This window comes from Fukomys damarensis, unplaced genomic scaffold (assembly GCF_012274545.1).
Source record: "Fukomys damarensis isolate Sample0158 unplaced genomic scaffold, DMR_v1.0_HiC HiC_scaffold_24, whole genome shotgun sequence".
Lineage (NCBI taxonomy): Eukaryota > Metazoa > Chordata > Mammalia > Rodentia > Bathyergidae > Fukomys > Fukomys damarensis.
Window position 1 is genome coordinate 8,782,457 of NW_022900936.1, and position 65,332 is coordinate 8,847,788.

General features: G+C 42.1%; 2 protein-coding genes across 6 annotated transcripts in view; both read left to right on the forward strand.

Moving 5' to 3' along the window:
• Window positions 1-7,286: 7,286 nt before the first annotated feature.
• Rcan1 (regulator of calcineurin 1) lies at window positions 7,287-16,615 on the forward strand. Its single transcript, XM_010611303.3, has 4 exons — window positions 7,287-7,498; window positions 10,185-10,358; window positions 12,080-12,239; window positions 15,061-16,615. Exons 1-4 carry the CDS (start codon window positions 7,412-7,414, stop codon window positions 15,231-15,233), a joined length of 594 nt encoding a protein of 197 aa, XP_010609605.1. The 5' UTR covers window positions 7,287-7,411; the 3' UTR covers window positions 15,234-16,615.
• A 43,405-nt stretch (window positions 16,616-60,020) lies between these two features.
• Kcne1 (potassium voltage-gated channel subfamily E regulatory subunit 1) overlaps window positions 60,021-65,332 on the forward strand; it is a 13,343-nt gene continuing 8,031 nt past the window's right edge. Inside the window, exons 1-2 of one of the 5 annotated variants that reach the window (XM_010611307.3) lie at window positions 60,021-60,086; window positions 60,716-61,002. The gene's annotated coding sequence lies outside the window, so the exon portion shown is untranslated. Of the gene's footprint in view, window positions 60,087-60,715; window positions 61,003-64,187; window positions 64,633-65,128; window positions 65,172-65,332 lie in introns of those variants that run through there. The other 4 variants (XM_010611305.1, XM_010611306.1, XM_019205595.2 and 1 more) reach the window with 4 other exon arrangements.

Below are 65,332 nucleotides of genomic sequence, written 5' to 3' on the forward strand. Positions count from 1 at the left end.
GTTTTTTTTTTTTTTTTTTTTTTTTTTTTGGTACCAGGGATTGAACTCGGGTCCTTGTGCTTGCAAGGCAGGTCACCAAACCGCTGAGCTAAATCCCCCAGCCCATGTCCTAGATTTTTATAACGCTTCAATTGCTGTGTTCTAAACCTAGCCTTTTAAAAAATGATTTTGATACCCTACTCTTGCACATACATCCAGAACATCTTCCTGAATCTTCTAATGCTTGTTGTGACAAAACTTTTCTGCCTCCATTCATTGCACTAATCCTGTAGAGATTTGTAAGTATATGAGAGGCCAAATTCTCAGCCGTACAGACTGCCTCTCTGGAAGGGCCTAGTCATTGCTCATAACAGTTGCTGAAGAAACCCTCTGTGGTATCCGTACATATGAGCAAAGTCAAAGTCATCCCTATAACCGTGTTTCACCATTCTCTGGCATTTACAGTATAATTTCAGGAGTGAGAGAGCATTCCATAGATGCCCAGGGGGATATGTATTGCCTATAAATAAATTTTAAAATACACATTTATATGTGTTTGTAAATATACACACACACACAAATATACATGTATGTGCAAAGAATTGCTGTGTGGGAGAGAGGTTGCACTTCTGAATGGATAATTTGGTGTGGATTATTTGAGGTAGAACTGTGTGCTAGCTGCCTTAGTACCCTTAGTGCCTCAGATAGTGCCTGGCTGTAGCAGGTTAACTGATCTGTTTTGGTGAATTGCTCATCTAAACCAGATGCTGAAAATTCAAGTGCCTTTGCAGTCAATCGCAATAGAGGAGCGGGTGTGAAACCCCAAGAAGCCACAAGGGAACTGTCCTTGTAGAGCACTGGTTTCCCCCCAGGGAGCCTGCTTAGCTAAAGGCACACAGGGCTTGGGGCAGGTCCCCAAAAAATAAAAATAAAATCAGAAATTCAATTCCTGTATGGAAGCTCGCACTTTTTAAATACTGGAAACTGTTTTCTATGAGTTCTCAAGGAGTAGACTCCCCAACTATCTTGAGCCTGGTAGGAAGAGGTCAGCTCCTCTGTCTCAGCAGTCTGGCAAAGATGAGAACCACCTTGGGCCCTTAGCATGAACACCCAGATTTTCCTGGTGAGCAGCTTGGCCACGTCACACTCTTGTGATGGGAAGCGTGAATGTCCAGGTGTTGGCGTGGTCTGTATTGTCTCCTAAGGATGTTTTGAGTCATTGTGTTACCTGCACGGAGACCCTCACACAACTGTCCCACCGCTGAAGAGCCAGCAAAGGCAGTGCAAGTATAGAAGGAAGGCCCTGCCAGGCTCTCTCGGTGCCTCTCACCCGCCAGATGTGGAAACCGTAGGTAAAAGCACGTAACACATTTCTCTCAGCCCTTGAGGGAAAAATTTTTTTAAAAATCTATTTCTAAGCTGACTCCTGAGTTTTAAAACAGGGTGTGGATATGAACTCTGCTTTAAAAAGCTGTTGAGACCTGTGTTTTATATCTGCTGTTGAAGATTTACAGCTTTCGATCCTTCCTGCCTGTTCCTTTTCCTTTCTTCCATGGACCTCTCACCTTTCGATCGTCTGAAGTTTAGCCAGTTGCCTGCCAGCTGGTATTGGTGCAGTGCTGGCGCGTCCCCAGCCCTGTGCCAGGCAGCCTGAGAGAAGCTACCAGAATGAGCCCCGGCCTCCTGGCCCGTGGGTAGTTGCCTCCGTCCTTCTGAACTGCAGGTGAAACACTGCTGGGAAGGAGCAGGGGTTTTCACTGCACATCAGCACCAGAAAGTAGGACTCAGACTTGGGATGAAAAGGGACTTGTGAAAGCCACTTGGAACTGGCCGCAGCTCTTGCCCAGGACTCTTTCACTGCAGTATTGTGCCCCTGGTTGAGAACAGCAACAGTCAGAGTCAGTAATCAAAACAAGCTGGGTCCAGAAAGAAACAGCCAGAGAGAAGTAAGAAGAAATGATTAATGAGGGTGGTTTGGGCCCCGGTAATCTCTAAATAAATGTTACCTCCCTTAATCCTCATCTGCTGGTCTCCAAGTGATTAAGTGTAGTTTTGATTTGCCTGTGGCTATTTCTTCATCTGAAACATTGCAACCAGGGCCTTTCCAAGAAGTTCCAGAGGGTGGTTAATCTTTATATACCAAGGAAAGATTGAGGTAATGAGGAAACAAGAGCTAATAAGATTCCCAACACACAGGGAATTTAGCAATCCAGATGAGATCTGCTGTGACTTCTGTCTGTGGGGGTATGTTTTTATGCACATTCTTGTACCCTCCTTGAGACTGGTGATTTTCTTGTCTTTGAGACAAGGTCTCATCCTGTATTGCAGGTTGGCCTTGAGCTCAGTATAAAGCTCAGGCTGGCCTCAAACTCAAAATCCTCCTGCCTCAGCCTCCCAAGTGCTGGGATTATACAGGAATGTACCACCACACCTGGCAGGGATTTTTTGTTTTTTGGGGTTTTTTCTTTTTTTTTTTTGGATGATTACAGTTTTTCGTTATGTCCATTATAAACTTTGGCTTTGATTGCCATTCTGCTAAACAGAGTGTTTAATGTTTTAGCCTTTTCACCTTCAATTGTCATTTTTGGCACTGGCATAAGTAATCCATTCATATGAATTCTGGGTTATCCTCAAAATGCAAATTCCACGGCTTCTTATACTAATTCATGAAAAGAATCAAATGATATTTTAGGCTTCTGAATGATTTTCAGAGTATCAGAAACGTGCCAGCCTGAAGGTTATCATTAACGTCACTGCTTCTGTTTCCCTACAGAAGATTTTGCTTATTACATTTAAAAGTGGTCTTTTCAATTTCAGATTTAGAATTTTTAGTTGTCACCCTCCATGGTTGGAGAACCAGCATCTCCCCCTTTTTTTTTTTATTTCTGGGGCATTCCCATTAGAACCCCCAAAGCCCATCAGAAAGGAGAGTTTATCTTTTTTGCTTTACATTTCCTTTGAAACCCTGGCCATTCCCTATGGCCTAGCAAGTCTGATCAATAATAAAGCAACACTAAGGGTGATAAATTCCTGAGCCCATTCCCTGGATTACCCCTGAAGTGGCCAAAACTAGAGATCCCTTTAAAGAACCAAGAAGAAAACTGTTTCTCCTGCTTCTTAACTTGTATCATGAAGAAGCCCACAAAAACTGGGGAATTAAATTACTACCACTTAGACAAATGGCCTCCAAATGTTTCTGAGCATGAAAAACATTTTTGAGTACTTCTGCCAACCGTGCATTTTATCTGTAAATGCCAGTGCACGTTCTACTTTACCCTGGGCATCTGTGCCATAAAAATAGGCACTTAGGGGAAGACACGGGAGCCTCCATCAAGATGAGTATGTTCTTCCCTCATCAGAAGGCCTGGAAGAAGAGGAGCAGTGCCTCAGAGGCGTTCCCACGGAGAACACTGGAGTCTGCAGTGGGTGGGCACCATCCAGGGCACGGGCGTCCTGCAGACCCCTACACCTCTGCGACTGTGCCTCGCACGTGGGTGCCACACTTATCGCAAGGCAAGTGCCTTCACCAGCACTGTGCCACCACCTGTGTAGGACGGATGGCCTCATAGCCCTTTAATGTCCTGGTGAATCCTGTGCCCCGTGGCCCTCCCTGAGCCCTTCTCTGAATGTCAGTGTCATTGACTTCCCCAAGCATTTGTCTGCATCTCCAAGGAGCTGCAGGATGAGCAGAGTTGTCCTCACAAAGCATTCGCTGTGGTTGTGAGATTGCCAGGTAGAATACATTGATGATGACAAGACTGTGGCGTGAGCCGGTCATCAGAGTTAGAGAGAGAGTGACCTTTGTGGTGGGCTTTGAAGGATGAATAGGAGTTTTACAAGTTGAAGACATGAGTTCTTACTTCAGTTCACTAACAATGAATTCCTCAGACTAGGAAATGTTAAGGATGAATAATAGGACCCCTTGTAGTTTCCATTAGAGGAAGGAGACCATGCATTGTGAAGAAGAAAGCTGCAAATATTAAATAACAACAGTTCAAAAAAAAAGATTCCCTTATCTAAGAAGCTAAGAGCTTGAATAAAATGTTAAGTTTCATTAGCCTTCAAGAGAAATATGCTGAAATATGCTGACACCTCTTTAGTGGGTGGCCATTTTCCTTCATGACAGAGCTTTTGCTGATTGCTTCATTCTTTGTTCCACAGTGCGTCCAAGTCCGAACTCACTTTCTCTGGTCAGTTGGTTTGGTCACAAGTTTCACGGCACATTCCTGGCGCAGTCGTCAGCTGCTTGGGGTTTCTAATGGACATGCTGAGGTCATCCCAACTATGCTTTGGGAATGCTATAATGGGAATGATGGAATTCATCAGAAACCTCAATTTTTTCTCACCAAAAATAGCAACTTCTTAATGCAAATACACCCTTAACTGCTTGGAGTCAGAGGAGAAAAGGCAGGTTAAAGAGATCCATTTGCGATTTTTATGGTACAGATGGAAGAAATGTAGAACACCTTGAGTTTGGAGTTGACAGCGTTTCACTTTTTTTTTCCTTTTTAGCTTCTGGTTTCAGTTTTACAGTTTTGAGTACAATTTAAGTTTGTCTTCAAGAGCTCTAATGAGACTTTGCTATGGGCGCTTCTTTCTCCAAATCACTCCCATTCAACTAGAAACAGAATCAAGAATGTACTCCTCTCCCAAACCACAAGGAATATACAAGTAGGAAAGTTCACTTCTTTAATACTGGTCTTGGATCCATTTTTGTTCTCAGTGGGGAGAAAAACCACTGTTTACCAAGTAAATTCTTTTGCATGGGACCTTTGGAAACCCAAGCACATGTATAATAGACATGGACAGGCAACACGCTTCTTAACAAGGACCAAAAGATGAAGAAATGAGATCAGTGCCAAACCATGTCCCCTCCAGGTACAAGGACGGTGCCTCGGGAAACCCAGTGCTCTCCCTGTTGCCCAGCCAGGGGTGTTCAAGCACCACCAAGGAGCCAGCCTGCTCAGTGCGGCACACAGAACTGGAACCTGCCCCTCACCCTTCCTGTCACAGCCAAGGAAACCCTCTCAGGACAGATCCTAGAGCTCCTCCCTCCTAGTCTTGAGCTCCAGTGCATTTTGTGACCCAGTGATGTTTTTTGCCACCGAGCATCTGTTGCAGCCTCCCTAGAAAATGACAGCCATTGTTCTGTTCCTGGTCTGAACATGGAAGTCCCCCCCACCCCATTGGCTAAATCGGATTCACAGGGTGCTGATCCGTTCCAGGCAGGTACAGAATAATTTTTGCATGGGGCCTTTGGAATTACATACTTTTTAGGCTTTGGGAGTAACCTAATGGAAAATCTGCCTTTCTATGAGTGAAGACAGTTCAACAGTCTTCAACAACCTTGCCACTTTCTTTGGCATGATAAAATTGTAAATTCCACTGAGTACTGTTGTCTCAGATGGACAGAATTGTCCCAGGTTTTGCCTATGAAACTACAGAACTGAACCCGAGCTTTGTGTAACGATGTTTAAGTGGAGAAGGGAAAGAAGAATATGACGTTAGCCTCTCTTGCTCTGGTGATCACTCTTGAATGCTCTCTGCCAAGGTGGACTCCAGGGAAAGAAGTAACTGACCAAGAGGGGTGCAGGAGGGACTTCCCTGGGGCTTCCCGCCGAATAAAGTGCAGCACCATGTCTTCTGCCCCCCTCCTTTCCCTGTAGCCCCCCTGCCATCACCCCCTACACCCACACTGCAGCCCCACCACCACCACCTTCGGGCACTGGAAGGACCTGCTGCAGGCTCTGCCCGACCCGCGCACACCGTCCACCCTCCATCGTTCCCGGGTATTTGATGTGTACCTGCTGCTCACAGCATCCACACTCTTTTCGGCTTGGGAGTTCTGGTAATTTGGCAAAGCAAACACCATAACTGGTTTCTTACACAACCCTGCAGTTGGCAGTGAGGCACAGTGCATTGAAATTAAGCAACACTCATCCAAGAAGACTTTGCTCGCTCTCGCTCTCTCTCTCTCTCTCTCTCTCTCTCTCTCTCTCTCTCTCAGGGATAAATACACTCTTTTGTTTTTTTCTCTTGCATATATTTTTAATTATTCGCTGACTTTAATGATGCTTTGAAGTTTGTTTTTTTTTTTCGATGTGGACAAGAGGGTTCTGTTTGGTTTTGCTAGCTTAAGAGCTGCCCCTGTGTGACCCAGGGAAGCATTCCCTAGAAATGCCTGAATAACCTCAGTGCTTCCAAACTGAGGGGAGCGGGAGGACCTAGGACCAAGCTGCGTGGGATGGAAGTCCGGTAAAGCGCTGAAACGCTACGGTCTGGTCCTTTCGGAAGAACCAGAGTCGGTCCTGCATCCCTGTGTGAACCAGCTTGCTGAACTAGCTTTTCGATGATAGCGTACATTCTTTCTATTCTTCCCTTCCTATTAAAAGTAATAACCAGTCTGTGTGTATCTCTAAGCAAGATATCTTAATGTTTCTTTTCCCGATTTCTGAGGCTAGATTCTCTAGAATGTTTTTGTGGGGGGGTTCTGGGGATGGAACCTAGGATTTACTGCATGCCAGGCAAACACCACCACGGAGCTTCATTCCCAGCTTTCTAAAATGTTTCTGTGACTTTGCCATTCGTTAGCCATCAGAAAATGACCCTAGTGTTGCATATCCCTAATTCTCAAATTGCAGTAACGGAGTTTTCAAATGAAAATCCTACCTTGCCCTCTGACCATCCCACAGTGGAATCCAGTAAGAATTGGGACATTTGGCCAGTAGTTCAAATTGAGGGGAAAAAAATATATTTCAAAATGAAGCCCACTTTTTTCTTTAAAAACAGTTCATTGACCAAGACAGATTTCAAAATGCTTTTCTTAATGCCCCCAAATGAAACTTTGATTGAGGCTTCAGGAAATTACAGGGGTCGAGAGCCACTCACCAAGACTTTGGTTTCCAAGGTCTCCCAAAGCCTTAAAACTTCCCCGGAGGCTAATTGCTGTTTACTGCCGCCTGAGACCTTCCTCCCTTTTCTTCTGTAACATTTTCCATCTTAAGGAGGGTCGTCCCATTCAGCCTGGGAGTATGTTGTCTGAGTGGCTGAATGGAATTACTACCAGTGGAAACTATGCTGCAAGAGGGGTGGATAAAGCAGCTGCGAAGCAAACCTCAGCTGTTTTTTCCATCCTCCCCAAGCAGAGTTAATTAGCATAGGGAAAATGACTAAGGTGTTGACGTCACCTCTTTCCAGTAGAAACTTACTCTTTGTCCCAGTCTGCCTGTGAACATGCAGGATTTGACTCAGGAATTTGCTGTCCAAACAGGATGCTCTGGTAGCTGTGCATTTTTTTTCCCAGGGGGCCGGCCCATGGTGCTTTATAAGGGCAGACTCCAGAAGGGACCCACAGTCTGTTGGAAAGAAAGAGACCTCACTTGGGGCTTGAAGGCGGCGTGGGTCCCTAGAGCTTTCCCTGTAAGAAAGCAGGATGCATTTTAGAAACTTTAACTACAGCTTTAGCTCCCTGATTGCCTGTGTGGCAAACAGTGACATCTTCAGCGAAAGTGAAACCAGGGTAAGGCTTCTATAACGTGGTTTTCAAAGCATTATGTGGAGTGGGGACTGTTGAGTGAAATACATGTGGGTGTGTGACTCTTGTGGAATTAGAGGTTTTGAAATAAAGCGAAAGTATTTGGAGCTTTGAAAATCAAAAGCTGTTGCCTGAGGAATTAACTGTGGAGGGATTTTTAAAGATCTCAATATTTGAAAACATTCATGTTCTGGGGCCAGCTGACCAGGAAGACAGATCGGGGGTTTTGTGTCTCTCGTTCTGTGTGTGTTATAAGCAGCCGTCTTGGAGGGAAGGTGTCTTCTACAGTGGATGGAGCCTTTTACAGCTACAGCTGAAAATAACTTCATCTTAGAAAAGAAATGCTGTAAAATTATTGTGTTTGTAGTAATTATGGATCCACCTCCAGCTTGGAGATTTCTCTGGCTGGAGGAAATGCCGCCATTGCAAATAATAAAACTAGATAAACAGTTCCGTTCAAGTGTAAAGTAGATGCAGCTTCTGGGCAGAAGCTGTCAGTGAAGTAATCGACACGATTACTCACTTTTTTCACTATGCTTTTCTTCCTCACTTGTTTAAAATGTAAGATATTTTTCCACTACCCAGCTGATCTTTAATAATGTTGTGTGTGAATGAGTATTATGTATGTTCTGTTTGGGGGATTGAATTGATGTTCTAAACTTTGTCTCCAAAACCATTTGAATGAGGGTTTCTTTCTCTTTTTGACCAAATGTAACTCCATAATTGTGCATGAAGCTTGTGAGACGGGACCGTGATTTCTGAACTAGACTTGAGATCGTATTCTGTGCACCAATATACTACAAAATCAGTGTACCTCCATGAGCCTTATGTAACTTAAATCATAATTTACTTTTAAGTGAGTAGAGTTGCTGTGAAAGAGCTATAATGACTACATTCCATTACTAGAACAAGGAAGGGTGTTTTAGAAGAGGATGATACAGTAGTAATCCAGACTTAGCAGATACTGAGTTCTCTGTTGTTATGTAGCCTGACTTGGATTCTAAAAATATTCATCAAAGTCATCTCTCCCAAATTCTGAATCATAACTTCAGAACTACACAGTTGGTCACAATGCCTTTTGACGAGGTCATCCAAAATTCCAAATTTACCGAGACTCCTTATGCCAGAGCCTCACGGGTGCCCGGAGAGGTGGGAGGACCGAATGTAGTAGGCAGCTGGGTAGCATCTGCTGTCAGGCACCTGCTCCAGGCCCTTCCACGCGTGCCTCTGCAGAGCCCTCCTGGGAAAGTCACAGAAACACTACTAAACTGAGGAAAGGCCAAGGGACTTTCGGAGAACAGGCCATGAGTAGCTGCCTCTCCCCCAACCACTGCCCAGTATAGTAGCAAGCCGTGATGGCGAACCTTTTAGAGATTTCAGTGATACATACAGCCCGCTCTGGCACACATGCCTTATGTTCCCCACCACTGAGCTAGAGGATTCTGCTTTCCTACCTGCAGCTCAGCGGGGAAGGGCACAGAGCCACCAGGCCCTGCACTTCTGCTCTTCCAGCAGGGAGCAATTCCTCAGGTTTTCCACAGGTTTCCAAGGGAATCCAGGAGCTCCCCTGCCTGCCTGCTGGAAGGCGCTGCTGCTTGGCATCCAAGCTTTCTGCTGCCACCCCACCCCCCTTATGCCTCTCACAGGGGTTCCCACAACCAGCCCTATGAAGTTAGCCAGGAGAAACCCTAGAAAAATGCAGCATCTAAAAGCCCATGGTGTCTGCCAGCCTTGCCTATTAGCACCCACTATTCACTACCACCTCCTCCCCTGGTTGGTGCCCTGAGGCATTTCAGGGCTCTCCTGTGCCCCCGCATTGCACCCTCAGGCTGGGAAGTTGGGGGACCCTCCCCAGAGTACTTCCCTGTATCTAAGTATAAAGTCCCAGAATTTGAACTTTTTGTTAAGAGCTGAGGATGTTCCCTAATTCTCAGTTATGTAACACTGCAGCAAGGCAGTACCTGTATGAAAGCCAGAAGGCAGAAATGATTCATTTACAGTACATTAATTTTTAAACCAGTATTATTTTAGAGAGTTAAAGAGTAACCGACTAAGATAAAAAACAATCGTGGGAATTTTCTTAAACGACTTCCTTTTAAGAACTACAAGATTCTTAAGTTCATTGTTCTTCAATTTAAAAAGAAAGCATTTCTTTTTCCAAATGAGCTACAGTGCTTTTAAGCCCTAAGGAAATATTTAACATAGACAATGTGGCCCTGAGCCAAGGGACAGGATTAGAGCTGGCCAGAGTCGAAAGATCTTACAGGTCAGGGATGATGAATTACCAAACTGTACCTCCTTGGAAAATGCACATTCATTCCACTTTAGAAGGAACTTTATCATAAAAAGGTTTAAGTAGTGTTCATTGTTCTGCTGATTGAATGAATTTAGTAAATCTTATCTTCTTACCTCCTTTTAAAATCATTGGTATGGGGCCTAAAAGGGGCAGTGTGTTGGGCTCAGTGGTAGAGAACAAGCTTAGCATAGATTTGATCCCTGGCACAGCCGTCAGGCCAAGGATGGTAGCGTCTTTTCAGAACGGACAGGCTTTTCCTTTCTAAGAAGGAAATTATAAGTTCTTGAAATGATCAGTAAGAATGTAACCAAGTCCTATAGTCAAGGGTCACATGCAGGTAAAATTTAAGTTTTTACTTTCATTATTGTTTTTCAGGCCAAATTTGAATCCCTCTTTAGGACATACGACAAGGATATCACCTTCCAGTATTTTAAGAGCTTCAAGCGTGTCCGAATAAACTTCAGCAACCCTCTATCTGCAGCAGATGCCAGACTGCAGCTGCATAAGACTGAGTTTCTAGGGAAGGAAATGAAGTTGTATTTTGCTCAGGTGAGTTAGGATCTTTGCTACTCATTCTCCTCCCTGTTCTCTCCCATCCTCCTTTAAGCAGCTTATCCACTGATTACGCTGTGCTGATGACCCCAAAGAATTCATCTGGAGAAAGGCAAATTTCCTACTCTGAATACGCAAGGTCTCCCCTATGTTTAGAAGACATCAAAGTGAATTTGAGAACCACAGAAACAGCCCCTGAGCTTCTGGAGTTGAGTAGTGCTGGAGAAAGCAGCCCTCCCTGTAAACCCAGGGAGCTTGCAGGCTATGCACTCTGGACACAGAGGCTCAGGAACTCAGGGTTTGTGCAGCAGCTTTCTGTGAAATTGCTCACACATTCAGCCAAGCAGACCAGGATCCTTCCCAGCTTGCGTAAGTTCTTGGGCTCTCAACAGCGCCCTGACTCGGTGGAGAACTAGGAGTCTGCAAAGTGCTGCAGATCCACCCAAGGCTGCCAGGCCTGGCTTGATAGAGAAAACACAGGTTAACCATACAGGTGGCTTATGGTAAAAAAGTCTTCTGTAGTGGGGGTCCAGAGACAGAGCATCCATGATGCAGAGGGAAGAGGCTGTGAGTTCTGCCCTCCACCCTCCCACTTTCCTCCCTCCCGGGGACTTCAGGTGATTGATTCCTGGGAGCCAAGGCAGCTCCCAGGCATTGCGGTCTCCCATTGCCAGGGCAGATTAGCAGGGAATGAGAGATGTCACTTTCTGGGTGATGCCAGTCCCTGGTAGGCTCTGGGCCTCCCTACCAGCCAGGATGGGAGAGACCCTGTCTAGGAGCTTCCCGACAGTCAGAGGAAGTTCTTCTGACTTAATACAGGAGCCCTGCCTTCTCCCTCTATGCCACTTGGGGAGGTCCTGGACAGGGCTTTGACCTTGGGCACCTAGGCTTCCTCTAGGAGTGCACTCCTTTCTGCATCGAGTGAGGTCTCATACAAGTAATGACTTAGCAACCCCATGACTTTCTGGTTATAAAACCGGGTTCTCCGGTCTTCACGTCCACTGGAAAAATGTGGAGGAAGACCTTTAAAAGTATAAATAAAACTTAAACTGGTAAGCTTTTACTATCAGATCTGTCTGGGCAACCCTCTGAGCGCAAGTACAGTTTTTAAGACCAAACTCAGATCATCAGTTACTGTTCCTTATCATCATCATCATCATTATTATTACTATTATTGTTGTATTATTTTACTCTCAGGGAATGTGGGTTTTCGGTGGCTTTTTGGTCCTTCTGGATATTTGGCTTCTCCCGGGAGCCCCGGAAGGAGGGAGGGAAGCAGAGGGGTGCTGCTGGGTCAGAGCCTGGCTCTCTGTGCCTGCCTCAGCTCCCTGAAAAAGTTTCATTTCAGAGATGCCACGTAGCCTTTGGCCTTTCGCTCTGCCTTGTGGCTTGAGAAGCCGGTTGAAATTGATTTCAAGATCTGTTCTGACCTGGGCAAGAGTGGCTGTATTTTTTCCACCTACACTGAAAACTCCATTCACTTCCTGCCTGAATAGCTCACAGTTAGGGACAGTTCCTGTGCCCACAGGTCCTCACCACATTTACGCCATAACCAGAGTCCAGTCACCCCCCTGCCATATGACTTAGTATGGCAGTCACCTGCTCTGCCTGGCCACTCTGCTCCTGCAGCCCTGCCTTCCAGAAGATCCCAAGGTGCTGTGGCCTTGCTGCAGTTGTGCCTTCGCAACGCAGTGACCAGTGTTGATCTCTCTCCTCAGACCTTACACATAGGAAGCTCGCACCTGGCTCCACCCAATCCAGACAAGCAGTTTCTGATTTCTCCTCCTGCCTCCCCGCCAGTTGGTTGGAAACAAGTAGAAGATGCTACTCCAGTCATAAATTATGATCTTTTATATGCTATCTCCAAGCTTGGGCCAGGTAAGTAGCACCCCCAGCTGGGCAGGGGCAGGGACACCTAGGGCGAGTGTGGTTAAGTCTCCATTGCCCACTCCAGCTCTCCCAAGGTCCAGTGCGAACACCTTGTGAACTGTCTCTGTCTGCGCTTTTCCACCTCACTGCCACCTGGGCACGAGTGTGCGCTCCTTGGGGCTGTGTCTAAGAGACACAGCTGCTATGGGTCCTGTGCTCTCGGCCCCTCCCACAGATGTCACCTGGATCTGTCTGCTCACCCACAGGCACAGCCTGCACAGCTCAAGCCCAGGCTCAGGTCCTGCTGTTCCAGGTACAGATGAGCAGTATGACTTTGCAAAAGAGAAACAGATCCTCCTTTTAGAGGCTTCATCTTTGTCAGGGTAATTTTGCCCTTTGACCTGGTGGCTATCTGGCCTTTTTAATGGGCAAGGAGTACAGAATCACAGATAGCAGTGAAGAAAGAGCTTGAGTTCATTGTCCGTAAAATAGTTCTTGCCACCCTGTGACTCTGTGAGTGGCACAGTGTCTGGCCCACAGTCAGCACTAAGTACGTGGTTTTTGAAAACAGTAAAATACCGATGGTTGCTGACTTACATGCTATGGTTTGGTAGAGGGAGCAGATGGGAGGGAGGATCTTGGGGTGAAGAGGTGTGAGCCCCTGCTTGCCCTGCCATGGAGCCAACTTTATAAAGGCTGAGACCATTAGCTCCTCCTTTCTCCTTGAGCAGCAATCTGATGTTCCCTTGGGCTGTGGGGTTAATTTTCATAGACCATCAGCAGTTTCATGCTGCAAAGATTACATTTCTGAAAACATTGCCCAAATGGAAATAACCCCTCAGGAATAAGGCAAGAATTACATTACTTGCTGCTTTTCGTATCGAAGTCAAAAATGATCAGTGGAAGGTGCAGTGGCAAAGCTGAGGGCTTGAGTCTCTGGTGTATTAGAGCTGGGAGTAAAGGGGCTTTGTCTCCACTGGAGAAAGATGTCAGCCTGTTCCAGAGACAAGAAGGGCTGTGATTTAAGTCTTCATGCTAGAATCTGCCACGGCTTTACACCTTCTAGAAAATAGATGCCGTAAAATTCATTTATTGGGGATTTACTTAACATTGAACTTGAATCATCCTTTATACTTCATGGTATTTTGCGGGGTTGCAGAGATTTTGCAAATATAGTCCTAAGCCCCAAACTTTCCAGATTTAGGCTGATTGGTAGACTCATAAGGTTGTGTAAAGAGACCCATGTTTAGCCGGGCATGGTGGCACACACCTGTAATCCCAGCAGTGTGGGAGGCTTTAACAGGAGGATCTCAAGGTTGAGCCCAGCCTGGGCAATTTAGCAACTTAGTGAGACTTTATTTCAAAATGAAAAAAGGACCGGGGCGTGTAACTCTGTGTGAAAGCCCTAGGTTCAAATCCTGCTGCTGAAAACAGAGAGATAAAAAGAGAAAGTACCCAACATTTTCAGCATTTTCAGTGACCTGTCTGACCTCTCTCTCCCTGGTGTCGAGCCCAGTCACCTTCATCTTTTAAGATGCAGTTAGAACAATTTTCCAGTCTCACTGGTGGGGCAGAGGCAGGGTAGCCACCTTCTGAGTAAGTGGAAGTACCATGTTGCACGTTTAGAGGCTGCCCCTGGCTGACCCTTGTGCATGGAAACCAGCCACCTTGAGAAGCACACAGAAGCTGGTGATTTGCCTCCTCACTCACATGGAACTTTGGAGAATTTCTGTCTCCAAAGAGCTTTGAAGGGGAAAGCAGCCTTACCCACCCAGGAGTGGAGCCAGCAGAGTCCACCCTCCTACCCGTGCAGATCCCTAGCAGCTCTCAGTCCTCAGATCCCACCTGTAGCCATGAGCCTGCTTTTGCATCCCCCTCTTGCAGTGCCTAGGAAGCCAACCTAGGACCTCACACCTGTGGGCAAGAGCATTGCGCCCAGCTACATCCCGAGACCCTTCCTTTTTACGCCTGATCCTCAGTAACCTTTGTTAGGCCTGTGACTCAGGAGCTAGGGGCTTAGTGATCTGGGTGGATCCACTCCTCCATGATTTAGCACCATGAGGCCGATGCCTTTGCCTTCCTGTTACTCAGAGAAAAAGAGCTAAAGTGCATGGGGGAGTGAACACCTGCCTTTGAGGCCTGAGTGCTAAGTGCCACGTGCAAGGAAGGGACCCCTGCAGCCAGGCGAGGTCCTTCAGGTGCACCCCAGCTGCACCATCCATGGCCCCGTTTCTCAGCGCCAGCTTCCTCTAACTGTTGTCAGACCAGAATGGCCTGAACTTGCCAAGCTCACTGAGGCAGCACAGAACGTGGCAGCACTCCTGGCTCAGAGTCATTGGTTACAAGACAGAGGGTGGCGTGATCAGAAAGGTTGAGGGGACACCTGGTCAAATGCAGCCTCACTGTCTCCACCCAGGGACCCCACTGGTCTCCAGGCCCCTGGTGTGCACTGGGCGTCTCACGGGCTTCCAGACGTGTTTATTCATCTGGCGTCTTTACCTGGACAGATGCGCCTTGTACCACACTGGGGAAATGGAGAGTAGTGAGTGTAGGCTGCCTGCTGGACAGGAGAAGTTCTCACTAAACATATGCATTCCTTTTACTCCTTTCACATGTCTGGACTCACTCATCCAAAGCAGAACCATATTCGGTGGAAATACTTTTTTTTTCTGAATAAGCCACCAAAAAAATACAGCTGCACAATATGTCTGGCCACGTCTCTGTGCCCCACTGAATGTAGGCATGAGGGGCCAGACAGACCCCCCAGATGTCCTTCCTTTTCTGCTTTGCTGCTGGTCCGAGTTACCATACAATTATCCCCTTCCTCTAGGAGAGAAGTATGAGCTGCATGCAGCGACCGACACCACACCCAGCGTGGTGGTCCATGTGTGTGAGAGCGATCAGGAGAACGAGGAGGAGGAGGAGATGGAAAAAATGAAGAGACCCAAACCAAAAATTATCCAGACGCGAAGGCCGGAGTACACACCCATCCACCTAAGCTGAGCCGACAGGTGGACGAAGACAGTTTAAAACCATACTCACGGGGAGGCATCTTTTACTGTGGAAGTGGCCGGCACAGCTTTGGAGGTGGCAGCCGTGACCACCGTGGCAGAAATTCCAGTTCGTGTTGCTCAGAAGAGAATCAAGGCTCTGTCTCTTGTTCTCATGCTGCACCTCAGTCCGTGTCTGTGGCACCCAGGAATGTCTTGGGCCATCACTGAGCTCGTGGTGATACCGCACAAGAACATTTGGGGACCTCTTGAGAAAACCGATAACAATAGCATTTTGTACTTGTTCTTTTCTGATAGATTCTGTTTTTGCCAAGGACAGGTTGATCTGGGGATCCAGGGCGAGCTTTCTGTTTCTAACCAATGTACAGGGATTGCCAGCCCCAAATGGTGGGAAGAGGCACCGCGCAAAGCCACTGAATGTGTAGAGCAGAAAGGTTGTGACGACAGCCACAGTGCCATGTGGAAATCGTAGTGTTTCATCTCTTCCCTCATGTCCTGATGTCTGTGCATGTATATTACCAATTTTCGAGACTAAGTTCTGTGTATGAAGTTACGCCATTGCTGTTTCTCATCTTTTGGGAAGCTAGGAAGTATGGAAATCAGTATCACCTTTGCAGATGGCCGGCTCTTTGCGACAGCACTCCCGAGTGGATTCCATCCAGAACATGTGCATTGGCCTCCTACCCAGTGCTTCTGCCCAAGAAGCTGATCTGAAATTCCTTTGTAGAGTTTAGCTTACACAGTTGAGAGAATAGCAGTTTCACTGCCAACTTGTAGTGGGTGAGCAATTTTAGTTTAGATGTTTGGGGTCAGACATCGGTTTTCATTGTCTTTTTTATGTAGTGGTTTCTATACATGAGTCATAGCCAGAAGCCTTTTCTGGGGAACCGTTGGTTGGGACAGTTGGTTTTTCACCCCATGGAAACATCAAGATAAACGTGTAAATAAGTCTGGTGACATATATTCATACCTGTTATGCACTCGGGTGAAAAAATACAGCAGTGGAAAAATAGATGTAAGATGTATTAACTTACCTGTGAATTGTATGTTGTAGAAAATGCTGTTCACATGTTTAACCGATTGAATTCAAAGCATGTAAAATGAGTAGTAGCTGTGTGTTGATGAGAAGGATGCAGTGCCTTTCCCCATTAATTCCTGATGGAATTGTTACACTAGGTGAACATTTGTAATTTTTTCTAGTTGTACTGTGTATGTCTGGTAGATAGGTATTATATTTTGGCCTTACAATACCATTACAGAGTTTGTCATCTTCAAATACCTAAAGCCAAGTAACAATGCATGCTTTGGAAATCTGGAAGATGGTTTTCTTTGGGAAGCAGATAATTTGCATTAAATTCTTCAATTGTTCATAAAGACAAAGCTATCAAATGTTCTGAAAACCTGTTTACAGTGCTTGGTGGGAGGGAGAGACCATTGCATAGCTGTTCAAGTGTTTCTAGTTAAGTGCTTTTAAACTGAAGAGGCTAACCTCAAAATATTTTTTTTAACTGCATTCTATAATAAATCGGCACAATATGCTCTCTATGGAAACGTTACTTGTTTGCCATCTTATTTCTAAGACTCATCTGTGAACCCTTTGAATTCTGCAGCCTCAGAAGGACACGCTCCTTGGGCAGTTTAAACTTCAGCACTCCTAATTCTGTGCTGCAGCTCACAAAGCATTTACCACGCCACACTAGGAACACATCACTCGGGAAAGGGGAAAAGTTACGGGGAAACCAAAATCCAGGTTCTTCACACAAGTAAATGACACTGCTTCACCAGTACCTCCATCAAACAATATTTTTTTCTTTGAAGTGCTTGGGATCAGACCCGGGGCTTCAGGCATGCTTAGCAAGTGCTTTATCCCCCACCCCCTAATCATAGTTCTGATCATTGATTTGAAGAGTTTTCTTTTATGTTAAGAAGGCGGTCCACAGAAGATACTCATTTATAAAGGCCAGTTATGTTCAGAAGATCTGTGTATAAGTCTTCTGTTTGAAATTTCAGCAACCGTTTTTCTGGAATTCTTAACTTCATGAAGTGCTGGGCTTCCTGGCCAGCCCACAAAGACCTCAACTAACCAGTATGTATTTGATGAATTGTTTTAAATGACATTGATCTGAATCAAGATTAACATGAGGTCTTTCTCAATGAAAATTCAAATGTTGCTTTTTTTCTCCTTTATGAGGCACGCCATTCTGTCATTTTCTCAAAAGCATTTGTATGTTTTAAAGCTGTCTAAGATCAAGTTTTAGCATGTTATAAAAATCCACATCTTATTCCATTTGGTGATTGAGCAGATTCACTAACAAAACAACTAGAAGTAGGAAGGAAATTCTCATAAATGGAAATACAGACTGGGGCTGTCACTTATCTCATTTTGAATGACTAGGAGCCAGCTGTTGAGCTAGAGCCGTGTGCTGGTACAGGATTCTAGTTCATAAATAACCCTGGAAGAAATGTGTTGTCAACTCAAATTTTCAGTGGTCCCCTGATGTAACCGGAGGTGGAGGGACTGGTGGCTATACTGCCAGTGAAAGTGACTATAACTCATTTCCATCATTGTAACAAAGCACTTGAGAAAATCAACATAAAGCAGGCAAGGTTTATTTTGGCTCATGGTTTCCAAGGGTTTAGTCCATGGTCAGCCAGCTCCATGGTTTCAGGCCTGTACCAAGGCAGGAAATGATGATGGAAAAAGGTAGTAAAGCAAAACAGCTCACCTCATGGCAAACAAGAGGCAGACAAGGGTATAGGAACTGAATATGTACTCCAGTGGCACACTCCTAGTGACCTACTTCTTCCACCTAGGCCCCACCTCCTAGCTCCCAGCCTCTTCCATTAGTGCCATCAGTTGGTGACTAGAATCCAGACCCTAACCAACACCGACAGGCCCTGAAACAGTAAACCCAAGTCCACCAACATCCTTAACATGGACAGTCTCTTTTGAGTACTTCTCTGGTAGGTGCAATTGGTAGTTTTGAAGCCAGTACGTAGTATACTAGGTTACTGGTTCCCAGGCCACTGGATATGAAGAGAACATGCCCAAGACTCACAAATTCCTTTGAGAGGGATTCAGTAAAACACAAAATGACAACACAAAACAGGATCACCGAGAACATGCTCTTTGTCATTATTTGGGTGTATTTCTTAAATACGTTTTGGCAGAACATACTACAAATCTTATGCCAAATAACAGTATATGCTAAATCCAAGCGAAGGGTGGGGAGCAATGAGAGGAGCCTGCAATTCACGCAGCTATTAATCCTTGGGCTATAAACATTGATTTGCAGTCAGCAAGCATTTAGGGCTTTTTTTTATTTCCAGAATGGTATGTGAATTAGTGCCCACAGGAGACTTGGAATCTTCAGAGCTTTGATTTCAGGTGAAGTGTACAGAACTCACTACAAAGTAAATAGATTGTATCAAGACTAAATTAGAGTGGATTAAGTGAGTTACGTGGGGATGTTAGGAGAGAAAATGAGTGGGCAGCCTGAATATGTCATACTTCACAGTGTTGGCAGAACTCCGGAATGTTTGTCTCTATATTACAAGTGTGTACTCAGTAACACCCATCTGGTCAACCATTCAGATGGAAATGTCTTAAATAATTTACTTAAAATTACTCTGGAAGAAGGTCAACTATGAGTAAAAAATATTCTTCCTTCCTTCCTCACTTCTCTGGATTCCTTACTAAAGTAGGACATCGAGGGAGTTTTTTCAAGTATGTCACCACTCTTGGCAATCTTTAGTAGACATTTAAAATTTCTAACTTTGTGACTCATTGAAAAGTTACATGGCAGTTAGGTAGATAGATTTTATTATCACCTGCTTTTCTTTTGCAGCGGCCCTTCCCTGCTGATTGTGAAAGGTGATTTTAGTCATGGCTAAATTTGGGAAAGACCCACAGTGTTTGCAAATGATCATTGTGGTGCCCACGCCTAGCATTTCTTTCTCTTCTAAGCCTTCAGTTGGGGCTTAGACCATTCTACACAGAGTGTGAGTGCCCAAGGGTGCTGGAGTCACTACTCCCAGCCCCCACTCCCTTACTTGGGCAGTGCTTGGGCTTGAACTCAGAGCCTTCCCTAGCTCTTTTGTATTTTTTATTATGATACAACTCTTGCTAAGCCACTACATTGCCCAGGCTGGGCTCAAACTTGTAATCCTCCTGTGTCAGCCTCCCAGAGTGCCAGGTCACGCCCAGCCTCACAGCTCTCCCTTTGATGGACTTTGGACCTCCTTGGGCCAGATTTTATGCTCAGGCCACAAGGAATTGTCAATGTTTCTTACCACACTTTCTTTCCCTTGTACAGCGGTAGTCCTGTTCCCTCAGCCTAGATAATTAGCCCACTGCCCCAACCCAGCCCAGCTAACTCCACCATGATCTGTTCCCCATGAGAACAGATCCAGCTCTGTCCTGCCCACCTCTGAATCACCAGCCGTTATCACTGTATCCAGCCCACAGTGTTCAGTAAATATTACTGAAATAATTAACTGACTCAGTATTTGCCCTACATATCTCCACTATGAATGTCTCTTCCTTCTGAGAATCACTGATAGCTACGCCTGCTGAATCTCCTATCATGCCCCATTCTTTCCTATTATATGTATCATCTTTTTGGCATAATTTGAAACTGTGTTTCCTGTTACAACATAAACTAGGTGAGGGAGGATTTCTGGTATCCAACTGATAGCTCAAAGTGGAATTTCAATATCATGGACAGATGGATGGATGAAAAGGTGGGTAAGTGGGTAGATGGGTGGGAATTTGGGGGACAGGAGACGGAGCTGATGCTGAGAAAGAGAAATGTAACAAGGCATGTTCCTACTTATATAGTCAGTAGATCCAAATAAACAACTCAGTGCTTTAATATAACAAATTGCCAGGCTGTTGGAGCTACAAGAAATGAAAGAGGAAGAAAGAAAGGTGATTATGCTGGGATAAAAAGTAGTAAGAAAAGAGAAAGTAATCTGTTTTAAGAGTTTTCTTCTCTGAACAGGTTGATGACTAGAGGGTGAATGATTGGGAAGGGACAAGAGACAACTTTCCCCCGTGATGGAAATGTCCTGTGCCTTGACTGGTCAATGCCGTAGTAGTAGCAGTAACAACACAAAAGTAATAATCCAGCTGTATATGTGAGTCAGTTCATCAAATTATCTACAGAAAATGGGTACGTGTGTGCCTCAATCAAGTTGGTTTGATTCTGAAATCGGGATAAGGGCAATTTTAAAACCTTGGATGATGGGCAAAGGACTTAATTCTCATCATATCTTTTAAAGAACAGGTGAAATGCACAATGCTTTGGTAGCATTCTTAAAGCATAGTATTATACAACAGGACAAAGCAACATCTCAAATTAAACTGTGAGCACTGTAAATATTTTTGAGGAGATACTGATAGGTCTATTACAATCCTTATTTTTTTTTTTTTTCTGGTACTGGGGATCTAATCGCAGGCCTTGCATGTGCAGGGCAAGTGTTCTACCAGTGAGCCATGCAGCTAGTCAAAGGATTTTGTTAGATTTTAAAGTCAGTTGGACACATTTACTTCCTTAAGGTTTAATATATGACTAATTTTCTGTTATGTCCAGAACCAAATACTTTGAGAACATACACATATGCATATAAAATATTGAAGGAAGCATGGATGGTGGCTTGTAGGCCTTGGCTTTGTGCTCTGAATACTAGAAACTACTGAATATCTTCTTGGAAAGGGAATTACAACATAGATTACACTAAGATGATGCCTGTGGCCCAGGGTGGTCATACCGCTTAGGCTAGGGTCTCAGCCAATGATGGAAATCATGAATTACCAAAAGTTCAGACTACTTTCTGGACTGAAATCATCCTTCCAGAGAACAAGGCTGCAGAATCTTGACTGAGACACACTGCTGGGATGCTTCCAGGGTAACGGTTCTCAGGGAGACAGAGGCAAACATGATCTACAAGTCTTAGAACCTCAGATCCTGGACTTCCCACTCATCTGACCAAAGCTTGGATGGCTGCAGCAGACCACGGGGTTCCCTGAAGCAATGCTGGGGATGAGCTGAGGATGGAGCCACACAAGGCCACACAGCCAGATCCGTGGGGAAGGACTGCCCTCTGTGCTTGGGAAGGTCCTCCGTTCACACGTTTGTCCTTTCCTGGCAAGGACAAGCCCGAGGTACATGCTTTTCTCTAGGATCAGCCAGGACAGTTTGAAGCTCAAATAAATAATGGTTCATAACACAGTCCTAGAACAAGTCAAAACAATACAGAAACCAGAAGAAACGAAATAATAAGGATCAGAGTGAAATTAAATGAAATTCAAACTAAAAACAAAAACAAAGCTCAATGAATCAAAGAACTGACTCTTTGAAAAGATAAAGAAGACTGATAAACCATTGCCTGATTTATCATTAGGAAGAGACAGGTCAAAATTAATGAAATGAGTGATGAAAGGGACAAAATCACGACACCACTGAAATCCAGCCTATCAGAAATTATTTTGAAAATTTTCATTCCAATTCATGGAATCAATAGAAAATAGATGTATAATTATGCAACCTAATAAATTAGGTAGGCTCACAGGATAGAAGCAGGAAGGTCCACAGTGGCTGCCCAAGGTATCAGAAGCCCAAGAATCCACAATAGCCACCTGCAGCATCAACAGCAAGAGAGTCCACAGTGGCCACGCATGTGCTGGAGAGCTGAAGAATGCAGAAGCTACTCAGCCCAAGAATACAGAAGCCACAAAATAAGAGGGATCGAGGATGCAGCACAGGTCAAAGACCCGGAAGCTCACTGTAGTGAGCTTGCCACTGGTTCAAGTCACCATCGGAAGGCTGCAGACACTGGAGACCCATTTCCAAAGGTGATGGTGAGGACTAGAACGCTTCACAAACTGGCATACATCTTTCTTTCCCCTTTTCATTCCATCCAGGCTACAAGTCTATTGGTTGGTGCCACCCACTTCCGGGGTGAATCTTCCCCCCTCAGTTTGCTAGCCTACGTGTCAATCACCCATAGACACACCCAGAATTGTGCTTTACTAATCTGTTAGACATTTCTTCGTCCGTTTGAGGTAACATATTATGATTAATGGTCACACAAGGCACACCACCAATGCACAGGGCACCTTAGGCAGAGCATGGCCCTGTCCTTGCATTGCCTGTTCCTACCAGCCCCAAGAACACTGCTATCCAGGAAGCTGCTCATGGGCTGAGACAAGGTGAGCCTCATGCACCAACCTAGAGAAGCGGTGCCCCCACCTGCCTGTAGTGAGCTGTTCTGCTGAGATAGAGAGGTGAGGAAGCAGGGACTGGGGAGGGTAAGTATCCCAAGGGAAGTAAACTGAAGTTACTTGGATCATGAGGTGGCTGGGGAGGCCACACAGAGAAGGAGCTTTCTTTCAGGTGTGAAAGAAAGGAGGAAGAGATCCTGGAGTATCTTGGGTATCTGGGAAGAAAACATTGCAGGAAGAGGGAAACAAAGAAAAGTTGGAGTAGGCATGTAGCCGGTTTGGGACAGTGACGAGGCCACGAGGCTGGAGGGGAGGAAGGAGGGGAGAAGTGAAAGGTGAGGCCCAGAGGTGACAAGCCAGGCATGCAGAGCATGTGGAAGATGATGAAGGGACTCCTCTGGTGCGTATCACTGGTCTGAGAGCTAGTTTCTTCACCACCAGAGCATTTCCTGGGCTCAGCAAGAGGCCTACCCCATGGTGGGCCCCCAGGTCAGAGGGGATAGGATTGGCAGGAATGATACTGTGAGTTTGGGTCAGTGGTCAGAATGCTAAGAGAACTCCCAAGACTCCTACCTCCCACATCCAGGCAGATAGGCCCTGTGTCCCCTTCTCCTTTCAGAGTGGGCAGGATCCCCAACTAAGATAGTTAGTGCTCCTGGGGTTACGTGCCTTCATATAGCAAATTGGATTTTCAGGTCTAACTAAGATTTGAAGGAAGATTTTCCTAGGTGGGCCTGGCCTGATCAGAAGCAGCAGCAAGTGCCACCTGCTGGCCACAAGAAGCAAGCCACCACAAAGGCAATGGAGGAGCCATATGCCAAGGGCCTGGAGGCAGCCTCTAGGAGCTGAATAGTCCAGCCAGCAGCCAGCAAACAAAAGGGGCACCTTGGTCCTACCACCATGAGGAAGTGAATTCTGCTAATGATGACTTGATTTTGAAAGAGGACCTTGGACCTCAGATGAGACTACCTCCAGCTGCCACCTTGATATCTGTCTGATGAGGTCCTGAGGAAAGGAACCAGCCAACCTATGCCAGAACTTTGGACCCACGGAAACTGTGAAATGATACATTTGTGTTGTTTTAAGTCTCTCCACGGTAATTAGTCATGCACAACAGAAAGCTAATACAGAAGGATGGCCTCAAAGGGAGGCCTGGCCTGTCAACTAGGGCATAGTCACAGAACCCAAGGCCAGTCCAAGACCTGCACTTGTGGGGCAACTGTGCGGCCCCTATGAGCCTTGAATCTTCGGCACTAATGACCCTGTCTCTCCTTAAATGTCCCTGTGCTTCATGTTTCAGGCATAAACACTGATTTCTTCTCTAACATTTTTTTTTTTTGGTACCAAGGGTCAAACTTGGGGCCTTGCACTTGCGAGGCAGGTGGCAGAACTACTGAGCTAAATCCCTGGCCCTCTTGTCTAATTTTTAATGAATGTGTATATGAATATATTTTAGCAAGTTCCCTCCTAAGCTATTTTGTAAAAGATACGGCTATGAAGTGAGGTGATTTTTTTTAAAGAGCAGAACATTCTTGATATAAATAATTGTTGTAAAATATGAAAATAAAGTTTTGGTGTATAGATACACAATGATATTTTATTCAGCCATAAAGAAGAGTGAATGCAAATCATTTGTAGAAAAATGGATGGATATTGAGACCACAGTGTTAAGCAAAAGTTATCACATGCTTTCTCTTATATGAAAAATTCAATTAAAAGTTAATTAAGCAATAAAATAAAAGCACATTTTTGGAGTAGAAGAAGGGAATCGGGGAAAGGGAGAGGAGGAAGATAGGGAGGAAAGGGAATCTAAAATGATCAGGATAATATCTATCTATCAATATGTGTATACCCATTCATCAAAACAAATATCAATTTCATGTATGGCAAACATATACCAATAAAAATGGGCAAGATATTCATGATATAAAGCATTGTTATAAAATATGGAAAATCAGATATGGTTTTTAAAATCAGTCTTCCCATAACTCTTTGAACTCATGAAAGTGGAAGATGGTATCACAGGTCAACCACTGTGATATTGCAATGTTTCATTCACTACCTATTCAAATAGTGCCCCCGGAGCACTGGGCTGCGCCAGGCTCTTCGGCACAGCTGTGATGATGATGTAAACAGCCAGCTCAGCACCACCTCTCACACAGTGTAGGGAGAGGAATTAAGCAGGACACATATAAGTAAATTAAGCCCTCTCAGGTAGTGGTAGGCTCTATGAGGTGAAATTAGCACTGGTTTAAAGTCAAACATATTCAAGCCTGAGGAAGATGAACATTAGACTCCCATGCAGGGCTACGTGGGGGTGGCACTTGGAAATGGAATAACAAATGGGCTGTTAGGTGCCTTAGTGTATTCCTGCCACTATAATACCTGAGCCTGGATAATTTGTAAAAGCAGAAATTTATTTTCTCACAGTGTTTGGAGGCTTTTAAATCCAAGGTCAAGGTGTCTATGTGTTTGATGTCTACAATGGGCCTTTTTGCTACATCCTGCCATGGCATAGGGGTCAGTCACATGCTGGGTCCTCCTGTTATAGTTTGGATCTAAAATGTCACCCAAAAGGCTCACGTGTTCCAAGGTGGGGCTCGTGAGAGCCAGCTGGGTCATGAGGGCACTAACTTCATCATGAGATAAATCCATTGATGAGTGCATAGCTGAATGAGCTGTTGGGAGATAGGGCCTGGCTTTGGAGGTTCTAACCCTATCCCCAGCCCCTTCCTCCCTCTGACCGTCTTCCTGCTCTCTCTGCAGGAAAAGATGAACAGCTGTGCTCCTCAACAGCCTCCTCCATGATGTTGCTCTCTTGGAGACAGGTAACCATGGTCTGAAGCCCCCGAAACCGTGAGCAAGAATAAATCTTTCCTCATTTGCTAGTCTCAGTATTTTGTCCCAGTAATGGAAAGCTGACAAATACATGTCCCGTGATAGAAGAGACAGAAGTGCAAAAAGGGCCTAGCTAACTCCCCCAAGCCCTTTTATAACAGTGAGAAGTGAGCAATTTTTGTGCTGTCTTGAACTTCATTCGTAGCCATTGGATTGTCAAATGTAACCAGCAGCCACCTTTTGGAATTTGCTTTATGAACTCCACAAGGTATCTTTAAAACTCAGATAAGATAAAAAGACCTCTTTCCTGGAGGTTCTTTCTTGGGTCTTCTGTATGCAAGGATTTGTGCCTGGTGAACAGACATCTACAAAACCAACTGGCAGCTTCCCTGACTGTGCCAGGCACTTGGCTACACCTTTCATGTATCTTTGTGTCTCATTTATTCTGCACAACTTTGTAAAACAGGCACTCTTTCCCCCACTGTACAATTGTAGAAGCCAAGACACAGTAATTTTGTCAACATCTCACACCCAGGAAAATGACTGACATAAAATTTCATCCTGCTTTAGTCTGACACCAGAGCTGCTGCTGGTGAGTGTTTTAAGCTACTAAGTTTGGGAGTGACTTGATAATAAAAGCATCAGTTAAATCTCTCAGCCAATTTTGTGCCATTAGTAAAGCATAAGCACCCCAGAGTATGGTGGTGTAGTAAAGAAAACAACCACATTCCTCCTATGTGTGAGAAGAACATTTGGGTGAATAAAAGGTGTGATTGACAAATGTAGTGAACATTTAAATTTTTTTTAAGATTTAAAAGACACACTGTCGTTAATAGCCCTCCAAGTACTTACCCTCACTTTGAGTATGCTTAGCCCGTTGTTCTGGCCACTTTCTGAAGCAGTTCTGCAAGTCCCCTTTGGTGTCTTTGGCTGTGTGGTGGCTGCCTCCATGTCTTGAATCAATTCAAAATTCGAAGCTTTAGTAGTCATACTGACTGTGGGGAAGAGTCAGGAGTCACACGGCGCCGGATCAGGTGAATCAGGCAGACCAGGACACAGTGTAATGTTTTGATGATCCTCTTTTCTGTTGGATGGACTTCACAGCAGCATTCATCATACTTTTATCGTAACTTGTAAAAACATTCATGAAAGAGGACTTTCCACAACTGCTTCACAAAGAGGCAAGAACGGTGGGATGAGTGTGTCCAAAGGAAGAGGAAGTGATTTGAGGTGCATCAAGGGCAGTGTGTCTTTTATGTAATAAACTTTTTTAAGCATGTCATCACCCCTCAAAAATATTTGCATAGCAATAAAAAGGGGAAACAAAGATAAGTTTCTACTCCACTGAGTGATATGTATTTATTTATTTAGAGATAGAATCTCACTCTGTCACTTATTGTTCTGCGTTTTTGTCATTTGTGTTTTCCTCTGTGGATCTATTTATAGAGATTTCCAGCTACTGCTCCCACGTTCTCTGCATAATTGTCTGTCCTAATGGTTGATTATCCTTGAGCCTTTCAGGAGAGAATGATCTCACAGGTATTTTCCCAGAAACTCCAAGAAACCAGTTTAAACCACCAAGTTTAAACAGCTCAGAAAACCAGATCCTGAGATAATGGGTTAAGCTCTTTGTGTGTCTTGAAAGAAAACTGGGTGTCATTCTGGGCAGTATTGTCATTAGGCACAGTGTTTGTTTCAAAAGCAGGGGCAGGCAGACCCTTGCGCCCGTGGCTAAGTCCCTGGGGCCTCTTGCTTCTCACATTGCATAGGATACAGTGAGCTTCCAAGGCAAAGGCATTTTTGTCAGCTGACTGTGACCTGCTCAAAGTGTCATCCTCTTTTCTCCTGGACTTAGGTCCTCTAAGGGAGATACTGGAACACCCATGCCTCAGCTCTTGTTTAATTCCTCAAGAAGGGCACCTGAGGCATTGGAGATGTGTGGCTACTTCTGTCACCATTAGAGATGTGTGTTGCTTCTTTCAGGAACTCTTGACATGCTTGCCTCACCCAGGCCCTCGTTAGCTTCATATCCTCCACCCAGCACATCATTTCTCTCTGGCTTAGTTTGTTTTGTTGCTATAACAGTATACCTGTGACTGAGGAATTTATAAAGAACAGAGACGTATTTCTTATAGTTCTGGAGGGTAGGAAGCCCTGGAGCTTGGGTAGTCCAAAGTTAAGGAGTCCATACCACATCCAGCAAGGGGGCTCTTGCTGCCCCATAACACAGCAGAAGGTATCAAATGGCAAGAGAGCATCCAACTCACTTTTATAGCAAACTCTTATGAGGTGTGCTTGGAAAATAAGGTGAATGTGTAATTTTTAAAAAATATATTACAGTAAAAGATACATTGACATTAATCCCCCTCAAATTCCCCCTTGCTTTGAACACACTGCCCCATTGCTCTTGCCACTTTATGAAGCAGGTGTGGATGTCCTCTTTCACGTCTTTGGTTATGCTGTCACAGCTGCCTCAATGTCCTGAATCCATTCAAAATATGTACCTTTCACGGTCACTTTGACTTTAGAGAAAAGCCAGAAGTCACCCAGTGCCATCTCTGGTGAATAAGATCCGTAAGAACACACAGTAATATTTTTGCCCATTTGTCCTTTCATTTGGATGGCGCTAGGCAGCAGCTGAATATTTTTGATCAGACCTCATAAAGACTTCCAGAGTTGCTTCAGAGAGTAGCAAGAATGATGGAATAAGTGTGTTCGAAGTGAAGGGGCATATTTTGACAGGGGCTGATGGCCACGTGTCTTTTACTGTAATTTTAAAAGATTTAAACATCTGCTGCACTTTGATCACTCATTACAGGTGATAACCTTATTCCACTCATGAGGGCAGAGGCCTCATGCTCTGTCTCCTGTTATTGGTCCCACCTCTCCACTCTGTTGCTTTGGTGTTAAAATGTCCAACTCACCGTCTTTGGGAGACACATTCAAACCGCAGTACTCTATATTTCCTTGGCTCGGTGATGGGTATCCTATGTACGCAGAGACTTGAAATTGGGGCATGAAGGTGTCCTGTCTCTCTGTCCCCTACATCAAACACTTCTCAAGTCCTAATCCCCTTCTCTTCTATCTTTAGGACCTGCCCACTGTGTTCCATCCCCAAAGCTGCTTCATCAACTCAGCCCCTATTTCTCTCTTAATTATAAGCAAAGCCTCTTGTATCCCTTCTCTACACTGCAATAACAATCAAATAGGGTTGACTTGACCTTTCCAGTCAGGTCTTTAAGTGTATGTCTGGTCATCTTCCAAGACCAAATTCACTCTCCTAATGTGTGTCCTAATGTGTTCATTCGAATTCTTTCTCACCTCCCGAGCAGACTGCAGACACATGGGGCATCTGTACTTCCCTGAAAGTGCCATGCCTCCCCCACTTCAGGGTCTCACTGTGATCCCTTCCTCTGACTTCTCAGCGCTAGTCATTCTCTAAACCCTGCTTAAGTGTTCTGTCTTTTGAGAATCCTTGCCTGATACCCACTAGTCCCTTCTCCATGTCTCTTTTCCAGGCTTCTGTAAAGCCATTGTATTTCTGACACTCTGAACTACACTGCAGATGGCTTCCCTGCCTATCTCTCCAATTTATTTAGCAGTGTTTTCGACCTGTTTGTCTCTGACTTCTCAGCACCTGGCAGAATGCTTGGAATGAAAGAGTCACTCAATGAACAAGTGTTGGATGAATTGTTTCCACTCAATTCTTTTCCCTTTAACTCTTCATAGACGCCAACAGAGTTCCCCAAACATCACTGAGCAGCGGGTCTGTGTGGGTGGTGAACCTAAGGAAAGCAGGTGATGCCCTAAAATATTTCCCAGGGGTTGTTGTCTTAGGGGAAACAATGTGCCCAAACATGGAAACTTGAGTCTGACTTTCAGAAGGTGGTGCAAGATGGGCAGGTTCTCACCCTCTGTTCCTCTGGCTCTATTCACATCGTGACCTTCCCAATCTACAATCACTGAGGTTAAATTGAAGCACAAAAGCACTGAACCATGAGAAGACATTTCAAAGTGATGAAAAGTCTAGAAATCCAGCAATTTTGGGGAGGTTGTCCCACTAGAATCAGTTGGGCCCAGTTTGAAGAGCTGGAACAGAGGGGACATTCATGAGTTACTGAACTACAGCATGGAGCCATCATGCCACATGTTTCTGAATGCACAATAGCAATTCATTCCTGAGAAATATCTGGTAGGGACCAGGGAAAAAAGGAATGCCCTAATGTAGAGCATTTAATATACCAGCACTTCTACAAGTCACCTGACAAAGAAGCTATATTTGGAAGTAATTTCTAAACAGTATTCTATGAAAAAAGGCTCTTGAAAGAGGTCTTTGTCTTGCTTTCCATATACTTAGAAAGTTCCTACAACTTGAAGTTCACCTCTTCGTGTCCTGGGGGTGGAGGTGACTGTAGAAGACACCCCAGTCCTAGTTCTTCTCCAGGATCTAATCTGACCTCTCTTAAATGAGATTAATGAGCAAAGACACTTGTAGTTACTTTATTTCACTGCGTTCAGGTGAGGATCACAAATGGACTGCTCAGGAAACATCGTAAGACCTGGGTGAGACGGTGTCACATTCTGTTCCATAACTTCAAGGATGTCCTAAGCCAAGTGTTGCTCTGTCACACATTTCTGTAAGAATTTAAAAGTGTAGAAAAAAGATCTTTGTTTTTCAATCCATGTACATTTGATTCCCTCTAATGCATACAGTTCAGTGGTTTTTGTACTGTACATTCAGATATATGCAGCCATTACCACAGCCAATTTTACAACATTTTTATCATCTCAAAAAGAAATCCTGAACACTATCGCCCAGATTAGGCATCACCTCCCCTACTCCCAGCTCCAACCTCACTCTACTTGTTTAGCTCTAGGGCACTTCTAATCTACTTTCTATTTCTATAGATCTCCTTATTTTAGACTTTCATATGAATTGAATCATTTAAGAAGAATGTTTGTGATTGGCTTCTTTCAATTAGCATATTGAGGATCAATCTCACTGTATCCTAAGTTAGTACACTGTTCCCTTTCATGACTGAATAATATTCTATCGTGTGCTTATACCACATTTTGTTTGTCCACTCACCAACATGGGGTTGTTTCCACATTTTGACTATTATGAATAATGTTGCTATGAACATTTGCGTACAAGTACATATTAACATATATTTTCATTTCTTTCAGAATATTTACCTAAAAGCAGCATTGCTGGGTTCTATTGTAGTTCTACATTTAATTGTTTGAAGAACTACCAGAATATTTTCCAAAGTAGCTGCACCATTTTACATTCTCGTGAGCAGTGTATAAGTGTTCTTATTTCTGTGTATCCTCACTAACATTTATTGTGATGTGACTATTTTCTTCTGGCCATCCTAGTAAGTAGTTTGTATTTACATCCCTGCTGACTAATGATGTCAAGTACTTTCTCGTGTTTTGTGGCCATTTGCTTTGGCTTGAGAGGAAGAGCCTTACCTTACAGAACACTCTAGCATTTTACCCTCCTTCTTCTTCTCCTCACCTTTACCACCTATTCCCCCAGATACACACCCAGGGTCAAACTCTCCAGTTTCACAATACAAATGAGCTCCCCTTTCCACAGTGAGATTTACGCAGAAAGTTCAAAAGTTCCAGAGTCATACTTCTTAATGGAAACTGTTGTGGCTTAATAAGGAATGTTGTGACCTCTGGTCAAGTGTCTTCAGCACCCTTGGCTGAACTCCAAGCTCAGACTAGTGCCCTGAGTATCTCTTTGCATTTTATGCATGTCAGTGGAAAACAATGGACAGTAGGCCATCAATGCACTCTTGTTGACTGAAGGAAAGACCCACAGGTCAAATCACTGGGTCAAGTCAGGTAGAGTCAAGAGTGAGTGCAGAGGATTTGGGGTGAACAGTCCCAGTCAGAGCACAAGGTAAGACCAGGAAGACCCAAGAGGGAATTGCTAGGAATGGCAATAAGAACTCCAAGGTAAACCCACATCCATATAAAAAAAAACAAGACATATCCAGGCTGGGGATTTAGCTCAGTGGTTCCACTGCCTGCCTTGCAAGCGCAAGCACCCAAGTTTGATCCCCAGTACAAAAAAAAGACATGAGATGAAAAAGTGACTTTTTTTTTTCTGGGCTTTGGTCTTTATTCCAAGAGGTGAGAAACAAATACCATAAGTGATTTTGACAAGTGGGAAAATTGTCTTCAAGACCAATTTCTTCAACTATTCAATTTATTCAATTATGTGTTTTCTGGACAGTCATTGAATCTAGGCCAGGTGGGCAACAGAGTTCTGCTAAGTGCTCAGGATATAGTTTAATCAAAGTCTTTAAGATCCAACCAGGATTGAATGCCAGAAGAACCAACATGAAGGATTAGGTCACTCTTCCTGAGAAGGCTGAAGAAAGCCTCCACTAACAAGATGATTCTTGACAGAGAGGAAGATTTCTGCCACATAGATAAAAGAAGCAAAAAAAAAAAAAGAGGAAAGTTTACAGATAGTTGGTGTAACATCAAAAGAATGTAGAAATGGAGTTTATGTCTCCTCTGTCCTCAATTTCCTGGCATTCATATTCCTACTCTACTAAGGTATGGAACTTCCAAGTCTGTACCACTGGTTTGTGTTAAATCAGGTTAACCCAGTTCGAGATCTAGTAGTTCCTCGGGATGGAAAGGCATTCAGGATTACTATAGCACCTTGTTTCTGGAGCCCAGAGTCTGCCTGAGGTGCACCTTGACGGGACACTGGCAGGTGCTTCTTCAATTTGCAGAAGTCATGACGTTCCAGCTGCAGAGTGGGGCCTGTAAGGGATGAGATTGTGGTTCAGCAATGGTTTCTATGTCTGGACTTGTTCCTGGGTACTGGCACAGAGCCCACTGACAGAGCTTTCCTCTGTCTACCAGCCCTTACATACCAGGCTCTGCTGGTTTCTTAATACTCCCATACACTCACCAACCACAGCCTATGCACTTGGAAACTATAAAACCCCATCCTCCTCCATGCTGGCCCTCAGGGTCCTGCAACCTCAGGACTCTGTCATCTTTTTTAGACAATTGAGTCTCTATCTCTCAGAAGATAACAAGAGTTGAGGTGAGGATGGAAGTGTGTTCACAAAGCACTAGGTCCACCTTCCCACATCCGTGCTTCCCACAGCCCCTCCCCTTCCATTCCCTTCCATTCCCCCTGGAGTGTTGAATCGTGTTCCTCAAGTTCTGCTTGGATGTTGCTCTCGTCTTCTGCCACTGCATTTAAGAACGTTGGGGTCCATTTTCTATCTGTTTTCCTTATTACTTATTTCTACACATTTATTTCCTATAACTTATATCAGTGGATAACCTTGACTTACCTGCCTCCAATCCTCTGCTATAACCTAAGCAAAGACCCTGATCACCCTTCCAGGAGATTTGGGGTGCTTTTAGTGGTTTACTCTTACACTTTTTGGATGGTCCAACTTGCACATCCATCAGCTTCATACCTGGCATCATACACATGCTCAATCCCACTCTTGCTGAAGCCAGAGAATGTCCTGCAGCTTTGGGCCAGTCACAGATGACTCTTGAATGCTGTTCTCCAACGTCTCACCTACCTCGAAGCAGTAGTTAGAAGGCAGTTGAGGCGCCAGCCCACCTATCGAGAGATGAGGGTTTGTGAGGTCCTCTGGTTGAGTGGACTAAGGAATATCCATATAGCGAAGTGTTCTGCAGCCATTAAAAGAAAATATTCCGATTAACTGGAAGGGAGTGATACCGGAGATGTACTGTCAGGAGGAAAAAAACACAAAAGACACAGTATAGAAAGTATATTTGTATGAAAAATAAAAATAAATAAGAATGTAGCACCTGTGTTTAGATAAATATGTATTTCCATATTTATTTTATAGAAACACCATAAAAGTAATCCAGAAATCAATGAAAATGAATAACTATAATGGTGGATAGGAGAATGAAATAGAATAGAGCAAGAAGCAAGAATTCTCTCATTGTATTTTCAAAAATAGTTTTGAAATTGAACATGGGGTGAGATTTGTAATCCCAGCTACTCAGAAGGCTGAGGCAGGAGAACCCTTGGGCCCAAGAATATGAATCTGGCCTGAGTAATATAGTGAGATTCCAGCTCAAAAAATATATTTTGACTTTCAAACTATCTCAGTGTCTTGTTTTACTCACAAAATTAGAAAGATGAGAGAAATCCTGCCCAAAATTGTGTACCCAAATAACCTGTGTATCAAATTGTAACACAATTACATGACAAAAAATCATTTCAAGAAATGGTTGAACATGTACTTGAGCTGTATATCCTTTGAGCAAAAAGTATTAGAAATAAACTTAGCACTTATTTGGTTTGTTGTTAGTAGTAAAGGTATTATTATCATTTGAGACTAGTATGTGAATACTGTTGGATCAGTCAAGAAAGCACATAATTGTCCCTCAGTATTCATGCAGGATTGTTTTAGGGACCTTCACCAATACCAAAATCTATGGGTTCTCATGTCCCTTATATAAACTGGTATAGTATTTATATATAACCTACTCACATCCTCTATGAACTTTAAGTCATCTCTAGATTACTTATAATACACAACACAATGTGAATGTAAGGTAAATAGCTATTTAGTGTACTGTTTATAGAACAATGAGAAAAAAGTGTGTGCACATATTTAATTCAGATGCACATTTTTCTGAATAGTTTTGGTCTACAGTTGGTTCAGTCCATGAATCTATGGTTGATTCAATCTCTGTTCTCTTTGTATGTGAGTCTCTAGTACTAAAATAGCCTCTCTTGGTCCCAATGAAGGAGATCTCCACTCCTCTCCATGATTCCTATCAGGCAATTCAGTGCATTTTTGAAAGGCAGGAGGGCCTCAAAGGAGACTGCAGTGGCTTGATTAATGGTCAACTTGTAATGCCCAGCTGAACTGAATCAGCGTGGTCTGGGCGAGGAGGATCCACCTGAGGATTGTTGTCAATAGCCATAAGAAGTACTGCATACCTAAAATGTACCAATAAACCCAATAAAAGAAAAAAAAAGAACTGGTGGGGAAGATCTCGGCCTGTTGGTTTTCTAGGAGAAAGTGGTGTGGGTGGTTTTCCTGATGTGAACTAGGCTGTTCTCATTAGAGGAGGAGCTCAGGACCTTGTTGTCTATGGGAATGGCTGCTGCTTTCATCAGGGGAGCTCTGATCTTTACCATGAGCATCACTTCATGGCTCCAATGTGGATCCCTCAGCTTGGTGGCACAAATCCTTTATCTCACCAGCATAGATTTCTGGCCACTGTCCTGGGCCTTCCAGGTGCAGATCCTCCATACAGACAAGCATGAGATATTGCCATGGGTTCCAGGCCACTGGCTGGATCTGAGAAGGACACTGCCTTGGACTCAGCTTTTAGCTAGACTTGTGTGGGAAACTGCTGGGGTCTAGGCCCTCAGGTGAATGCTTTGGGCTTCTAGTGTGCAGTTAATCTCTTTCAATCCTTGCATTTGACTCTTTGGGTAATTATCATGAAATAAACTTACAAGTTATGTGTCCTGTATTTAATGTATTCCCTGCTGACTACAACAGAGACCATTGGACCTTCTATGCCGGGGAGTCAGTCTGTGTTGCATAGAAGCTTAAAATAATTCAGACAAGTACCCATTTGTAAGAAGTCTCTATGCCTCTTTTTCAGGGGATGAATATACCAGTATGATTCAATTGATCCCCACCTCCCTCCTCACTAGTCAAGGCCTAGTGACTTCCTACTTGGCCTTGGGGCTTGCTGGCTACATCCTCACTGAGGGCTGGGGTGCTCCTGGAGTGTACTTGTACTTACTGCCATTGGAGAAAAAATTAAAGTAAAAGCTGCCATTCCAGGAAACCTGTTCAAAAACAAAAGGAAGGTGGGCAGGGAGTGGCAGGGACAATTTATGTCTAAGAAGTATTTGGCTGAAGAAGTTGTCCCCAGATATTTGTGTGTAGTAAAAGGAAGAATCATGTTAACCAATACATCATTTAGTAATCAGGAAACTGTTCTGATACATAGTAAAAGGGAACTGAAGGCATTATTTCCAATTCAATCATGCCATAATTGGCCAAATATAAGTCCAATATATTTCATTGAATTCTTTCATAATCTTCCATTTTGCTTTATATCTGTTCCGGGGGGGCTTGATGTTTTGGGTATGCGTGTCAAGCAGTAACATGAGATAGAAGTTGGCTTCATTGAGATTAACCTGAGCATGTTGGAAACCAAGCAGAGGCTGAATATTCTTAGATTCAGCCCAGTAAATGATGGAATCGTGCTTCACAATGCATTACAATTGAGGTAGCACAGTTGAGACATGATGGTCATGAACAATTTCCAAAGAACCAATAACTATTGATGGGTAATCTCCATAGCAAAACTCCTCTTTTCCTCTCCAGAACATGGCCACAATACTTTGTAACTGAGTTGCTGAGAAATAGTGAAGGCATTCCTGACACATGGGGTGAGCCTACCCAGCCCCACCAAATAAACTGGAAGAAAAAAAATTATTACATAAGCAAGAGATTGTAATGTATATCAAAGATGATCTACTAAGGAGAGTCCAAAAGCCAAAAAAGTATCACCCTTTTCTGTTGTCATGAAATACAGTCTATGGTGTGGATGCTGTCTTTATCTAAAGAAAAAAATAAAAGTTGCTTTTGCTTTCAGTAGGAAGCTACAACTTGGTGCCAGATTCTTAAGGTACCTCCCAGAGAGATGAGGATACAAGGAACCATCCATCTTGATATCCACATTTCAAAAAGAAGTCTCTGAGGCCTTCAAGAAAGACATTCTGGGAAGTGAAAGTGACAAGAAAGGGCTTATGTAGATTTTTAAATGATTTACATATTTTCTGAGGAGAGAAAGGAGTCTAAAAGAATACTCTGTTAAATTGCATTAAGTTTAAGCTAAAGCTCCCTTTATATATATTTTGTTTGTCCTAAAAATGTCTCCATACGTAATGTCTTAGTTATTTTCTTGTTGCTGAGACAAAATACCCGACACCTACAAGTTAAAGGAAGAAAAGTTTATTTTGGCTCCTGGTTTGAGAGGTTTCAGTCCATAGTCAACTGACTTTAGGAGAGAGCGAGGGGAGGCAGAGGGGCGTTGCAGAGGAGAAACAGTCCATGGCAGAGCAGGCAGGAGGAAGGAAACAGCAAGCCTGACTTCTTTCTAAATCTCTTTATGTTCCATCTATGTTACAAGCCTATTGATTGGTGCCATCAACACCAGGGTAGTTCTTGCATTATCCACACACAAAACTATGCTAAACCAATTTAGTTATCACACACCCTAAACCAGCATCACACATCCATGATCTAACCACCTCCCAAAAGCCTCACCTATAACCACATGTGTCTATGAAGGAACATCTAAATACAAGCCATAATACAGAATGAAGTGTAACCTTACTTGGTATGTAAACTGACTATAAATTACTCTTTTAAGTAGCTGAGTCTCAGCCAATAATAGGCAGTCAACTATTTAAACCAGGTTTAATAAGACAAAGCCAAGCTTTAACCAATCCAGCTGTCCCTGTATATCTTTTCTGCTTTTGGTATGCTGCTTTCTTTTTTCTGACTATTAATGTTATCCAGCCGCCTGAAAGCCCTAGGGCCACTCTAAATCAATTCTGGTTCTGGGTGCTGCATTATTTGGAAACATTTCGTGCTCAATTCAGTTTTTTTTTTTAACATTAAGAAAAAGAAAAGAGAATGATCTACTCCTTTCCTTTTGACACCAGAAAAAAATCTTATTTCTTTTATTTTTATGTACTCTGTATAATTAAAACTCTTGAGATGGACATTTATTCAGCCATTACAGGAGCTAGCCAGGAAAGAACCAGGTCTTGGGACAAGCAACAAAACTAGGTAGCATTCGGTAAAATGTCCAATAGTCCTAGAGCTAAGAGTATTTTTAGAACAAAAGCATGGGGAAGGAAGGCGTCAATTGTTTAGGATAGGAGGGCAGAAGTAATTGTTGCTCTGGATCATTTGAGGTTAACAATCCTGAAAGATTATACATAAGCAGAATACAGTTGTCCCCAAGTTGGCTCTGATGGGATTTAATTCAATGTTTCAACATACATCCAGGAATGTGAAACAGACTTGTGTTAGTTTCTCCCATAGCTACTAACTTAATAACCTTCCTCCCCTTTTTCTTCTTTCCATTCTCTGGCCTTTGTAATTAAGTTTAGGACTCCTCAGATTTTTTTTTAATTATCCCTTTTATTGCCTGGGCAATGAAAAGTAGTGGAGGATCCATTGAGGGAGACACCGTAGAGAGTGATTCCCTAGCCCAGTGCTGAAGAGCTCCTGTGGCCCTGATGCACTGGCCTCTTTGTCCTGCCCACTGACTCCTCTATTTCCTGAGCTCCTTCAGTCCTGGACCCCCTGTTTCCTGAGCTTTCACAAGTGTAGAGGAAGAAAAAAAATCTTCTTCATTACCCATCTAAAGTTTTTCAATAGGGCTGTGTAAATTAGACTGGACAGAGATAGTTATGAGGGAGAAACAAACAAGTATGTTATTATGTGTTTCACCCATGTACACATGAGAACAGAGATCAGTAACCCAACCTGGTGGCTAGAACTTGAGTTTAAATACTACTATCTTAAGCTAAAACAAAGGAAAAGGGGCTCAGGGTTTCTGTGTAAGAGAAGAAAGTTATAAGAATGTGACCAGGAAAAATATAGTAAGCAAGAATTTTAAATATGATTTGTTACGCATATTCAAGCGTGTGCCCTCTCCATTGATAAATTAAGACTTCTTTTCTTCCTGGGAGAAAGAAACAGTCTACAATCCTTTCAAAGAGGAAAGCTTTATTGTCTGTGTTAAGAGCTTTGCTTGCATCTACTTATTCTCAATGGTCTTAGGACAAAATAATCCATGTGCCAAAAAGGCATATTTTGGCATGGCATATTCCCTTCACAGACAATGACCCAAACCCAGAGACCCACAGTTCCTTACCTCATTCCTACCCCATCTTTCCCTTGATACCTACTATTTGCTGCAATGGACTCCAATCTTGAAACACACAAGGTTTAATTTTTAACCCTCAAATACAGAAGTCTGATTCCCAACTATGGGGAATGGAAGGGAAAAAAAATTCAAGCTTCAAGGCAAGTTCCTACATGTCTCCTTAGATCTGAGATTAGAAAACAGCTGGCTCTCTGATAGAGGCACAGGAAAATACAAATAGTTCAAGAAGGCGTCACCAGGTCCTGGGAAATGAAATAAAAATTCAGATAGCTGGGACACAGCCCAGACTAATTAAACCATAACTACTGGGCAATGTTTAATGTTCCCCAAGATCCTGAAATGTCGCCAAAGTCAAAAGCTACCTTTAGGAGGCAGAATGTGGTGGGATCTTTTATATATTAATAAGGATTCTGGGCTAGAGCCTTTGAGCAAAGGAAAGCCTTTGCAACTGTGTAGGGGAGAGGAATAGGAAGATTTTGGATTTTGAAAGGTTCTCTGATAGCCATGTAGAGGCTGGCTTGGAGAGGATTAAAGAGCGAACACCAGTTAGAATATTATCAGTTGCATTGGTCAGTTTTCTGTCACTATAACAAATAGTTGAAATAATCAATTTATAAGCAGAAAGGTTTCTTTTGGCTCACTATTTTGGAGATTGCAATCCATGGTTACTTAACTGTTGCCTTTGGGTTTGTGGAGAGGCACACGATACATGTAGTAGCATGTAGACAGAAAAAACTGTTGACCTCATGGCTAGGAAGTAAAAGAGACTGAAGAGGGGGGTCTCACTCTTCTCTTTGAAAACATAGCCCTGATAACCTGAAGACCTCACTCTCCACACCAGCTCTTAAATCCACAGCCTTGCAATATCCTCATGGACTGGGACCCTGCCTTTAACACTTGTGCCTTTTGGAGGATAATTTTCCAAACTACAGCATTCTGTCCCTAACCCCACAAAGTTCATGTCCACCTCACAATGCAAAATGCATTCAGTTTATCTCCCCAAAGCTCCAAAATCTTAACTGTTCCAGCATTGCTCAAAAGCTCAAGCCCACAGTCTCCTCTGAGACTCAAATTCACTTGTGGGCCCCTTTGAAAATCAAAAAGGAAGCTACATACTTTGAAACATCAATAGGAGGACAGGGTAAATATTCCTATTCCTAAAGAAGAAAGAGGAAAACTTTAAGGATGACTCAGACAAAAACAAGACTGAATCCTGCAGGTAAAACATTAAATCCTAAGCTTCTGTATGCAGCATACTGGGCATACTGCAATGGGATGTGGGCTCCAAGAGCTTTGGCAGCTCCACCCCTACTGCCTGGCTTGGTGCAGCCCACATGGCCACTCTGGCTGGCTCTGCTCACTGCCTGCAGCTTCTCTTGGTGGGTGTTGCTCACTGCTAGTTGCTGTAATTTTCTGGAATCTCCACTGAAGCTTTGGCTTCACTCTCACAGATCCACACATTGCTATTAGAAGCTGTGTGAATAGCCTCCCAGGCTTTCCTTTGAAATCTCAGTAGAAGCCTTCATGACCCCATAATTCTTGCATTATACAGCCTGAAAACCCAGCATCACAGGGATGAGGCACAGGCCTGTAGCCAGCACAAGCTGTACCTGGACCTGCTTGAACCATAGCCACAGTGACCTCAGAATATCTTGCTAGATTAGGAAATCCTAGAAGAGTAGGGTACCCTACTCTTTTCTCAAAAGACTGCCCTGGAAAGTATGAAACAAATTTGCATTTCTACATCTCTGAACCTGTCATGGCTGTGGCCTTGCCAATATCCCAGGTGCCCCCTAGTTGTTCCAATGCAAAGCACTTAGCATTTTTTTAATAGGGCTGATGTCTTCAGCAACTCTAGCCTTATTGGCTGCACCTTTACAAACACTGCTTTTATGAACAGACTATAATTCTTTTAGGAAGATACCAAGGAGAGGAATAGCTGGGTCAAATGAAATTTCTAGTTTTAGTTTTTTGAGGAATCTCCACATGGATTTCCACAGTGGTTGCACCTGTTTACACTCCTACTAGCAGCGGAGCAGGGTTCCTTTTCCCCCATAGCCCCTCCAGCATTTGTTATTGGTTGATTTCTTGATAAGAGACATTTTTTTCTGGAGTGAGATGGAATCTCAGGGTTGTTTTAATTTGCATTTCTCGAATGACCAGTAATGTTAAACATTTTTTTCATATATTCATTTGCAATTTCTACTTATCTGAGAAGTGTCTATTCATTTCAAATGCTCATTTTTAGAACTGGGTCTTTAAATTTGGGGGGGGTCCTGATTTTTTTGAGTTCTATATATATTCTAGATATTACTCCTTTGTCTGAGGAACAGCTTGCAAACTGTGGGTTGTCTCCTCACTCTGTTGGTAGTTTCTTTTGTTGTGCAAAAGGTTTTTCTTACAAGACAAGATCCAGTTGTTGATTCTTTGTGATATTTCCTGTGTGATCAGGTCTTGTTCATTAAGTCTTTACCAGGCAAATAAACCAGAGTATTCAAGAGTTCTAGCTATTCTATCTTCCAGCAGATTTAATGTTTCTGTTTTAATATTTAGATCTTTGAGTACGTTATGAAAGATAAAGGTTTAGTTTTAATCTTCAGCATTTGGAAAGCCAATCTTTCCCTCACCATTTATTAAAGAGGCTATCTTTCTTCTAGTGAAGGTGATTGTTAAAGATAAGGTAGATGAGTGTGTTTAGGGTTGTTTCTGCACCTTCTAATCTGTTCCATCGATCCTTGAGTCTGTTTTTGTGCCAGTACCATGCTGTATATCACAGTAGCTAATATAATTTCAAATCAGGGGTTGTGATGCCCCCTGCCTTGCCTTTGCTGCCCAGAATTGCTTTTCCTATTCTACGGCTCTTCTGGTTCCAAAAAAATGTTAGGATTTTTTTTTAATTCTGTGAGATATGCTATTGGTATTTTGATTTGGATTGCATTAAATCTATATGACAATTTTGGAAGTGTAGCTATTTTCACTATTTGATTCTTCTTACTGAAAAAACAAGGGATATCTTTCATTTTCTAATATCTTCTTCAATCTCCTTTTTCATAGTATTGTAGTTTTCAATGTAAAAGTCTTTTATTTCCATTATTAGATTGATTCTTAGGTGTTTCATTTTTTTTGGATGTTTTGTGAAAGGTGCTGTTTCCCTAAATTTTCTCTCTGAGTTTGTTATTTGTACACAGAATGCTATTGATTTTTGAATGTTAACTTTGTATCAAGTTATGCTATTGAATTTGATTATTAAATCTAGAAGTTTCTTTGGTGGAGTTTTGGGGGTCTTCTATGTAGAGAATTATATCTTTCACAAATGATAATTTAACTTTTTCCTTTCTTATCCTTATCTCTTTTATTTCTTTCTCTTGTCTAATGCTCTGGCTAATGTTTCCAGAACTATATTGAATAGGAGCAGTGATAGTAGAGATACTTGTCTTGTTTCTGATTGTAGAGCGAAAGCGTTCAGTTTCTATTTATTATAATGTTGACAGTTTGTCATAGATGGCTTTTATCAGGTTGAGATAAAACCATCTATTTTAATTTTCTGTAGGACTTTTATCATGAATGGATGTTGGACTTTGACAAATGATTTTTATGCATCTATTGAGATGATTATATGGTTTTGTCATTGACTCTCTTAATATTACATACTAAATTTATTGATAAGTTCATATTGAGCCATCCCTGTATCTCTGGGATGAATCTTATTTGGTCATGGTGTATAATCTTCTTGATGATTTGCTGCATTCTCTTTGCCAGTATCTTATTGAGGATTTTTGCATTTATGTTAATTACAGGGATTGACCTATAGTTCTTTGTGGGGGGGCTTTCTCTGGTTTTGTTATCAGAGTAATGCTTGCTTCCAGGAATGATTTTGGGAGTATTGTTTTCCTTTAAATTTTATTGAAGAGTTTGAGAAATAGTGACAATAGGTCTTCTCTAAATTTGTTGTAGAATTCAGTAGTGAATCCATCAGGGCCTGGGCTTTTCTTTGTCGGTAGCTTTTTAATTACATCTTTAATTTCATAGATTGATATTGGCTTATTTAGAATTTTTATATCTTCTTGATTAAACTTTAGTAATTCATATGTATCTAGGAATCTGTCCATTTCTTTTGTGTTTTCCATCTCATTAGAAAACAGGTTCTCAAAGTAGGTATTGATGATCTTCTGGATTTCTGCAAGATCTGTTATGATTTAACCCTTTTCCTTCCTAATTTCATGGATTTGAGTCTTTTCTCTCTCTTTTTTTTTGATAAGGTTGGCTAAGGATTTGTCAGTTTTATTTAATCATTCAAATAATCAACTCTTTGATTCATTGATTCTTTGTATTGTTCTCTTAGTCTCAACTGCATTAGTTTTTGCTCTGATCTTTATAATTTCCTTCTTCATATGAGCTTTGAGCTTGACTTGCTTATTTTTCTAGAAGCTTGACATTCAACGTTAAGTTGCTCATTTGAGCATGTGCTTTTTTTTTTTATATTGGAGTTCACCACTATAAATTTCCCTCGTAGGACTGTTTTCATTGCATCCTGTAAGTTCCAATATGCTGTATTGGCATTATCATTTAGTGTAGAAACTAATTTCTTCTTTAATTTTATCTGTGACCCATCTGCTTTCCAGGAAGGTATTACTTAATTTCCATGTGTTTATGAAGATTTTGTGTTTTCTTTTGCCATTGATTTCCAATTTCATTTTATTATGGTCTGATATTCATGGGATAATTTAAATTCCTTTACATTTATTAAAGGATGTTGTATGAGCTAGTATGTGATCTTTTTTGTTGTTGTTAGAACGTCCCATGTGAAGCTGGGAAGAATATGTATTCTGATGCTGTGGGGTAGAACACTCCGTAGACATCTACTAAGACCATTTTTTCAAAAGTTTGGTTCAGTTTTGATATTTCTTTGTTTATTTTTTTGTCTAGTTCATCTATTTGTGACAGTAGGGTGTTTAGGTCCCCCATTAAAATTGTATTAGTGTTTATTTGATTTTTCATGTTTGTTTTTGTTGTATAATTTGGTGCACTGGTATTTGGTGCACATATATTTTATGATTGTTATCTCTTCCCCTTTGATTGTTCCTCCTATGATCCTTAGGATATAGTGACCTTCTTTATCTCTCTTAATCAGTCTTGGTTAGAAATTCACTTTATAAATAAAATAGCTACCCCTTCTTTTTTCCAGGTTCTGACACATGGAGTATTGTTTTCCACCCTCTGACTTTTAGCCTATAAATTTCTTTTTTAATTAAATGTGTTTCTGGTATGCAGGATACTGTTGGAGCTTTCTTCTTTTTTCATTCTGCCACTCTGTTACTTTTGATTGGTGAATTGAGATCACTTATGTTGTTGGTTATAACTGGTACATATTGACTTATCCCTGTCATATTATTTTTCTGTTGTTGGTTCCCTTTTTTCCCCATCTGTTTAATTTCTTGCCTTGCCTGGTGGATTCATTCTGTTGGGGATCATGGAGTTGTAGTCCTCATTATTTCTTTCTAGGATATCCTTCAAAACATTTTGAAGTGCTGGTCTGGTGGTCATGAATTTCATCAGGTGGTCTTTGTTATGGAAATATTTTATTTAATCCATAAATTTTGAAAGATAGTTTTATGAGGTACATCAGTCTGGGATGGAGGTTTTCTTTTAGGGTTTCAAATACTTCACTCCAAGCTCTCCTTGATTTAAGGGTTTGCATTGAGAAATCTCCTGTGATTCTAGTGGGCTTTCCTTTATAGGTGATGTGTTTCTTTTTTCTAACAGCTTTAATATTCTGCTCTAATGTTGAATTTCTGGAATCTTGACTATTGTATGCATTAATGTAGGGTTTTTTTTTTATAATGGCCAATTGGAGGTCTATATGCCTAATTTATCTATCATATTCTTTTTGCATTCTTGGGAAGTTTTCTGCCATTACTTCTGTGAACATGTTTTTTTATGTCATTTGTGCTATCTCTTGCTTTCTCATCAACTCCAATCAATCTTATGTTATTCTTCTTTACATCATCTAGCCATTGTTGAATTGATTTCTCATGATCTCTTGCTATTTCAAAGAAATCTTTATCTTTGTAATTGCTAACTACAATCCTGACTTTCACATCTGATATTCTGTCCTTACAAAGCTCATTCTGCTGCATATAGTTTCAGTGGAATTTTTTTCCAGTGGAATTTTTAATCTCCTGGATATTTGAATCTTTTTCATGAATTTCATTTCTTTCCTTTGCTGGGCATTCACAGTTTCCATCATTTTCCTTAGCTCCTCTATTTTTTTTTTATCTGTATCTGCTCTGGAATCACTAATAATATCTTTCATTGTGGTCACCATCTCTATAGTTATCTGAGAAATTATTTCTGATTTGATTTTTTTCTAGAGCCTCACTCATCTGCTTTGTTACATTTGCTGTTACCACCTCATAGAGTCCAGATGGGTGGCTTTCAGACTGTTCCACTTCGTTGTCCCCTGGGCTTACCTTTGGTGAACTGGAAGTCTCAGATCACATGTTGCTTAAGTGTCTTCTCATTTTTTTAGTTTAATTCCTGTACTGATACTTGTAAACTGTTTATGATAGGTAGCTTTATTGCTGGTATTGAGAATCATTGGAAAATGACTACTTCTCAGAGATGTCTTCCAAATGTAGCTGGTTTTGGGTTTTGAGTCAGCTGCAAGATCCTATCTCTTCATTTTATTGGAAATAAGAAGTTTCTGCCCATTTGGTATAGACCCTGGTTCTTTGGCACTGGCCTACACCTTTATTTATGACCCTTAGATATTCTCAGTCTTGGTATACCAGGAAGAGCTGATTAGAACAATTATGTCACATCAGCTAAAGTAGCATAATTAGCAATAATAGTAGCATCAAACACAGCCTAGAAAATGACAAACTATGATCACTATTAATTTGCAAATTTTAACTGTCTGAACTATATTTGTGGTTACATAACAAAATTGAAAATGAACCAGAAAGTTATGCAGTAAACATGCCCTCAATATGGCGATTTTACCCTCAAGGAAAAAAAATTTTAAAGGGATACATAAATAAAAGAAGAGGAAGAGATTAGAAGCAAAGGCTGGAGGACAAAGGGAGATTACTCAAACTTTGGGAAACAAATAAAGAAGACAAAAGAGAAAGAAATAAAAACAAGAACAACAATAAAACTATAAACTGTGTTCACACTCATATAGAGCAAATAATCAAGAAAAAATAAGAAAAGAAGAAAAAAATCCACTTCAGGGCATGTCTCTGCTGTCACTGGTAGATAAAATGGGCAGAAAGAGCCCAAATCCATGTTCATTAATCCCAGCAAGCCAGCCATAGATTTATGGTAAGGTAGGGGGTAATCCCAGCAAACCTGCACCTTTAGTTCTGCTGAAGTTCAGGTTAGTTTGGGGCTGTGAAGCTGAAACCTGATTTGTTCAGCCTGCCTCCTGCTGGCTTGAACTTGGCTCTTAGACCTCCTGCTGATTCAGATTTGGTTCTACTTCACCCTAACAGTGGGAGCCACTACATGGAGTCAGCCTATCTCCTCTGAGACAGCCAATCACCTTTCTGTGTGTGTGTGTGTGTGTGTGTGTGTGTGTGTGTGTATGTGTGTCTGAACCCAAATAATTCACCAGCCACCACAATCCACTGTGTCCATTGCTACATTCCACTATGAGTTTCTCTATGGAGGCCTGTGGGCTTGCCAGTAGTCACCATGTGTTTGCAGGTTCAAGCTGCCCCTCCCATTCATTGAGTCAGGAGAAAGCACCACTTACCACCTCTTTCTTCTACATTCAGGTCTCTTCACTTTCCCCCTAGCCTTCAATTCTTGCTTCAGATTCTTTCTGGGTCATGGAGCCCACTCCCCTCCTTCTTCTCTTTCTCATGTTGCTATATTCCAGCATCTGAACACCAAATTTTGGAAAGGCTATTTCTCTGCTGTTCACCACTCTGCCATCTTCCCAGAAGTCCTATAATAGAATATAAAATTTTCAAATCTTTCTGCTTTACTCCTTTTTGCTCCTGATCTTTATTGTAAAGCTGGCTGAAAGCAGTCAGCAATACCTGGGCCACAGCCTGAATGTTTTGCTGCCTTGATATTTCCTTTGCAAGATAAACTAGTGCAGCACTTTTAAGGTATCAGAGAATGGAGTAAGTATCAAAGAATGGAGAAAATGCTCTCAAATTCTTTAACACAATGTAACAAGGGAAACCTTTAGCAAACTCCCAGTAGAGTCTTCATTTCTATCTGAAACTCTCCCAGCCTTTACTGTCCACATTGCTATATACCCTCTGTTCTTCTGCTCCCTCACCAGAATTCTTTTCATCTCTTTTTATAGCATTCTGGCCTTTTATTCTGGCCTATTATTTCAAATTCTTCCAAAGCCCTCCTGAAAACTTAATACCAAAGACAACTCCACATCATCATGACAAAGACCCCCACTGCTCAGTATGAATTTTCTGTGTTAGTCAGCTTTCTGTCACCATAACAAATACCTGAGATAATCAACTTACAAAAAGAAAGGTTTATTTTGACTCCCAGTTTTGGAGGTTTAGTCCATGACCAGCAATGGCTGATCCCATTGCTTTTGGACCTGCGATCAGTCAACACATCATGGTGGGCCTCATGGTGACCTCATGGCCAGGAAGTGAAAGTTAGTATGGAGGTCCCAGGGTCCCACAATATCCTTCAAGTGCATGAGCCTGTGATCTGAAAACCTCCTACGAGGACTTTGCCTCTTAAAATTTTCATGAACTCCAAGTACTGCTACAGGCTAGGACCACGCCTTAATAAATGGACCTTTGAGGACTAATATCCAACCATAGCATTGTGTTAATCCAGGTGAGAGCCATCTAGGCTTGGGCTAAGATGGGAGCAAGAGGAACTGGAAGGAGGGAATGAGTCTGAGAAGGATTAAGAAGGAGACTGATCTCACCATTGCTTAAGAGTGTCCATTTCCACTTTTCTTTGCTCTTTGATTTTTGTTGTCTTTAAGGAATTTCCCAGGGGACTAGGAGTGAGACAAGCAATGAGACAAATGTCCCCTCATGAAAGGGCAGAAGCATCTGCTTGCATCACTCATCAAAGATGACTACAAATATAAAATAATTCTAATAGAGTCATGTTAGGGCAGAGAAAGTCTAGAGAAATTTTCTACTCTGTAAGTTTTTGTAACATAGTTACCTTAATCAGGAAAAGGAAACTCAAATTTATAACAATAAAAAGTATTAGATAGTTTATGACTAACATTTTTGTGACTGATTTTAAAAGTTCCTGAGATGAAACACTGGAGATTAAACTTAAAGGTTATTTTCTTCAGATTTCTTCATACCATCTTCAAAAGAAAATGACCCATTTCCCAGAATATGTGATAATAAAATTCCCTTAAAAATGGAAACTATAGCTTTGGAGTATGGGGCTTTGAAGTGACAAGTGCCTGAGCCTGGTTCCCAGTTGATTGCTATCTCGGATGTTGCTATCTAACCTATCATGAAGTCCGGTGTTGGGCTGGAAATTGTTTGTACCGGGTGAAGGGAAATATGTGCTGTTCAGTCCTTAACTTAGGATATGATTTCCCCACAGAGGGAATATAAGTTTTCCTGTTCCTAACTCCCCCCTATTAATTCCCATTTGTACCACTGCCTGAAGCATTAGAATATATATTTCTTGCATTTGAGAATTCAGCCAGAAAATGGTTGCATCCTTTCATTTGGAAAACCTTCAACTGCTTTGGCATTATCTTATCAGATATTTCAGCAAGACTTGCTACAGTTAACTGCCACTTCCTTTTTCTGAGACTATTCTCTTGCTTTCCAGGACATTTTCTCCTTATTTTCCTCCTTTTCTTGAGATAATCCTTCTGTTTCCATTCCTGCTTTAGTCTCATGAGATACTCAGCATACAAATGGACAATGGCCAGACCACACATACATTAGAACTCTGACTCACAACTTGTAGCAACCTTCCCAGGAAATCAACTTCACTATATACCCCAAAAAATCAGCCCAGGAAGTCAACCAGCTATAGGTTAGACTTAGATTGCTTTCTTTTTAAATTTTATTTTATTTTATTTTTTCCAGATTGCTTTCTTTAGAAGCAATCAGGGAGCTCAACAATAATATCTCTAAGAGTTAGCCTGCAATGGCCAGCATTTGATTGATAACTTGGCCCTACTTCCAGGTTAGAACCAACAAGAGAGAAACTTATGTCTATTTCTAGTTAACCTACCTCCAGCTTACCCACTCCAGTAGTCTCCAATTAGGCAGATGGGAAGACCTCCTTTTTACCCTATCTATAGCTTTCCCAGCCTGCCTTTAAGTCTCTGTCAAAATGTAGGTGATGGTGGCTGTCTCCTTTGCTCTAAATAAATAGCTTTTCTCTTTTCATTTGTTTTGTCTCTGTTGGTTTATTTGCATGATCTTTTATGAAACTGACCATTGAAGTGGCTTTCAGTCTCATCCTCAGATTTTTCTTCTCTAACCACCCTTTCTCTAGGTAAGGGGTCCCATCCAATCCCATGTCATTAAGTGCTATCAGCATACTAATGATGCCCAAATGTGTGTTTCCAGACTAATTCCTCTTTTAGCATAGACTCAACAGACCTTTTGACTTGAACTTTGAAAGACATCTCAAACATCACATGTTCAAATGACAACTTCTTCCTTCTACTTCTCCTCCTCCTCTTCTTCCTTCTCCTACTTTGCTCCTCCTCCTTCCTCTTTCCTACCTCTTCTCTTTCTGCTTCTCTTCCCTCTCCCCACTCCCTCCTCTACTCAGCCCCTCCCCTTCCCCTCCTTCCTCCTTCTGCCTCCTCCTCCTCCTCTTCCTCTTCTCCTTCTTCTCCTTCTTCTCCTTCCCCTCCTTCCCCTCCTCCTCTCCTTCTCCTTCTCCTCCCCCCTCCCCCTTACCCTCTCTCCCCCCTTCCTGGGAATTGAGCCCAGGGTTTTTGCACTGAGCTACACCCCTAACCTTTTGAAATGGGGTCTTGATAAGTTGTTAAATTTCATAGGCTGGACTCACGATTCTCCTGCCCCACTTGCTCATAGTGCTGGAATCATAGGAGTGCATCACCATACCCAACTAAATGACAAACCTTTTGATCAGCACTCAGCCTTCCTCAACCAGCCTTGTTTCTCCACTGTGCTCTGTGCCTTCAATAGTGATGCCACTTCCACCCCAATGGTCAGGTCCACTCCAGCTGCCCTTGTTCATTTTCTCGCCTCTTGGGCTCTGCCATGTTATTCCAACCCATTTGGCAACTTCTAACAGCCTTCCCTCAAAATCCTTCTCAGATCTATTTGTTTCTCTCTCTCTCTCTGCTTTGCAATCATCAGTCAAGTTCAAGACCTATCATATCTCACAGGATGTGCTCTGTTCATGTCACTGAATAAATAAAAGTCTAGAAAGTAGGGTTGGCTTCTCAGTGACCTCCAATATCTGACTGCTTCCTGTTGGCTTCTAAAGAGTCTTGTCAGCAAATGTGATTCTTCTTCTAGGAAACGTGGATTAAACTTCATGAAAGGTATTAGAGTAGCACGGAGCTGGTGAAATACAGTCATTGGTCTTTGAGTCAGAAATACTCTTGAAAAATTTTTCATACCACAAAAGATCTATGGATCCTTTCATCCTCAGCAACACAGAAGACAAGAACTGACTGAAAGATACTTATTAAATCTCCTAGGTTGTTATTGTTCTAGAGAGTAATACTGTGTGTTTTTATAGAGGGCATGCTCTCTGTCTATATGTGTATGTACATATGTACATATATATGTATGTATATATTTCAAAACTCAAAACAGAGAACAATATCATGATTACCCATGTCACTGCCAACTGCTTGCAAGACAACATTTTGCAATATGTGTTTCATCATTTTTATGTAGAAGTGAGAGACACCTTCGAACTTCTTCTATTTCGCTTTTTCTCTCCACAGAGGTGACTGCTATCATGAATGTAGTATTTATAATCTCAAGGATTCACTTGTTTTGGTACTGGGGGTCAAGCCCAGGGCCTTCACATTGAGCCACATCCCCAGCATTTCCTTTTAACATTTTTTAAGACAGAGTCTTATTAAGACTCTAAGTCCAGACTGGGTTCAAACTTGTTATTCTCCTGCCTCAGCCTCCTAGAGTATGTTTTTATATTTAGAATACCTTTTGCCCATAATTAAGACACAGTTCACTTTAAAAAGGGTAACGCTTTTCAGATGATATATTTTTGGTATTACTACACAGCTTTTTGAAATTCAGCATTGCTTTTTAGATTTATCCATGTGGATGTGCACAGTTCTGATTCATTCTTTTCTTTCCATTATTGAAATGAGTTAAGTTATACAGAAAAGTACACAAATTGTGTCAGTTCAATTAATTTTTGTAAAGTGAAGGTACATGTGCAACCACAAACTGGATCAAGGAAGAGGATGGAAACTGCACCTCAGAAGCCCTGCCTAGGGCATTGTCCATTTACCATCTGCTGTGCTTCCCCAGAGGAGCCACTTTCAGCCATAGCTACCCATGTAAATGCCACACGAAAGGAAGCACAGCTCGTGTAGACTGTGTCTGACTTCCTGTGTGCTACTCTATATATCTAAAACATTCATCTTTGTGTTTCTCTATAGCCCTCAGGTAGTCTGTTCATTTTAAAATTTTTTGTTTCTATGATACATTTTTTTTTTTTACAGCAGTTTTAAAGTTTCAGAAAAATAGAGACGACAGTACAGGGATTTACTCACCACACTACCTCCATTCCCCTTGTGTGAGTCAGCTTTCTGGTCACTGGGATACAATACCTGACACCCAGATTTAAAGGACAGTTTTAATCTGCCTCATGTTTTCGGAGTATTCAGTCCACGCTCCACTGACTCCAGGGCAGGAACGTCACAGTGGAAGGATGTGATGGAACAAGGTTGTTCTGTGCATGATGGCTGGGAAGCAGAGCAGGGGAACAGTGCCAGCCAGAGAGGAAAGGATAAGGAAACAGATATAGACCCACGGCCATGACTCCATGACCCACCTAGAAATGTGCTCTACTGATGCCCTGGGAGGATCCCAAAGCCAATCAAGTTGACACACCACCCTGAGTGGCACACCCCTGTACTTAATATTTTAGTGTCACATTTGCTACAATGAAACCAACCATGACACATTTTTCTATTTCTGGAGTCTTTATCTGGTGTCTACTTATTCTATTTCAGGACCCCCACATTGTATTTAGTTTTATGGCTACAGATTCTTCAGGCTCCTCTTGTCTGTGGCAATTTCTGCAACTTTCCTTTCTTGGATGCCCTTGAGAATTTTGAGGAAGGCTGGTCAGATATTTTGTAGGCTGTCCCCCTACTGGCATTTGTCTGATGTTTTTCTCATAAGATTGGGGTTATGGGTTATTAAGAGAAAATCCACAGCGGTGAAGTTCTATTTTCATCACATCCTATCAAGCACACATACTGTCAGCATGATTTATGAGTGTTGATGGTGGCCTTGGTCACCTGCCTGAGGCAGTGCTTATCAGATTTCTCCACTTCGAAGTTACATTTTGTCCCTCTCTCCGTACTGCACAGTTTGGAAGGAAGCCATTATGCATGGCCTACAAGTATGGAGTGGGAAATTTTGTTCTCTCATCTGGAAATGGTATCTACATAAATTATTTGGAATTCTTCTGCAAGGTCAATTTGTATCTTCTCCTCCGTTTATTATTTGATTATTCAATCATTTCTTTTTATAAGTTGGATTTATGGCTATTTACTCTGTACTTTGGATTGTAATCCAACTGACTTTATTTTGTTGTTCAAATTATTCCAGCTTTGCCATTGAGCACTCTTTCTCTTGGCTCCCACACTTCTTTGACAGACTTCCGTCAGCATTTTGTTTTGTTTTGAACACTTCTTTACCTTCTGGCACTGTCAGGTGTTCTAAGATTATCTTGCATATTACGTGCTCCATGTACGATGAGCCACTTCCCCAAGGAGTCCTGGTTTCTTTTACTGAAAACAATATTAGAAACCAAGATCTGGGTGGTACGTGTGCTTGTTGCTACTGGGGTATCTTTTGTGTGTGTATGTGTGTGGTGGTGGTGGTAGTGACACTGAGATAGAACCCAGGGCCTTGCACCTGCTGGGTGAGCAGTCTACCACTGAGCTGCCTACACCTCTGTAGGTAACATCCACATCTAGGGCAAGCTAAACATGAGTTCCTGTTGATATCTCCATTTCAAATTCATCACTACAAGACTCATTCTGGCTTTTTTCCTCCAATATGTGGTAGTAACTTGCATTGTTTTCATTTGGAATTGCCTGATGATAAATTACAATGGATATCTTTGTACATGTGGATTTCCCATCTGTATATTTAATTTGGTGACCTGTCTGTTCAGATCATTAGCCAAGATTTAAATTCATCCTACTTGTTCTCTTATTATTGTTTTAAGAGTTTGTTTTTGGATATGAAATCTGTACCAGATATATGTTTTGCAAATATTTTTCTCACAGTTGCGGCTTACCATTTGGTTCTCCTAACAGTATTTTTCATAGAACAGAAGGTCTTAATTGTAATAGAGTATAGTCTATATTTTTATGCATCATGCCTTTTGGTATTATATTAAAAAATCATCAAATCCAAGGTAATTTAGATTTTTCTCCCTTTTTAAATTCTAGAAGTCTTACAATATTAGTTTTTATATTTAGAACTATGATCTATTTGAGTTAATTTTTGCAAAAAGTGTAAAACTTGTATCTAGTCTTTTTTTCTTTCTTTTTTCATACAGATGTCCTGTTGTTTCAGCACTCATCCTAACTGCACTGATTGTCTTTGCTCCTTTATCAAAGATAGTCAACTATATTTGTTTAGGTTCATTTCAGGTCTCTCTATTCTGTTCCACTGACTTTAATGTCTTTTTTTTTCCACCAATACTATACTGTTTTTCTTTCTGAAAACTTATATTGAGTTTTGAAGTCAATAATGTCAGGCCTTTAACTTCTTCAATATTGTCAGCTATTTTGTGCCTTTTGTTTTTCTGTGCACAAGATATAATCACTTTGTTGTATGCTCAAAAGAACTTGTTGGAATTTGGGAAGATTTGGTTGAATGTGTTGATTAAGCTAAAAAATATATCATTGACTTCCAATTCATGAACATGAAATGTCTCTCTACTTATTCTTATCTTCCTTGATTTCTTCCATCTGTTTTATAGATTTCTATCTATGCATCCTATACGCTATTTTTTTAGCTTTAAACCTAAAAAAATTTACTGCTATTATAAATAGTATTGTATTTAAAATTTTAATCTCTTAATTGTTCAGCAATGGCACATAGCAAAACAGTTGGCTCTTGTGCATTAATTTTGTACCCTGCCATCTTGTTTTAGTCACCATTATGGACAAATTTGTACTCCCAAATTCACATGTTGAAGCCCTAACCCCAATGCCCTATAATGACAGGAACTTTAAAAATTAATTAAGTTAAAAGGAGGCCATTAGTGTGGGCCCTAATCCAATCTCACGGGTGCCATTATAAGAGATAATTCAGACAAAGGGACATCCAGGATGTTCATGAGTAAAGAAAAGGCCATATGAGAACACTGGGAGAAGGTAGCTGTTTACCAGCTTTCACTTTTGTTGATTTTTGTTCTAATTTTAAATTTTCATTTAGTCTATTTCATTTAGTTGATTTCATATTTCTTTTGTCTTAGAATTTTTTTAGCATATTTTTAAAGTTAATTTAATGCTATAAATATACATTTATGAACCACTTTAGCTGCATCTCACTTTTCATCTGCTATTTTTCTATATCATTTAATACTTTATGCCTACACTATTTTTTTGTTTAGTGAGTTATGTAGACTTTAATCTAGTTTTTGGTTTAACAATATATTATGTTCCATTGACTATATGTTTACTGTTGATTCATAATTTATTTTTTTATTGATATAGAATGCAATCAATATAGAACTGATATTTCAAAAATTTTTGAGATGTCTTTTGTGATCAACAACATGGACAGTTTTTGAAAATCGTTTCATGGACATATATATTCAAAATCATAATTTTGATATCTTCTTAGTAGATTGTGTCTTTCTATTAAATTGTGGTGACCTTAACATCTACTACTTTCCCGAATTTTTACTTTTTCTTGTATTAATATTGTTATTTTAGATTTCTATGATTTAGGCTTTGCTTAGGATATTTTTCCCTTGATTTTAAGCTTTTGATTTGGACTTATTTAAGATATGTGCCTTAAAAGGAGTGTGTAGGTAGATTTTATTATTTAATGTGATAATTGTAGTCTTTTTAACAGGTGTTTTTCAGACATGATTGTTGATATATTTGTATATGTTTCTAAGGTATTATTTTAAAATTTCTATTTATTAACACTTTTTCTTAGAGGATTTTCCCTGGTGTGATAAAGCATTCTTTATTCACCTTTATTTAAATTCAGGAGCATAATTTGCTGTTTTCAAATTTATATATTTTTATAGTTATTTAAAAATTTTAGCATACCTGATGAATCATGACTTTAATTTTTTTCTACACTATCTCTAGCTGTTCAGTATTTCTACCTACATCCTAGTATATCAAAGACCCCAGAAAACTTTAATTATCTATTGGACTTACTTTCACCCATTTAAATATTACCCCCTTTTAAACATCTAAACTAATAATTATTATTTTCTTAATTTAATGATAATTATGTTTATTAACATAACTATCAATTTTAGTGATTTTCCTATTTATTTATTAGACATTCTTTAATTGACTATCATTTTATTTTGAATTTCACACAAACCTTCTTGCTGTCTTTCCTTTTGGCTGACATGGAACCATTAATAGTCCTTTTAGCAAGTGTGAATACCCTTTATCTTTGAAATTCTGAAAATCTCTTCAGTTTGTCTAATTTTGAAATGGTAGTTTAACTGGTTTTAATAGTCTAAAGCTAAGTAATTCAACAGAGATAGCTTCTTCTTTTCAACAAATTCTACTGGAACAATTAGGTACTTCTAGGCAACAGTATAATCTCAAAGCTTTTCTTTGCTTTTTCAAAAAAGTTTAACTTGCATCCGACAATAACTTAAATGTATAACCTAAAACTATGAAACTTTTAAAAGAGGAAGGAGAAAGATCTTACAGATTTTGGGCTTTTTAAAAAAATTAATCAAAAATTAAATGTTATAAATTAGATTTTATAATCTGTTCTTCTAAAGACACTATTAATACAATAAGAGACAAGTCTAATACTGGGAGAAAATATTTACAAAACATTTATGAGAAAATACTTCTGTCTAGAGATAAGGATGGCCAATCAATGTATGAAAAGACACACATCACTGATCATTTGGGAAACTCAAAGTGAAACCACGATAAGACATCATTATATGCTAACTAGAATGACTGCAGTTTTTCAAACTGACCATATCAAATTCTGGCAAGGTTGAGAAACAACTAGATGTGGGGAAAGTGGGAAGCGTAGGGGAAAGGTAATAAAGGAAAAGAAAAAAATAGGGGAAAATGAAAAAATGGAAATAAAGTGTTTGTAAATGGGGAGGAGAGGAAGGGGTGAAGGAAGGGGAGGAAGGGGAAAAAACAAGAACCAAGACTTGTCATGTAAAGGTACAAGATCCCACTGATGAATGTAACTGTACTGTATACCTAAAATGTACCAATAAACTCAGTGAGGAAAAAAGAAAGAAAGAAACAACTAGAACTCTCATATTCTACTAGTAGGGGTTCACAAAAACACAACCAACATGAGTAATGTTTACAAGTATCTTCTAGAATATCTGACAAGAGAAATGAAGACTTTGATCTACACAAGTATCAGTAGGTGGATGTTTCCAGCAATTCCATGAGTAAGAATTCCAAAGCAGAAACAACCTTAATATCTGTTAACTAGTGATAGGTAAATTGTCAACAGTAAAAAACTAATTCAGGGAAAAAGCATAAAGAGAAAAACTGCTTCTATCTTCATTGACTAAGACAAATCTCCAAATCATTTTACTAAGTGAAAGAAGCTGGACTATATGATATAGGCTATATGATTCCATTCAAATTCTACAGTTTGTATATTCACTCATATGACCTTTGGGAAAAGGTTAAACTACAAGGGCAAAAATCCTATCAGCAGTTGCTGGAGCTAGAGTTAAGAGAAGGGACTGTCACAGAGGGGCATGGTGGAACTTTTTGGGGAGAAAGAAATATCATATATCTTCATGCTGAAGTTGATGACACAACTATACACTTGCCAAAATTCTACAAATTTTATACCTCACAAAGATAAATTTAATTGTATGTGAATTATACTTCAATAGATGTGACTTTAATAAGTATGATCATAATCCTGTATCTCACTACTATTTCTCACCCTTTCCATTGCACTCCCTTGGTTCAGATCACCACCAAATCTCTTTAGCCTCCTAACTAGCTTCCCTTCTTATTCATCCTTAGTCAGTTTTCAACTTAGTGCCCAGAGAGAGCATATTAATGTATAAATCAGGACCTGGGATTTAGCTCAATGGCACTGCGCCTACCTTGCAAGTGCAAGGTCCTGATACCAAAAAATAAAAAAAAATAAATAAAGTTTAAACAAAACCACTGTATTTCTCTGTTCAAAACCAGTCAGATTTTCCCATCTCACACAGGTTTATATAAGTCCCTGGAAGATCTTTCTTTCCCATCTCTGGTACTTCCTGACCCTTCCCTGTACCCCTCATTCTCTCTCTTTAGATATACTGGCCTATTTACTTTTTCTAGAACCAGAATGTATTAGTCTGTTTTTTATTGCTGTAATAAAATACCCAAGAATTGGTTGGTTATAAAGAAAAGGAGTTTATTTTGACTCACAGCACTTCAGGCCAGATGGTCCATAAAGCATGGTGCCTCATCTTTCATCACAGCATGGTAGAGAGGAAGCAGATTTGTGCAGAGGAGCATGTGTGCAAGACAGAGATGTATGAGGAGAGACCTGACTCTGTAACAACCTGTTGTCATGGTAACTAACCCACTTCTACAATACAATCATTGATCCTTTCCAAGGATGCTTCCCCTATAATTCTAAACACCTCCAATTAGTCCAACTCTTCCATTGGCTGAAAAGACCAACCTTCCAACAAACTATATTCAAAACACCCCAAAAATGTGTGATCAAATATCTGGGCACCTCATGGCCAAGTCAGTTTGACATATAGAATTAGCCACCATATCATAATTTTAATATTAACACTATCAATATGTGAACTACATCTATTAATTTTCTTTTGTTATGACAACTGATCTAGCATTCCTAGAATAAACCTACCTTTTTTATGAATAAACCTACCTATATTATACTATTTATTTTACAATTGCTGGATTCCATTCGCTAATTTTTCATCTATTTCCAGGAGTGAAGTTGTCTTGTGGTTTTTCTTTTTTATCTTGCCTCATGTGGTTTGTTGTGCACTAGCTTCTTAAAATGAAATAAGGATTATCAGCTGCCCTCAATGTTAGCTTTTTGTTATATGTTATATAACTTCAGTTTTGGGGTTCATTTTGAGTTTTTATTTTTTGTTTCTTTTCATATTTCTGCCCAGCTGACTTCAACCCATCCTCTTCCACTTCTCTCTCACCATCATTTTGTGATAGCTTCCACCTGACTCTGGGCCATATTTTATAATAGCATTTGGTGTTTCTGCCCCATAATGACCTTGGGGACATTGTCCCATTATGAAGCTAGCATTTCATGAGGCGTAGGATTTGGTTGGGGCTTCTATATCTACCTTCTCAGACCTTCATTCTTCCATAATGTTGGTCTTCAGGCAGTGGTTAGGTAGTAGTTCTTTCAGCCCTGTCACCCAGACATTTCTGACTTTAAGCAAAACACTTGTTTCCTGTCTGCCATCTTGGTCTGCCATCTTGGTGGATTTGCCTAGCAAGAGCCAAGCTCTCTGTGGAATTTCCAACAAAAAGCCCAGTGGGTCAGAGACTTCCTGAAGTTTCTTTTCTGCTTCTATTGAACTAGACGTCTCTTTTTAGCTCTCTATTTTTATACCTTTCTTGTCATGATTTGGTGTTCAGAAAAACACAAACTCATTGAACGTTTTTGTCCAGGATGTTCCTCTCTCTATTTCTTCAATTCACCGCCTTGTTGCATGGGAATTTAAAGAAGCTATTTTACTTCATCACTGTCTCTCTGAGTCAAACAGAGCTAGTATTCTTACTAGCCCCAGTGAGAAAGGAACAAAAGAAGAAAGAAATCTCAGATTTAGTAGGTGGCTGGCTACAGAGCCTAGAACTCCTTGAAGGGCCCCCAAACCCATCTTCTTTTAATCTTTGGGTCACTCTTGCTGCCAAGAGAAAAAGAACACTGAGTAATCATGGCATTTGTTAAAGACAATTTCCTTGTCAACACTTACGATTCCTTGGGCATTTTGTGATTTCCAAAAGAACATCAGAGAAGGAAAGGTCTGATATACTTCCATGCCAACAGATTTTAATTTAGATACTGTCATTCACATTTATTCTTCTCATTTACCTTTCTAGTCCAAATTTCCATGCTCCACCATTCCACTGAATTCAACTTCACCCCCTCAAATAGTCACTGAGCCTCCCTTGTGCTCAGGCATGATCAGGTGGTACAGGCTGGTCTATGATTATTCCTGGAAAGGTAACCCAAAATCGTGGGTAGACTAGTGACCAGTTTATCTGTGAAGCCCTTTCTATGTGCCAAGCTCCTTGCTGGCTACAGGAGAGGTAAATCAGTTGGTAGAACTTGTCCCTTGGGAGCTTACAGGGTAGGAGGAAAACTGATGTGGTCACCAATCACTGGTGTATGGGTGGAAAATGAAGCTGGTAAAACAGACCACCCAAGGTCAGATGGAAGAAGGTCAGATGGGCCAGTAAATCAGTCCAGAAGCTCTTGTCAGGTTCCTGGCAAAAGCTGGTCTAGGCTGGCCTTAGTCCTGAGAGCATCAAGGGGCAGAAGAAGGTTTAAAGGGCCACCTTGATGCTATTACAAACTGCACACCCATTACAGTATGGTAGGAAAATCACTTCTGCCAGAAACCCGTCATGGGTGTTGGTTGGGGGAACAGAGGAGAGGGTTGCCATTTTAGCTTTATCTTAAAAGGTGGACAAATTTGAACAAACGTTTCACTTCATCCCCTGTACATTATCCTTAGCCAGGAACTCAGTGAAGACTGAACTGAGCTGACTAATCATCAAAAGAGATTTATTGAGACAATATTTAAGAAAAAGCAGTCTGAGTTCAGATCAGATGTTCCTTAGACTAAGGATTAATTTGGAATATCGTGGCTGTCAATGAAATCTTTTCATTTTATATAAATTTTACACTCATTTTTTTTTTTTTTTTTTTGTAATTTGCTTTTCTAAAGATTTCCTTTCAATATGTTTCTTCATCCCCTGACTCTCCTAGACTGTGCTTCTGTTTTATTCACTTATTCATTCTATGCCCATGCTGGGATCCATACCAGCCCCTATTGGTCCAGACCACCAGGTTTAAATTTTTGGTTGAAATAACCCAGGCACCACGCCAATGATTGTGAACAATATCATTTCTAGAAAGTGACCTTTGCACTCTCCCAAAAAGGCTACCTGTACTGGTTTTAAGTAACAGTTGCCAATGTCTTTCCATTTCAGAGACGCCAACCACAGCCTGCTTCTGTGCTCTCAGGCATTGGAAGTACAGCAAAACATTATCAGACCTGCACAGAACTGAAGAGATGCTAATCTTACTCCTGTATCTCCCTACTCTTTGGCTGGGAAAACATCCAGCATATTGTTACCTTTTGGCCTTTAACGGACAGTATTTAAAAGGATTATTCCCATAGCTGTGTCAATTGGACTGGGTGAGTTTAAAAACAAATACACATCAAGACAATGTTTACATTTAAATGTCAAACATTGTATGGGTAGATTTAGTGTTCTTTCCTACCCATGAATAACATTACAAACTGTAATTAATTTACCCATGTTCCTATCTGCACAGCATTATTCTGGGACAAAAAAACACGTGGTGGGGAGAGGCAGGGGAGGGTGGATACTCTATTATTTCTTTTGGAAAAGCTTTCTTAATTGGATGTGTGTTCTTTTCATAATACTGTGAAGATTATGGTTATTTTTCAAACACAAAGGCAGCTGTGTTGTCTGAATAGTGGGTCCATAGACAGCTGCATCGTCTTGCTGGGGTGACTGTGAATTGGTGTATCTGCCCACAAGACATGGGCAAGAGCTTCAATGACTATTTTAATGGATGTCTTACTGTCCATCAGCTGGGCAACATCCAGTGGCACCTGTTGAGTCCAGTACACAGTACAGACCCTAGAATTGGTACAACACAGTTGAAGTGCTTAATGGAAAAGACAGCCCTTGCCCAAATCAATGATCCCTAAGGTGGCAGCCATGCACAACCTAATGTATCAGACTTTTATAAATCTCTGGAACCGTACATAAAATTTTGCACATGTGTGCATTTTAGAGTGAAAAGGAGGAAAGCTGGAGTCTTCTCAAATCCCCGGGAAGAAATTGAAAAATTAATAACCACTGATCTAAAATAATGAACAGAGCATATCCATCTGGCACAGGCGAAAAGCACTTACACCATAACAAATGAGCAAAGTCAAAGCAGTTCAATGAAGAAATGAACTCTCAGGTATGCAAAGGAAGGAGAGGTCAGGAGTCTCGAGGGGTTTTGCAGAAAGTGGGTCCTGGAAGGGCCAACAACGGAGAAACCAACCCGACACCTACAGAACTGGACAGGACATGGTAAGTGGATCGTTGCTGGGGACATGGTAGGGTGGGGCTCTGTAGTGGACTTGCTAGTTTACGCTGTTGTGTAGAGGGGGCCACATTCTCAGCTCTGTCTTTCCATTTGTTGTCCCACCAAAGGTATCTGAGGCCTTTCCAGATCTCTTGAGTTTTGTAACAGAAACCACAATTCTGTATGTTTCACATGAGAGCTGTCAATTTTTTTATATTAAAAATTAATTCAAAATTAAGTAAACAGCTGGGGATTTAGCTCAGTGGTGCACCACCTGCCTCACAAAATTATGCTGAAAGGCTCAGAACTGGCCAATGGCCCCCAGTCTTGAGGCTGGGGTTTACTGAATCCTGGGCACTGCTTAGAGAAGGGTCACCAACATGGAGCTTGTAAAGCTAGGAACAGAGCGATGATCCCCTGCAGAAGGCATCACAGTGGGGGGAAGGTGGGGTGTGCACTGAGAATGGAGACACCATTCCACTCTGTGGGAGGGGCAGAAGCTGGCGGGGGGCAGCTGCAGGGCTCCAGCAGGTGGAAGGCATTCTCTTTCTGAGGTTTGAGGAGAATATATGGATGTCCCTGTATTTGGGAAGGGTGATACCTCTAGGTGTGACTCCCAGCCAGAGATGAGGCCTGGGAAGAAACTGAGGCAGGCCTCTTGTGATTGTATGACTCATGCAGAGAGTTTTGCTGAAAGAAGGGGGCAGAAGAGACTTGAGAGCTTCTAGTGGCTGTCACAGAAGACATGGGCATGTCATGTCACCCATGTAGGATGGCAACGCAAATGTAGAGAGATGATGCTCTTTCCTAACTTTCTGTACCCAACATTTGTCCCCAGGAGGGCAGGAGGAAGACATCAGTGCCTTCCATTCCCTCCGCCTTTCTCCTAGGGAGGAAGTGCTATTTTAGCATACAGCTGCATCTGCACATGGTCTGTGGCCAGGAAGGAAAGGTTGTTTGTCTTATAATGTTTCTCACTGAAGCCCGAGAAGCCCTGGGGCTATGAGAGTTGCCCAGGGGGACAGTAGGAGCCATGGAGTAGAGGGAGAAAAAAGCCATGCTATGGTTTGGATCTTGAGTATCTCTCAAAGGCCGACATGTTAAAGCTTTGGTCCCCAGCTTGGTGCTATGGAGGGATGACAGAAACTTTAGGGGGTGGGCCCTAGTGGGAGGTTTTTCAGTCACTGGAAACTGCTTTGAAGGAGGTGGTGGGACTTCAGCCTCTTTTCTCTGTTTTGCATCCTAACCTTGAGATCAACGTTTTTGCTCTGCTGTGTGTTCTCACCACAATACAATGCTGTGGGCTCAGAGTTGTGGGGCCACCTAACTACGGACTGAAACCTCTAAACCTGTGGGCCACAAGGAACCTTTTCTCTTCGAAGGTGATTGTCTCAGGCATTTGTTCTAGGAATGTGAAGCTGACTGACAGGAACCAAAGGAGGAGCCAGGGGGCAGGCCTAACTCAGGGGCATCTGGAAACCACTGAATGGCAACCACAGGGAATGGTGAAGAGCTGTTTACCTGAGCCTGAGTCCCAGTGGGGCACACTGAAGATCAGTCCTTTCTGGCAACAGACTGAGCCCTTCTGTCTAATTGACCTCACATAACGAAGAGTTTGTTTTGTTTTATTTTGTTTTTTGGTACCAGTTGGCCCCTTGCACTTGCGCGGCAGGCAGTGGGACCACAGCACCAAATCCCTGGCCCCCTGGCCCTTCTTTCTCTGTGGCAGAGAAAGAGCAGTTAGGAGCAAGATATCCAAGTTATAAGGTAAATTGAATGTTTCCTGAGAGACAAGGAATAGTTGGAACTTTGTCTTTTGGGGGTCACAGGAGGTGGGAACTTATAGAGTGAAAATAAACTCATTGAGTGGAGCAGAGGCCATTTCTGTCACCCTTCCTGTAATGGGATTGAGAAGAAAGGAGGAAGAGGAGGAGAAGGAGAGGGCTGTGGAAGAGCAACAAGGAGGACGGGCAGGAGGAGAGGTGAGAGGGAGAAAGAAAAGAAAGTGGGGGAGAGAGCAGGGGAAAGATGAAGAAAAAAGAGGAAGAGGAAAAGAGGGAGGAAAAGGAGAAGAGAGAGGAAAAGGAGGAAGAGGAGGAGGAGGAGGAGGAAAAGGAAGGGAAAGGGAGAGACAGAGAAGAACCCAAGGACTTGCAAGCTATGGTTCTGCTACCATAATCATTCAAGGATCAATTGTACCTGTAATATGGGGAGAAGTAAGAGAAGAATGAAAGAGTAAAGGGAGAAAGAAGAGAATGAGAAAAAGGAAAGACAAGAGGAAACCACTTCAAGTTCACCAAAGCTAACACTACACTCTCATCTGTAATCACGTCTCATCCTTACAAATAGGAAATGACAACCACAGCATGCTAATAATAAAAGAAGTCTTCTTATGTAGGATGGAGAGCGCCGGGAGGAGAAGTAAGAACACCAGCGCTTACACGGTGCTTTACCTTCCTGCGAACATTTCATCGCACTGTTTCCCAGCACCCGGGTGACGGGCGGGGGTGGGAGGCCCCAGTCCGTGTGGCTAATCTGGGGTGCTCTGCGCACATCTGCCTGAGCTATGCATAAAAGGGTCCCACATAAGGTTTGGTGGGACAGACATTCAGGTTCAATGTGTCACCCACTCTCCCTCCTGGCGCAGTCCCTGTGTAAAGGTGGGTTTCAGAACAGCCTAAATACGTTCTGGGTAAGCACACCATTAACAGCGTGACCACAGTGGTCCAGTTCCTTACTATCATTTGAAGTAATTCTTAGCATTCTGTATTGGGATCTTGTATTTCCCACATAACGTTATAAGATGAGATACATAAAGACATCCTGTGTTGTTACAAATTGTTTGTAAGCATTGTCTTAAGAACAGCATGTAATATTTCTCTACCTGCCATTTAATTAAGCACGTTTCTATTTTTAGACATTCAAATTCCAGTTATTTGCAAGTAAGACTACTAAGGCTTTTCTATGGTTCAGATCCTTTCCATAGACCAGATTTCAAAGCACACAATTAATGTCACAGGCAATGGGCAGTTTGGGACTCTCCAGAGCGGCTGTGCGGTCCTGTATTCCCATCCGGGGAGAATTCCAAATCCCCTCTGACAGCAGGGTGTAGTGCCTTAGAATGCTGCACAGGTGGTCCCCTGGGCGGGCCTCCAATTGTCCTCCTCCCCAGGAAGAAGTGACCTGCCTGCCTGCCGAGGAAGACAGGAACGCAGACCTGGGCTGTCTGTGGCTGTGGGTCTCTCACCTGCCCCTGCTGTCTGCCTACACGCCCAGCCCGGATGGTGTTCCCGAGCATGCTCACTTAGCAGTCATTTGGGGACTGTCCCTTCTCCCTCTGACCTGCCAAGCTTGTGGGCAACTGCTGTGAAATTCGCCAGGAAGTCACCTGCCCCCCCCCGAGACAACAGGTTGGCCTTTCAAGGCTCCCCCAAGGACTTTGCAGTGCAGTGCCAAGGTTGCGGTGCCTCCAGAGACTGACTGTGGAGCTCTGGGCCCCCCGCTGTCTGGTGCACGGCTGTACCTGCCCTCAGCTCCGGGCCGGACACCCCAGAAGCAGGTATTCAGTGAGTGTCTGCTGATTCGGTGCACAGCCACGCTGAAGCGCAGGATAAAGCCAAAAGGAGTGTGGTGAGGTTTGGAGCTCTCTTCGAAGCTATTCTGTTTGGAGATGTTTTAAGGGGTATTCGCGGGTGGGGTCTCCCAGAAGGCCCTTCCCTTGGCCAGAAAGGACTCTTCCTTGCCAACCCCACACTTCCATCTGCGTCTGCCTGTCTGTCTGTCTGTCTGTCTGTCTGGTCCTGCGGGGTCCCTGCCAGCCCTGAGCCGAGCAGTGGGATCCAGAGCGCTTTCCCGCGCACAAGGGGGCAGTTTGGACAGGGGTGAAAGGTGGGAAAAGCCAGAGAGGGCAGGGCCTGGGGCTGGGGCTGGGACTCTTCCTTGCCAACCCCACACTTCCATCTGCGTCTGCCTGTCTGTCTGTCTGTCTGTCTGTCTGGTCCTGCGGGGTCCCTGCCAGCCCTGAGCCGAGCAGTGGGATCCAGAGCGCTTTCCCGCGCACAAGGGGGCAGTTTGGACAGGGGTGAAAGGTGGGAAAAGCCAGAGAGGGCAGGGCCTGGGGCTGGGGCTGTAGCGGACCCCCGCTCTCCTGGCCATCTGGTAGACCCCGACCCTGGTAAGTCAGGGTCTCCTGCCTGCGGACCCCTCCCTCGATGCTCGGGCTTCTATCAGAAGAGGACGGGGTGTCCGTCTCCGGGAGCACTTGGGACGCGCTCCAAGCGCGATCTGCGTGGTAGTTCAGCCCTTCGCTTCCTTTCCCTCCTCTCTGCCTGTGTT

What these genes read in the sequence shown, in the direction of transcription:
- Rcan1 (XM_010611303.3), top strand. Translation starts at nt 7,412, where the DNA reads ATGCATTTTAGAAACTTTAACTACAGCTTTAGCTCCCTGATTGCCTGT. An exon ending in TGAAGTTGTATTTTGCTCAG is followed by an intron (nt 10,359 to 12,079) that starts GTGAGTTAGGAT and finishes CTCTCTCCTCAG; the next exon opens with ACCTTACACATAGGAAGCTC. An exon ending in TATCTCCAAGCTTGGGCCAG is followed by an intron (nt 12,240 to 15,060) that starts GTAAGTAGCACC and finishes CCCTTCCTCTAG; the next exon opens with GAGAGAAGTATGAGCTGCAT.